Genomic DNA, 53,891 nt, shown 5'->3' on the forward strand with positions numbered 1-53,891 from the left:
CGTTACTGCGCACTTTTCCCTTTCACAATCATTTGCCACTCTACTTCTCGCTCACTCCAGCTCTCTGTCTTCGCCGTGGCCGCACAGCTTCGCGCTCTCGCACCCACGATGATGATGGCGATGATGACGATGACGGGTTCTGATAATGCTTTGAACTCTACTTCTGCGATCCTCGAACCCACGGTGCTCCGAACGTTGCTACACACACTCCTACTCCCTCCAGCTCCCTTTCTCCTTCTTCTCTTTCGCACTTTTTCACTTACCAGCCGCGCGCGCGATCGACGAGAATTACGCGCAACCACACACATCAGCGCACACGCTCGCTCGCTCACTCGTTTGCGCCCTCTCGCACGCACACACTGGCCCTGCCGCACGGCACACGGAACAACACGACACTGGACTGGAGGCAGGCAACCAAATTACTCTTCGCGCACGCCGTAACGCAACTCGTTCAATCAATGCCTACTATTATTGCTATTATCATTATGTTCACAGCCTCCCCTCCCAAGCCACGGAGGATTTACACCAGTTTCCCTGCCCTGCACCGTTCGATCGGACCGTGTAATTCGATTACAAACACCTACACCGCCGCTCGACAGAGATCGACGCTGGACGACGCTGAACTGTGGCTGTGTTTTTCCCAATCAATCACATTCACAAACAACGACACTGCACGCACAACCATCTCCGGCCGAGACACGATTTCAACGAACAAAAACGAAGTGACCCAACTCGCCGCGAACTGCACGCGATCACGCGTCGAGGGATCTCATGAGATGCTCTGCCGTTGACCGCGGCCGCCTGTGAGCAAAAGGGCTGATTGTTTTGATTTTACATTCAGCATCCTAGAGAGAATAGCGAGCCAAGCACCCACAGCGGCCGTCTCACGATTGGTCGACTACACACTGCGCTGCGGTGGTTTCGAATGGGGCCACACTTTTTTAAAACATTCCGCAACGAGCCACTAAACGAGTAACTTGTCCTTTTCACACATTTCATCGCTATCAAAGGGCCCGCGTTTGGAATGATGTGCTGCAGCATTCAGTAACGCAATGGAATTGTGAGCATTTAAACGCATTTCCGAAATTTGGTCGGTGAATACCATCGTTGACGGTGTGCAAGCGACCGAGTGCGCACCTGCTTTGATTGAGCGAGCGAGACCGCTTGCACTGATAAGAGTGAGTTCGCAGACGTGAGTGCCGGTGGATGAAAATGGGAGCGCGAGTAATCGAGTGCGTTGCACCAAAATGCCGGTCTGTTGCATTCGCTCGTGATAGTGGAAGACGCCCGTGGAATGTTTCTCCTCGCGGCACAGTGCCGAACAGCGAACGTCTACGTATTCACAATCACCGGTTGTGTGGTTGTGTTGACTGTTGTGCTTGTCAATATGCTCTACTTTTTCGTATCATTTCCATTTACCTTAATGCTCAATTCCCAGTTAGCGTAACTCGGCACTACCGCTCCGATCACCTAAACAGAAGATACCGTGCAAATTGATCACTCTGTATCCTCTCGAATGTCCATTACATTATGCTTGAACATTGCTCCCTACTGTATGTCTTTTTGTAGCATAATAACCGACAAACATCACTTACAACACTAAGCAAACAATCGGATGCGGAGAAGAACTCGTTGATAGGATCGGAATAGTTGTGAATTGTGATAAATGTAGAGCTCCATCGACGATTTGGATGGGTCTTTGGTGAGATTCTACGCCAATGAATCCCGCGTCATCGCGGACTGTTGCTGGGCGTACTAATTGTGTGCGAATATGCAAGGACGGTTTGTTTCAAGCGAGACTGTAACGTTTATTTTGCAATTACACCGAATCTGACAATTATTCTTTCGTTTGGGTAGGTGCAAAACCTGCCCCCCACATTTCGCTAATAGACACTAATTGCACGCTAACTGGCACCGGAGAGATAAATTTAGCGCGCGGAACAATCGTCCATGCGGATTGCTGATGGATTGCTATATTTGGGTACGTTTATGTAAAACGTTTTATGGATTGTATTTTTTATGTCTAGTTCCATCGTTAAGTAAAAAGTTTTTATTTGTCTAATGCAACCAAAGTTAATAGTTACCAATAATTCTTTAAACTCCTACCAACAATTCTCAATAAACAATTTTGTTTTTCTGATTATATAACACAATTGAATTTCCTTAGATTCTAGTATTGATTATTATAAATCAATACATTTCATTTCTTTACTACTTTCAAACCAAACCAAAACAGGAAACATGCAAATTTTTAAATTTGTAAGCACATAAATGAGTTTCTGGGTAATATCTTTCAAAGAAAGTAAGTAATCAATATCAAATAATGCAACCAACGTCGACCTGGCATTCATTCTATCACGTTTCAAATGAATAAAATTTCTCGACCACATTAAATCGGAACAATAGAAGAAAACTGGTAATGACCGAATTCTCGCACGTACGAATCGAGAATGCTGGTGAGGGGAAAATGAAATAAAGAGAAATTATTCGAACGATAAGGCAAGGCAAGGCAAATAGTTCTCAGAGTGTATGTATAGAATTGTTCCTATGTTTCTATGATATGCGATAAAGTATTGTGCTATTTCACGGCCGTAATACAAATAAAGGAAGATTTTTAAGGAAAGTATGAACAGAAGATAATCTATTTTATTTATTCATATGGATGGAATTATTCAAATACATAATTTCTTCATGTTACAATAATTATTCAACGTTGTTCTTTGAATCCTTTGGCACTATTTTTGACAATTTGTTAACAAATCATGGTAGTAACTACAACTGCTTGATTGCAAAACTGAAAGAGGAACAGTCTGACAGATAACCGTATGAAATTCCGATTTCCGTATGAAACACAATCAAAACTTAAACTAACTCGTCATAAAACACTTGTAGAGAAGACAAAGCATCAGAATAAAACATCGTATGCTATAGCTGAATACGTATGTTTCCGCTAGAGCCTATACTGCTAGACCATTTAAAGAGGAACTGTTCGATGGTTTTATTTTCAACCATCACCGCAATAATTAATCTGTAAATTCTCAGAAAACGCTATCTAAGAAGCACGTCCAGAGAAGAACAAACAAATTTGCAACGCTTTATGTCCGGCTCGAGCGTCCTTCGAATTGATAAGAGCTTTATTTTTGCGAGCTCTGAATTTCTTGGCTCATACAGTAATCATTCATGGTCGTAAGTTTCGGTTTTTGCTTTCCTTCAACTATTGGGCCCATTATAAAAAAAAACGTTCACACACATACATTGTGCAGCCAACAACCATCCACAACAAGTTCATCAGGTTCATTATGCGCTGATGGTAGGCAGGAATGTTTAAAATAATTTTACGACAAGAGATTCCAGGAAATTCTTTCGCATTCGGTCATTATCAGCTGACCGAAAATGTGCAAATCGGTAGAAAAAATTAAACGGAGAAAAACTGTAATGGCACGTTACGACGACCTCGATGAGGTCGACCGGAATTGGAAACATTCGAGCAATTACGAACTGTAGAATGATGACGAAAGTCTTATCAGCAAACGGGACCCATGTGGCAATTGCATTTATTAGGATTCCGGTGGCCAGTTTCATGGCGGATTGTGTTTATACAATAAGTGAACCCGACCCAATTCTCAACTTACGCGGATTCGGTGATACGCGAATTTTACAAGTGGATTTCTATTTTTGGGTAGAATTGAATAAATTTAAAAATAAATAAAATAATATAACATAAATAAATATCCGAACAGTTTAATAAACAAGTTGACATTAATAATAATTGAGCAGATGTCGCAAACTGTTTTGACAATTTCTCTGAAACTTATCAATAATCGCGATTTATATACATTTTACAATCTGTTTCACTAACACTGGATAAGTGTTATTCCAAGAGTAGTTTGATTTCAAAGGAAATTTTGCAATGAGTTTTCATTGAAATTGAATCATTGTGTTTGCAACTTGTTGTCATTTGTTCTAAAGTAGTCTTCCATCAAGTAGTATTGCCGAATCTTTACTGCTTTGGATGGGGTGGAGTCCCAAAAGTAAAAATCTGAGCCAAGTAGTAGATCATCGGATCCCAGAAATTTTCTCTTAATTTCCAGATTTATAATCTAAAGGATAACCTGGGCTTATAAGGGGCAGAGTCGACAGAACCCAAGGAATAATCATCACTGTAAGTCCTCATTGATCTCTGTAAGCAGATTGATTTCAAAATAATCTTGTTGAACATTATCAAATAAAACCATTCGTCTTCCGGAAACTTTGTGTGACAACAGTGCGATACGTCATTTCAATATTGCCGATTGAATGAAACCACCAATGCATCAGCAATCCGCATGGACGATTGTTCCGCGCGCTAAATTTATCTCTCCGGTGCCAGTTAGCGTGCAATTAGTGTCTATTAGCGAAATGTGGGGGGCAGGTTTTGCACCTACCCAAACGAAAGAATAATTGTCAGATTCGGTGTAATTGCAAAATAAACGTTACAGTCTCGCTTGAAACAAACCGTCCTTGCATATTCGCACACAATTAGTACGCCCAGCAACAGTCCGCGATGACGCGGGATTCATTGGCGTAGAATCTCACCAAAGACCCATCCAAATCGTCGATGGAGCTCTACATTTATCACAATTCACAACTATTCCGATCCTATCAACGAGTTCTTCTCCGCATCCGATTGTTTGCTTAGTGTTGTAAGTGATGTTTGTCGGTTATTATGCTACAAAAAGACATACAGTAGGGAGCAATGTTCAAGCATAATGTAATGGACATTCGAGAGGATACAGAGTGATCAATTTGCACGGTATCTTCTGTTCGGGTGATCGGAGCGGTGGTGCCGAGTTACGCTAACTGGGAATTGAGCATTAAGGAAAATGGAAATGATACGAAAAAGTAGAGCATATTGACAAGCACAACAGTCAACACAACCACACAACCGGTGATTGTGAATACGTAGACATTCGCTGTTCGGCACTGTGCCGCGAGGAGAAACATTCCACGGGCGTCTTCCACTATCACGAGCGAATGCAACAGACCGGCATTTTGGTGCAACGCACTCGATTACTCGCGCTCCCATTTTCATCCACCGGCACTCACGTCTGCGAACTCACTCTTATCAGTGCAAGCGGTCTCGCTCGCTCAATCAAAGCAGGTGCGCACTCGGTCGCTTGCACACCGTCAACGATGGTATTCACCGACCAAATTTCGGAAATGCGTTTAAATGCTCACAATTCCATTGCGTTACTGAATGCTGCAGCACATCATTCCAAACGCGGGCCCTTTGATAGCGATGAAATGTGTGAAAAGGACAAGTTACTCGTTTAGTGGCTCGTTGCGGAATGTTTTAAAAAAGTGTGGCCCCATTCGAAACCACCGCAGCGCAGTGTGTAGTCGACCAATCGTGAGACGGCCGCTGTGGGTGCTTGGCTCGCTTTTCTCTCTAGGATGCTGAATGTAAAATCAAAACAATCAGCCCTTTTGCTCACAGGCGGCCGCGGTCAACGGCAGAGCATCTCATGAGATCCCTCGACGCGTGATCGCGTGCAGTTCGCGGCGAGTTGGGTCACTTCGTTTTTGTTCGTTGAAATCGTGTCTCGGCCGGAGATGGTTGTGCGTGCAGTGTCGTTGTTTGTGAATGTGATTGATTGGGAAAAACACAGCCACAGTTCAGCGTCGTCCAGCGTCGATCTCTGTCGAGCGGCGGTGTAGGTGTTTGTAATCGAATTACACGGTCCGATCGAACGGTGCAGGGCAGGGAAACTGGTGTAAATCCTCCGTGGCTTGGGAGGGGAGGCTGTGAACATAATGATAATAGCAATAATAGTAGGCATTGATTGAACGAGTTGCGTTACGGCGTGCGCGAAGAGTAATTTGGTTGCCTGCCTCCAGTCCAGTGTCGTGTTGTTCCGTGTGCCGTGCGGCAGGGCCAGTGTGTGCGTGCGAGAGGGCGCAAACGAGTGAGCGAGCGAGCGTGTGCGCTGATGTGTGTGGTTGCGCGTAATTCTCGTCGATCGCGCGCGCGGCTGGTAAGTGAAAAAGTGCGAAAGAGAAGAAGGAGAAAGGGAGCTGGAGGGAGTAGGAGTGTGTGTAGCAACGTTCGGAGCACCGTGGGTTCGAGGATCGCAGAAGTAGAGTTCAAAGCATTATCAGAACCCGTCATCGTCATCATCGCCATCATCATCGTGGGTGCGAGAGCGCGAAGCTGTGCGGCCACGGCGAAGACAGAGAGCTGGAGTGAGCGAGAAGTAGAGTGGCAAATGATTGTGAAAGGGAAAAGTGCGCAGTAACGCAGGGACACGGAAGGGAAGTCGAAAACAGAGCACAACACCAGCAGCAGCGACAACAAAGCACATGCAAACGAGAAACACACGAAACAGCACGGACGTTGTGTGTGCCAGCGAGCGAAGGAAAAGACTAGGATGGTAGTGTTGATAGCACGTTTTAGTAGTTGCGTAGAAGCAACGGTGTGTTAGGAAAAGAAGCGGTGCAAAGGGTTAGTTAGTAAGAAGCAGTCATCGAAGGGAAGGGAGGGGCAGGCGAAAGAAGCCAAGAAGAACGAGTCGAAACGTCAGAAAGCGCTGCTGGCTGAGTGTGTGCGTGCGAGAGCGATCGCGAGCGAGCGAGAGGGAAGGTGGTGGTGTCGTACAGAGAGCGCACCGATCATCGTTGTGTGAGCGAAAGGAGAGCGAGCGTGTGAGCGAGGTGAGTAGGACGGCAAGTGTTTGGAAGCGATCAGATGGGTTTGGAAGAGCAGCGGCGGAAGCGATTTGCCAAAATATATGTGTGTATGATCACGCGGTATGAATGTGGAATGCATCAGTGGGGTAGAAGGGCGCACGATGGACGCGGACGAACACAAACAAATCCATCATCGATTATTCAATCAACGCGAGCAGCTCGCGGCCACCAGGGTCCGAGGCACTTCTTCTGGTGCAAGTTTCCGTCGTTATGCTTATCATGTTGGCATGCTCATGGTCTGGCGTTCGATCGTAATGCGTTTATATCACATGAACTTCATAGTAACAGGTAGTAGCAACCATTCTCCCATTGAGCCCCGTATCGTCTGTTCAGACCTGAAATCTTAAATTGACGAATACATCACATTCCAAACGCAACAAATGTAGGCAACAAAGGTCACTTTTATATTTTAGCTCCGGTTCGCAGGTTAGGGTTAGGGTTCTGTTAAGAAGGAAAGGATGTGTCTCGTAGAAATATTTCATTCAACATTCGGAACCAGTTGAAGTCAATCCGAGAGTATCCTAAAATGGAGAGCTAGCGTATTATCTTCAGTTAGTCATCTTGAGACGTCGCGTTATCGAAAAAGTGAAAGTTCAATTTTTCAAATAGATTGCAATAATAGTTAGGAAACGTTTCATGAAATTTTTCATCGAAGATCTGGACTGTGCCCTTCGGATGTCTGACGATCGTAGATAACAAAACAACCATACCATTCGTTTCCTGCATTAGGCACGCTTCGTAAGACAAAGCGAAGCCTACAAATATAATTATTATATAGTTATATGAACATGTGTGTAGTTAGATATAAAATCACTTTCGTCACAATATCACTTTGTTCATTGCGGGAAGCAAAACAAAGAGTGCAATGAAATGTTCTGTTAACAGAGTGAATAGTTCATATGAAAATAGAAATGCTGGAAAGGAAAGATGCAAACGCTAATTACTATCTCAACATTGATAAAAACATAATAAAACATAATGAAAAATGATAAAAAGATAAGCAATAACAAAATAACAATGGTTTCTTTTTCTTTATCAGCACAACAACCTCAAGCGGACTAAGCCTGCCGTAGCTGGAGTATTGGTCCGGATGGGATTATGAATCGGTCCGGTCGTGTGCAGACCGGTGCCGCTAGCAATATATAACCGAACAATCCCATAAGAATGGTTTCTCTATATGTAACAAAAAATAAATCGAAAGCAGTTATGTAAAGCATCATAACGGATCAACTTCCCGTAACTGTAGCAGCTTAAACGAAGAACATAGGATTGTTCTCTGCGACGGTGGCAATAATTTCAATGTCCCGGGAAGCCTTTTCCAGATCATTCATATTGATCCTTCGACTGTAAAGAGAAGAGGTTAAACAATACCCGAAACAGTCCGACCCGACATGCATACTCACTCCTTGATGTACACTCGGCCACGGGCGGCCGCCAGATGGGCGTAATAGGTCGGTGCCGGATAGGAAACGGTCCGGTTGCAACGCGCAAACAGATGACACAGATGGTACGTCAATGTTTGCAGCTCATCCGGCGCACAGTTCGATTCGTCGTGCAGCACCACGTACTTGGTCGGTTTGGCAACGCCCAGAACGGCCGCGTGGCTCACGAGATAGAATTCATACCGTGTCGGTAAGGTAATCTCACTGTCCACGACCGTACCGGGCAGTACATTACGGTTTTTGCCAACCGACGTGACCGTCGTTTGACCGTTTTGACCGTCGCCGTGCGGGAAGAACCGTGTGTGATGGCGCTTCTGCACAACAATGAATGTCACCGCTGGTTTGTAGCCCGGTTTGACACGCGCTATTGCCGCATGCAGTGCCCGCAGCTCGACGGTAAGAATTTCCGAAAACTGCCCATCCGACACACCGTCGCGGTAGTACATGATGCGTTCCGGCAGGTCACCGTTGTGCTGCCGGTACAGCCGCAGTTGCTGGTATGCAATGTTCTCCAGATCGCGGATCATTTCATCCCGCGCACCCTGCAGCCGGACGCCGCAATTGTACCGGAACCCGATCAAATCGTGCACGGCTGTTACACCAACCACACTCGGTGCATCGTCGCTGAGTGGATGCGTGACGTCCGCACCCATGTACATAACTTTTCCGCACCCCAACGGCGGTACGGCGGTCTGCGAAACGCAGTGATTTGCACCATTCGTTTTGGCGTTAATCTGGAAAGCAAACCGGACATACATAGCTTACATCCGAGATACATGAGGGACCATTAGGTCGCGAACCAGGAGCTTACCTTTAGCATTATGTTTTTAAGGGTGCTCATGTCGTTACCCTTGTCTGCTACCGTCCCACTCTTTATGCACTGCGTCAGCAACCCGATACGCTCGCTGGCTAGCTCTGCCTTCTGTTTAACCTTTGCGTACGCATCGCCACGGCTCGGTAGTATTACAATCGTGATCGTAGGATTATCCTTCTTGATGCCTTCGAGCAGTTTACCGATGTCACGTAGAACATTGAAAAGGTCACGTACCGACACGTACGTTCTGCCCATATCGAACTCTTCCAGCTGTACGTTACACTTCCTTGCCTGTTGTTGCAAGTTTTTGCCAAAGTTCTCCACCGTGGCTTCCCTAATATTTCTCTCGAGGTTTAGTATACGCCAGCGGATCGGCTCCCGGCTCCCGGCCCGTTCCGTACCGGGTTGCAGAAACTTCTCCGACTTCCAGACTCCCGACATTGGAGTGATCGTTTTGTTCGTCGCATACTCGATCGGCGGGGCATCGATAATGCGGGCCGGTACCTTCTCGAACTCGTTGCCGACCGCGATACCAAAGTCCAACAGCGTCGGACATGCGTTGTACCGCATCATGGAAGTCAGCTCTTTAATCTTGTCCTTCCGTTTCTGCGTGTTGGTTGCAGCGTAACGGATTATCTCGCGCGTACATGCCTCCGGATTTTTCGTCAATGTTTGTCCACCTGGTATCGCGCACAGTTCCGCCGGTACGTAAACCGAACGCACGGTACTACCGACATGGAGGACGGGAAGATCGGGATGGGTTAGTGGGTAATTTAGACGGTTGGCGAAATAGTCCGCCACCGTGAGACGCGTTCCGTCATCCAAATTGAAGAACTGCTCGTTGGCAGGCTTGAGCAAGCCATTGCACCGCATGCGGCTTGCAATGCCTGTTGGGCGCCTGTAAATTACGTCCATGCCCTTCAGGAAGGATTGGAGCTTTAGGTTGTCTCCGTTAAAGTAACGGATCACATCCAGCAGCTCGGCCGCGCACGGGAACGCTTTGTGCGATACGTCCAAGTTGAGGTAGGGCCGTGACCCGAGCACGGCCGACTGGAACAAACCGTACCACAGCTCATACACCTTGCCGATGCGGATGCTTTCCGTTGGGACCATGTACACACATCTTTTGAACTGCATAAGCAAAAGCACGGAAAACAATGTTCATGAGCGTCATCTGCTAGAAGTACGAATAATCCCGAAACCCCAATCATCACACTTACGCGGACAAGGTTGGGATTGGTCTCACAGGCGCAACGCAACACCACATCCAGACACTGGATGGCACTCATCGGTTTGACGAACGTGGCATCGTTCGAATGCATGTATCTGTGGTACGAGGCAACAAACAAAAATATAAATCAACTTCATTTCCAGTCGTATCGAAAATCGAAACCCAACGCATCCGCCTTACGTTTTAAGCACGGTCAGATCAAGCTGGGCGACCTCCTTCATCTGCACGATGTACTCTTTCGCTATGCCACCATCGTCCGGTTGGTACATTAGCTGTGCCTGCTTGTCGGTTAGCTTGCGGGTCGTGTACGCACTCTTTCGGCCATCGTACGCCACCACTGCGCCGGGATGGTTTTCCCGACAGAACTGGTCGAACACTGCGCGGAGGAACTTTTTCGGCCGATCCGGTTCGATCGCCACATCGTAATGGTACGCCACATCCTTCAGCTTGCCGAGCAGCAGCCGGAAGAAGTTCGCCTCTACCGTAACCTTCATGCCGCTGGTACCTTGCGCTCCGCTACGCACCAGTACCGGTCGCTGGTTTGTTCGGCCACGCTTATCTTGCGTGTTGCGCATCTGCTCGATGTTTTCCTCGGTGTGCCCTCGGGTGCCATCACCGGGACTGCCGGATTCCGAAGACGAGACAGAACCGTCATGGTGTGGCGCACCGCCACCGGAAGGTCGTTGTTCGTCTGGTTTTCGGAACGGTGTCTGTATTGGTGCGGTTGGCGTCGTATGTTCTGGATGTTTTTTCTCGTGCGGGCCATCTTTTTCTTGGGCCCGTAGACTTTGAGGATGATTTTCTTTTTGTTGCTTGTACTGCTTTGACTGTTTCGGTGGTCCTTGTTGTTGCTGCCAAGCTTGCGGATGTTGCTGTGACCCTTTCTGTTGCTGCCAAGCTTGCGGATGTTGTTGAGGTCCTTGTTGTTGCTGCCAAGCTTGCGGATGTTGTTGAGGTCCTTGTTGCTGCTGCCAAGCTTGCGAATGTTGTTGAGGCCCTTTCTGTTGTTGCCAAGCTTGCGAATGTTGTTGCTGCCAAGCTTGCGGATGTTGCTGTGACCCTTTCTGTTGCTGCCAAGCTTGCGGATGTTGCTGCTGGGGTTCTTTTTGGAGCTGAGAACCTTGCGAACGTTGCTGAGGTCCTCTTGGCTGCTGAGAACCTTGCGAACGTTGCTGAGGTCCACTTGGCTGCTGTGAACCTTGCGAACGTTGCTGAGGTCCACTTGGCTGCTGTGAACCTTGCGAACGTTGCTGAGGTCCACTTGGCTGCTGTGAACCTCGCGCCTGTTGGTGCTGAGCATCTTGTACCAGAGGGCTTTGCTGCTGCTGCTGTTGATTTAGAGCCGCCGAGACTTGGCTCGAAGTGCCATGACCAATGGTGTCAAGTGCTATGTGGGATATTTTTTTGTTGAGTTATACATCTTGATAGTTCAGTAAACAGCGCTTGTTCAGAATATATTTGTTTACAGCAGATCGTGACAGTATTTCGATAAGCTTGTGAAAAAAGTCAGCTAAGATACTCAATTAACCAGAGCGAAGGAAACCCACTGGATTTTCAAGCTAGGAGTTTGGGGAATTGATTAGGCTCTTTATGCTTTTTACCGGCATGACAACCTTAGCGTCGTGTACGGCGATGAGTCCGGATGGAATTTTGGAAAGACACCTTGTTTTTTCGTGTTTTTTTTGTATTGCTACGCTTTTTCTAAGCTTTGTATTTTAATTTTCGAAATGAATCCGAATTGCTTTTTTTCCTTTACAAAAATGAATGTCAAATTATTGACAAAGACCTCCGATGCCTTACCATGCTCTCATAGAGAGAGAAAAAAATGCTAGGTAAATATATCATTCAAGCTATCATATCGCTCCAGGGGTGATTACAGCGCTCTAAGCCTCCTTCACAATAATCCAAGTACGTACGTTCGTCCGGAAGTGTGCGAAAAAAGAAAACAAAGTAGGCAAAAGCGTAACTGGATGACTCATGCGAGTGCACTATTATCGGTGTTGTGATAACAAATTCATTTCGGTGGCAAAATCAAAATTTCATTCATCAAAAATCAAAAATCACCCCCTTTTCACATTACTGGTATGTGCAGATTTTAAATTAATTTACCGAAAAAAAGTATTATTTTGTGTGTGTTTTTTGCGGGATGATGCAATCTTTCAACCAACTGAAGGCAACCACCGCGTGTAACCATAGGGCTGTAACACTCTAGAAACAGCGACTTGCAGCACACACTTACCTATCTTCTGCTGTTTCTTTTTACCCATGGCGATTGCTTCACTTCACTTTTTCCGTCAAATAGAAATGTAATATTTTTTCAATACTTGTTACTATTAGCGCAGTGCGTAATAACACGTCTGTTCACCTACGATGAATAGATTGGAATGCTGGAATCAATTCTAGATATGTACAACTCAGCGACGAAATAATATCACTACGGGATGAAATTCGCAACGCGCCGACACAAAATCACCAAAGAAAAGCTTACAGCGGAAGCTCACAACGCAACTCAGCTTTCACTACTCGCCGCTAGATGTCGCTAGCGCCGAAAGAAGGAAAACAATTCCATCACATTACAAACGGAGGGCGGAAATCGTACGGCAGTTCAAGTTATGGTATTTACACAGCGGAAAACATTAAAAAGAAATCGTGGATTGGTTTTGTGAACTATTTAATTTTATTTCACAACTATTTGATGACGACACATTACAAAACGAACAACAGTGATTGATAAGGGATGGGATGGGGGAGTGTGCGTTGCACTTACACTAACGCGGCACAATACTGTTTCCTTTTCATTCATGTCCTGGCGGATGCACCGTGTTGCCAGGTCGGCAGTTTCCCAAACAGCCAAACCGGAAAAGCTCAATCGGATGTAAATCGTTGCACTGGCACACTAGCCTTTTGCTGTTTCTTTATGTATTACATGCCTACACGGGTCTCATATGGTCTAGCACTGTTATCACCTTTGCTTATCGCAGTTTAAGCACACAGACAGACATTGAGCGTATGACTAGATATCGGTAAGAAGGAAGGACAAAGACCGCAACGCGTTCGCCGAGTGTTGCCACCCGTCGCGCGGCTAGGTTGCGATGCTGTTGTTGAGCAGTGGTGTCGTTACCGTTGGGCAGTTTGTTAGCAGGTAGGCCGGTTCCTGCGACTGACCCATCCCGAGATGCTCAATGCACGGGCAAGAGGCGGTGAGGTCTTCGGCACCGTCCGAAATGCTGTAATCCGACCGACGGATGCTACTGTCGGAGATGACTTCCATGAGCGCATCATCGCTGTACCTGCGGTGAGCAGACATGTGGTTAATGTTATTGTTAAAAAACTTTTTTGTCGTGCTAATTGCATACATTTGGGGGAACAACCCCCGTCAATCTTTTATCCACTTACCGATGGTACCGATGTTGCTCCAGCATGGCTCCACTGGCAAATCTCAGTCTTTTCGGTGACTCCAGACTAGAGGAGCGAGGCAGCGAACCGCGGGGCAAACCCAACGAGCGGCTTTTCAGCGAGCTGCGTACACCGGGCAGATTGGTGACACTCTTCAGCATGCCGAGATATTTGTTGAGCGCTCGTGAGCCCCGCCGCTCGGTACGTTCCTTCGTGCGACGGGCCCGCGCGTCCGGATCCTCGCCCACCAGCCAGAACGTCCGCTGGTCGCCCTTACCCTTCATCGGCACCAAACCGCGCTCCTGGAAGTGGTACCCACCGAGCGAGTCAAGGATCTCTTTGGTCTGTAAGCTGCAGTGGATCTTGAGCGGCTGTCCGGTTGATTCCATGCGTGAGGCCGTGTTGACCGTGTCACCGAACAGACAGTACCGGGGCATCTTCAGCCCAACGACGCCGGCACACACCGGCCCGGAATGGATCCCGATCCGCAGGTACAGCCGATCGTTCGGCCGATGGCGGATCTTAAACTCGGCGACCGCTTCCAGCAACTGCAGCGACATGGACGCAACCTCAGCCGCGTGTATCAGCCCGTTCCGGATCGGCAGCCCGGACACGACCATGTACGCGTCACCGATCGTTTCCACCTTGTACACATCGTAATGCCCTATGATCGAGTCGAAGCAAGTGTACAGATCGTTCAGGAAGTCGACCACCTGCAGCGGTGTGCTTTCGGCCGACATCGACGTAAAGCCAACGATGTCGCTGAAGTAGATCGTCACCAGGTCGTAACTTTCGGCTTCCACCTTATGGCCCCGCTTCAGCTGCTCCGCCACCGGTCGCGGCAACATCTCCAGCAGCAATGCTTCCGTCTTTTTCTTTTCTTCCTGCAGCTGATCCGTGCGCTCGTCGACCAGCTGTTCGAGATTGTTCGCGTACTTCTCCATCATGGCCATCATGTTGTCGAAGATGTTCGGCCGCATGCCCTTGCGCAGTACGCGCAGCTTGTTGCGTATCGCTTTAAAGTCGGGCCGATCTTCGGGCCGCTCCGACCAGCACTCCTTCAAGCATTCGCGCACACAGTCGAACGATGTTTCGAGGGGTTGGATCGCGGGCCGGAAGGGTGTGTGGGGATCGAGTGGGTTTAGGACGCGCTTCAGACACTCCATCGGGGTGCATTCGATTTCCCCGAACGGGCCACGGCGGGTAAAGATCTCGTACAGCACGATGCCGAAGGAGTAAACGTCACCTTTCGGTGTGCCTGGTACGCTTGCTGTAGGGCCGGCACGCAGCAGTTCCGGCGCTCGATACAGTAGTTCTGAAAGGTAAGCATAAAATAGAAACAACTATACGATATATCCGTTGTAGGTTTTCGTTGTGCTGAGTAAAATATGGCCTCGCGGGTTAGTAATTTTACTTCACAACATGTACACAATTGCCTAATATTGAATATATCACGACAGTATAAAAGTATATGCTTAATCCTTCCCTAAACGCTCATGTTACTAACTAATTAGTATTCAGTTCATCATTCAATGTATTTAGTGTGATGCGCCTAAAATTATGCAATCACCATTCAAATTGTACTTTAAATAGAACATCGGTAGAAGATTTTATTATTCAACATTGCATACCTTTAGGCGTTTTACTGAAAACGCTTCAGTAAGCTGTCACAAGGACTGACGTGGCTTAAATCAATAAATGAAGATTAATCATTTGAAATATTTGTTAAAAATTCAACCAAACATCGATCACCAATACAGATTCTTCCAACCTGTAATAAAATTGTTCTACCAACCAGAAATGTCTTCCAGTGCTGTTTACAATCTGGTGAAATATTTGCTGGTATCTAACGATACTAATTTGCACCATGAGCTCTACGGGTAACACAATAGTCGTGCGAATAAACCGTGCTCACAAATCAGGTGATTGAGCTACGACGTGTGCTGAAAATAGCAGCTTTGTTTATCTTACACCCTTTCTATAAACAACTTCCACCAGGAAAGGTTAAAAGCGAACGTGTAAAATGTTGCTTTCGAGTGAGTTATACTGTTAGCAATAGAGGGAATCCCCCATTGTAAGCCTGCACAGTAAATCGCTTTTAACTTCACAATACAATACACTACAGTACGCCACACAATTGTACCCGGTTGCACGCCACTCACTTTGACACTTTTCCTCGAGCTTCTCCTTCTCGTCGGCCACATCCTCCGAACCCTGCTTGAAAGCGAACAGCCCAAAGTCGCTCAGCTTCACCACCCACCGGGAATCGATCAAACAGTTGGACGTACGCAGTGAGCCGTGAAATCGGAGCGGGGACTCGTGCAGATATATCATACCGCGCAGTATGTCCGCCACCATCGATGCCGTGAACATGTTGTCCAGCTTCACATCTTCGTTTTCCAGCACATCCTGCGGGTGGTAGGAGAAGAAGCAGTTTAGTGGAGCGGGAGCTGTTGCGGTAAAATTGAATGCTGTAAATACGCTCTTACCTTCAAGCTGCCACGGTTGCAGTAATCCGTAATAATGCAAATATTCGGCGGATCGGTACACGCGCCGATGAATGCGTTCAGATTATCATGGCGCATATCACGCAGCAGCTTCAGCTCCTTCTTCATCTCCCGCGTAATGTCGATGCTTTTCTTCTTCACCTTCTTGATCGCGTACAGCTGCCCCTTGTACAAACCGATCGGTGTGAAGATGGTCGAGTAGCGGAAGTCCAGGTCCGGATTCGAGCTCAAGCTGACCTGGCTCGTGCGTATCAATGGATGCGTTGTCTGGAACAGAGTTTTTGGGAGAAAATTTAACGAATGTTCTTACACTGTTCTGTTACTCTTTTACACTCCTATTGCCTTGCTTTTCCTATTTGCCTTATAACTTTATACCATTTATGAACTGTCTACAGCTAGTAAAGTCAGCCATTACCAAAGTACATCGTCTCAGCCATGAATGTGCATTATTTAAAGGAAGTGCAAAAAGATGTTTATTTGTTTTGTTATTGTATTAAGTTTAAAAAAAGAAGTGCAAAAAGGTTTAATTGTAGGTTAGCTGACAGATTGCAATGAAAAACAGCCACACATTTGTACAAAGTACCATGCGTCTCCATTGCATCCGATCTTTCTTTTATTAATAACAAAAAGGAATAATCTTTTATTAATAACATTCTAACGCCGTTCTAACGAAAAAAAGGAATAATGTTTGGGCAACTACTTTATAATATTTGATTGTTAATAAAAATAAATGATTTAAGTTTTGAGCAGTATAAACACAAATGATGAACAGATTTTTTTTTCGTACCAATAAATATCCTCAGTAAATGGTATGTAACATTGCGCCGCAAAAAGATCAATGCATAAAAGCGGACCATGATTGAACACGACCCTTATCAAACACATTACCTTACTCAACGGAAACCCCGTCCGAAAATCATAATGCTCGTTCACACATTGACAGCATTGTCGCAAACGTCGGTCCACACGTCGGTGAACGTCACTTCCCAATACCTGTGCTGCCCCACGTTACAGAACGCCTCAAACACGCACAGGGAAGAAACTCGTTATTATTTATTTATTTTCAACCGACATGAACCAGCATGGTTTCATGTTGTGCGTTTCATTTCCATTTTTTTTTAGGTATGCTTTAGGTCATCGACCCAATTCGTTGTATAGGACACTAGGTGTATTGCGTGCTGCGTGTCACTGCTGTACCACCCCATTACCAGCGGGGCGGTATGGTCCTGCTCGTGTTAGTATGTTTTGCAACGGAATCTCCTAGCAAATGGTTCCGTCCGAGCAACAATTAAATACAAAAAAAAACCCAAAGAAAAACATTCACATAAATCTGGGTCACTGGCTTTTGGGGCGGGTCGAGAGTTAATCGAACCATCAATTGGCCATTCCGTCTGTCTAAGTGTTATTTCCCGTGCGACGCTTCCAAGCTGTTTCATAAATCAATGCTTAATCGAGCATGATGGTGGAGCATTGTTTTTTTTTTTGTTTTATCGTTACCACCTGCCCAAACGGTCAAGTGCCTTCACTGCCGCTGCCTGCCTTCACTGACAGTTGCGTAAAAGACGGGAAATGGGTACCTACCCGCGTCATTTTCTGACCGGCCGTTTCCTTCTCATTTTCATGCATCTGTATTTCGCGAAAGTCCACCTTCCACAGCAGGCTGTCGAGCTCCTGTTCGTAGCGCCAGTTCCGGTACAGCACGAGTGAAACGACACCCAGCAGCAGCAGCGCACCGCCAGCAATGCCACCCGTTATCTCGCCCGTATAGCCTATCCGAAGGGAAAAAGCGTGTGAATTAGGCGAGCTTTTGAGCCGCGCTGTCCATAAAACGATACTTACTGATACACTTTTCACCACGAAATCCACACCGAGGCTCAGCCACCGGCGGACCGGATCCAACCCAATCGATCGTATCAAACAGCCGAATCTCCTGTGCGGAAATGAAAAAATGCCCATAAGTTGACGGGAGAGACGCGAGGAAGGAAATATAACGAAAGGGGACAAATGCAAAAAAGAGAGTGAAATTGAACGTAATGCTTTAGTTAAAAACCTCCTGTTGGGAGTAAATACTTTCATCATGCAAAAGATCATTCAACAAATATTCAAGAAAAAAACCGTGAAGGATAAGTATAATAACAATAAGGACTGACGATAGTGTAAAAAAACTGAACAGCTTTTCAATGATACGGGCTTATCGGTAGGGACTTTTCCCAAACCGTATCGTCAATTAATCAAATCAGACCATTGCACAGTGGGCATTTACCGGGTAAAAACTATTAAAAATTAATATCGTATTTTTGCAAAAACCAACGACAGTTTTAAAGCTATAAAATAAAACTAGGCAATTCCCAAATTTAGAAACATTTTTGGGTCTTCTACTTTGCTAGGTATGAGCGTCCAAAGTTGAATATTTCGAAAAAAAAACTTATCGAATTCGAACTGTTGTATCTAAATAAAAGTTATCGGAATAATTTTAAGTTTGACACTTCTATGAAAAGGTTTTCTTTTTTTTTCTTTAGGTTTAAGTGATGTTTCGAGGTATCCAACCATTATTGCTCTTAATAACATTGATAAGATAAAAAAAAAACTAGTTATATAATAACATTTTCGAATTTGGACATGATGCCATTTTAAAACTTCGCAAAACTGCGATCTTTCAATGATTGTAGGTTATAGTCGTATAGCTCATCTAACTTTCGTTGAAAAAATCATCTGCTCGAATTTGCCCCTTTTTCATATAATAATTTGTTTTGTAAAATAGTTTATCTCCATACACTACCAGGCGACTCCATTCGTTTTTAAACATTGAATAATGATTAAAAAAAATATGAAAAATACAAAAAGACGTAAAATTTCAATTCACAAAAAAATATTCGAATCTAGCTTTTATCTTTTCCTTCAAATTTTAAAGTAATTTACAAAAAACGATACTTAATGTACCGTAAAATTTACAGTATAGAGTATTTGAGCTTCACATTGTAGGACTTGGGCATTCATCCTCTATGTAAATAGAGGTCAATCACCCATTAACATATATTTCGAGACTGCCCTACTGCAGAAGATGTCAAAATGGCGTTATAACATATATGTACCAAATATTTCATCCTAGCGATAGTTTTTGACCGAAATTTGTTCGAAACTGCCCACTGTGCATCGGTGTGAGACTCATGAAAAACCCACAATTAAATGTAATGATTCGGGCTGAAAGGTACGGAACGTTTCGGCCCAGTTTGGTGGGACAAATCAACAGCCAGGCAAAGGGTTAAACGGTTGGGACAGTTTCATAACAATATAGAACCGAAGGTTGATGCTAAGGAATGTAGAAAAGGTTTCCTAATTAATTTTTGCGTTGAAGGTCTATGGAATATGATACATTTCCTTTTTGTGCGGTATCAATTTCTAGTGCTTCTTGCTTGTCGCTAATAATTGATTGTCCAGTGTGGTATTGATTTATATATTTTTCCATTAATAATTATTTTGTACAAATTATTTAATTGGCTATTAAATGTTTACATGAACAAAAAAACTATTTAAGAATACAAAACGGTCAATGATGACCGTGAAGGATACCAAACAATAATCTTATTTTTTATTACTCAAGAGGCAACTAAGGATATTTAATCACATTGAACAGTCATTCAAATCATTTTCTAATATTTTAAAGCTATATTTACATTTTACTTCAACAAAAAAATAAGTAAGGTTTACAGGACAATACAGGGTTTTAAGTAAGGATAATTAATAAGTAAGGATTACAGGACAATGCAAGCACATTATATCACCATCGCAGCGCAGCTTACCACAACACCAATAAACTACACCAATAATTGGTTTCATCTATTGCAAAGGTGCAAAATGTATCGTATTTACAACGGATTTTAATTTGCCATTAATGACGTTGATGTATATCAACAAAACGACGGAAAATGCTCTGCTTTAAAGTGATAATTAAAAGTATGCTTTGAACGTAAACATGGTTCTATTTTTGATACTTAATTTAACTTGTTGTGTTTGTTTTTCCTTCATAACGTCCAAAAACCAAGTGTTGATGCATGCTTATTTTCAGCATCTTTTCCCCCAACTTCGCGAAATCATGCTGGCTATTAATCATTGCCATCATATCATAACAACAAGTTCTAAAGCAAGACACCTCAAAACCGGACGAACCAGCTTGCACAGTGTCCGATTGCCGTAAAGTGATCATTTTACGCTTGTGCCGAAGGGGATACCACCGATGATAAAAGTAAACAAACAAACAAACCGCGTAACGTGGAGCGGGCAACGAAAAACAACATCGATCATCTTTCGTCCGGCGCGCATCGTAATGGCGGTTGGTGATCAAGTGTGATACACAGCACTAGAACTAGCGCAGCAAAAGGGCACGCAGGTGATTGATCGCACAGAACGAATTACGGGCCAGATTTTAAGAGGGGTCAGGCATGGAAGATTCAAGAAAACTCGCACACATTGAACACGAAAAACTAAAGAACGAAAGTGAACGGGAAAGGGCACATCGAGACACAGCCACAACTCACTCACCTGAATTTTAAACTACAGCGCGTGACAAGATGAGCGGAAATACAAAGCGTACGGAGAAGAAGGACGTTAAGGTTTTTTTTTATACGCAAAATAATAGAAAAGCACATATATCTATGGTACAACAATTTTTATCAATTTGTTTTCCTCATCAAACATTTTGTTTGTTTATGATTCTTATATTAACACAAATTGAACGAAGCAACACAGTTTAATCATGTTTTAACTATTTTTTAAACTGTTTAAAATGATCAATTGTTATTTTTCTTGCTATAATGCTGTAATATTTTGAAGGGTAAGGCCGGTGTCACTGCTCGAGCGATTTTCGTCGTGATTTCCAAGCGGATTTCACATTGAAACATAAACAAACCGTTATAAAGGGTTTGAACTTAACTCTAGTTCTGCAGAGATATTACACATACAGGCAGTTCCCGAGATACGCTATTATAGCGGACCGCGTGAATTCCGCGTAAGTCGAATCCAGGAGTAAAATCGTTTATATTATCGTTGACTTCCTTCTCTGCACTTATTTGATTCAACGAAACAGGCGATGTTATGAAAGAACACATTAAAATAAATTAAAAAAAAAACAAATGTTTTATATGACAAAGGAAGCTATTTTCGACCAATTTTCCGCTTTTTTGCTTAGATTTTGTGCTATATACTTACTCAGCTGATAACTATCCAAAAACCGCGTATCTCGGGGACTGCTTGTATTATACGTTCGTAAATATTCATGTGTTTTCGTTTATTGAATCGAATTTACTTACACGCACATAAGAGTTTCAATTACGATTTGCCAACATTTAGACACCTAAAAGCAACATAATTTTAATTTTATTCTGCCTATTTTTATAGCATCGCTGCGACGCTATAAAATTTCAAACGAGTTTGATTTGTGTCGACGACAACAACTGGGACGCGATTTTATCTAGAAGCAGTGACACCAGCCTAATGGTTTCCAAGATGTTGAAAAGCTGAACATATTGGATGGACCCCAACCTGGGGGGCAAGAATCGTTGGGATTTGAACCCAAAACCGGAGTGAATAGTTGACTAGTACACTATCGCCTACACTATTCGACCGGGCCAAACATGCAACTCTAGTGAGCCTAGTGCTTTAGACCACACTAAAATACGAACTAAATCACCTAATTTTCACATACTTTACTTATTTAAAATCAAAACTACTGGCGACTAATTTTTAAACAAATCTTTCTATAAAAATTATGGTGTCTTGAAAACAAGAGTGTAGAAAATGCTTTATTTCATATACATTAAAATAGCTTTTCTATTTATGATTATTCATTTTCCGATTTTTAAAGGTAAAGATAAAAAGAACTCTTTAAATTTGTTTGCTGAAAAAAAAACTCATCTGACACATGTAATAAAACATTCTTTTATCACAGCTCGAAATGGAATGAAAAGTTCAGCTTAAAGAACCGTATGTTACGTATCCGCTCTCGGCGTTATGACATCAGCATATCATTTCCATAATATTATTTTATTGCAAATGTGTTTCCCCGTGCCCACTGAGCACCCGCCCGGGGCAACGCATTAAAAGTGCATCTAGTTGGAAAAATGTGCACACACAGTGTGTGTGTATGTGTGTAACCGATTGCCCACTTACCGGTATGCGATCCACGGTCGGTGAGCTGAACCGCCCGATCGGAAACAATCCGTGCTGGTTGCCGGCGGTCGTGCTGGGGACGGGTTTCCGGGCGAGAATGGTGTAGTTACCGGTCGCATCACCGTTCTCGTCGATGTGCACCAGATAGCTGTGGGCAGAAAGGGAGGGTGAAAAATTGCGCTCGCAAGGATGTAAAACCCCACGCCCCGGTCGTTCACCTTACCCCATCGCACTCATGTAAGCGCGTCCCTTAATCGCTTCGATTATGGCGGTACCATTTTTCGGACTCCCGCCCGACAGCAGCACCTGCACCAGTGCATTTGCGTACAGATGGACCGCATCGTACAGATAGGCAGCTTCCGCCCTTATCTATGTGCAACGCGTTACGCCGCGAGGAAAAGGGAAAAGGATAGAGAGGATTAGTAAAGAGTTTTGCTTATTATTCAGCGATGTAATTTACGCGAATTTCATGTCTTTTTTGCCTGAAGCGATTCGATTTTCCTTTCTGTCAATCCTTTTTTCGTTCTACTTCCAAACCCATACTCGGGAAAGTCTAGACAAACAGTTCACCGTAGGGTATCATTTAAATAAAGCGAAAACCAAATTCGTAATGGACTGCTAATGGAACTCTCGGAACACTCTTCCGTCCACTTAGCAGCTGCAAATTGAGATTCCTTTCTCCACGTTGGAACGGTCCTAAAATCATCGCAGTGCCTTTGTAAGCTGCTTTCCAATCGGTCTGTCCCGTTCGCAACAAAACCCGGATATAACGAAACCGAAATCTTCCACCATCACAATGCAACTGATCACATGGATCGCAACTTTATTTACGAAACTTATCCCGCGGTTTGCAAAGATCTAATCGATTATCGATGCGGCTGCTCCATTCAAGACACAAGCAATCAGGGTTCTTGTGAAAGAAGCTCCACTTGAGCACAAAGTGCAGCAGGATTGCAGGTCACAGTGCAGTGGAAGTGCAATACTAAGCCATTAGTACCAAGCAATTGTGTGGTCAGAAGCTGCACAACAATAGAATGCACCATCATCTTTGCACAGCGAATCTTCAATGCGTTTGATTGAAGGCTTCGGTCTTTGTCCATTGCTGTACTTAAAGTTGTGGAAATAAGCTGTACGTACTCTGTTAGGTCAAATCAATATTGACCAAATGCTAACAAAAGCCAGAGCAAATTGGGTGTTTATGTGGCGTAAAGAGTCCGTCCAATAACTGTTGGAGATATTAATTCTTTGTTACTATCAAAGCAATATCGTAAAGTAGTAAATTGATTTAATAATCTGGAATTTCTAGTTAAAATGGCACCATTGAAGATGACGAAACATAATAAAAAGGATACAAATAAATACTATTAAATATTTAACGAAAAGTATGAAAATAAACTTGAAAACAAACTTGAAACATAAACAAAATAAAATAAATGCAAGTAACTGTAGAAAACTCTTTTAAAAAAAAACTGAAAATTATATAAAAACAGACTAACATACTGAATCTAATAATATTGTGCATATAAAACATAAAACATTGCGATAAAACATGAAACAATTACAGTAAAATCAGATTTACATAAAACATTAATATGAAAAGGACCTAATTTTGTCAATATAATATTCAATATTCTTTATTCAATATTTTTATATTTTTTATTCGGATTAATTAATATTATGACGAAGATGGCCTCAAAGTATTTTATACAAAATTCCATTAGCCATTGTGATTACAGGAACGTTCCATCTACAGCAAGTAAAGTGTTCCTGTATCTGTCTCCAATTGCTATACCAGTAAAGTTAGTCGACATTCCTTGATCTTGCTCAAACCTACTTGCTCTTGCAATCGTAATCGGATGAGCAAATCAATGTGCTCCTTAGAGGGAAACGATTACCAAGTCCTTAGCGGCAAGTACGGCAGCGCCCCGTCGTGCTGCAGCGATGCAACGACCAAGAAGGATCGGTAATCAACTTATTCCTGCCGGCTGCATGCACCGTTCGCTTAGCCGAACCGTAAGGAAGTGGCATATTAATTCAATTTCCGTATGAATAACCATGGGTTCCGATCGCATAAAAGGCATCCGATAACGAGCCTTGCACCGCATGCGGTCGGAAAATGATTCCCCACAGTCAGTGGGTTTATTGGACGACAGGTGCTGTGGGTGGGGAGCTCTATTACTTGAGTGGTGTCCGGAGCTCAGAAAGGAAGCATGTGCAAAAAAAATCCGTGCTATCATATAAATGCAACTCTGTGCAGAATTTGAAATTTTACGCAATAAGGCTGGTAGAGGAATTTTCAAGAATTCTTCAAGGAAAATTGCAATGTTCAATCAATGTTCAAAAATAGAATAAAAAACCCAAAAATTACCGTTCATTAAGACACACTTTTCAACGCAGAGGTATTAAACCATCTAGACAAAGACGTGACGTGTATTTTTTAAATTACGATCCAACTTAATCTGCCTCATGTCATTCTCATCAACGTGTTTGTAGTCCAATAATGCACAACTCGTATTTCAAACAACCCTCCCTTATTGCAGTATTAATCTGCCGCTTAACGTTGGTTGTAAATATTTACCTGCTTTACGCCTCCGAAGAAGATCAACGCATTCCGGTAGTTGAACGGTGGTAGCTCCAAATATTTGTTAACCTGTTGTAACGACAAGCGTCAAAGAGAAAGGACAACGTGTTAAACTTTCGAATGCTAATAAAAGAAAACACCCCACATTGTAAACCGTAGGAAAACCGTCATGTTACCATTTCGTTTGCTCGCTTCGTTATCATAATAAATTAACGTTCGTTTTCGATCCTTCCGATGCAACGGTGCTGTAAACAGTGGCGTGCAAAACAGCGACGGGACAGACGCACACAGTCTGGAGCACCATGTGCCGAGTGCAACGTATCGGTTGTTGCACATCGTGCACCAGTGCATCAGCGAGCGGGCATTTGTGTATTTATTTGGACGCTCGTGAGAAAGATTTATTATCGCAATACCAAACCCCAAACGCCTTTTCAACGCCAAATGGTCGTTTCGCGTTTTTTTTTTTTGGTCGGAATTTATTTCGGTTCGTAAATAATTTCGCTTCCTTTTCGGAGTTTCGTTCCCGCAAGCAGAAAGTGCACGGTTGATTATATTAACTTGCGCTTCTTAACTTTCATTCCAAAAAATATAAAAATCTCATCCCGCAGTCTGTACACACAGTAATTATTGGCGAACAGCGGCTTTGTTTGTGCCCGTTTTAACGGTCGTAAAATCAATTTTATTACTGCCCATGTGGAGCTTATGTCTCCTTTTTGTTTTTGGACCGTGCTTAATTGCATCCAGTTATTATTTTACGATTTCTTTTATGCCGGTTGGTTCAGGTGAGAATTACTTTTTTATCATATTTTCATTACGTTAGTTATTTATTTGCAAATATTGAGTTCTAAAAGCGAAACACAAAAAAAACGAGCATACATTTATTTCACCCACTGTAGTCCAGCTTTCGAAGAGTATTCTATTTCATCGTTTTATTTTAGACTGCTCCTACACAGTCAGCGATTGTCGCAATTGCGACTTCTCGAGCTGTCAAAGTTGTTTACATTTTCACACACAGCCTCACACCCAGTTCGTTTACGTATTTGTTCAAACCGGTAGCAGGAAAACATTAAACGAATTTAATTAAATTATGTTATAAAATAATGTACAATGAGTAATGTAATTATTAATGGCTCACAACTGAATTAATTTTAATTTAAACATTTGAATCGGCAGCATATTGAGCAACTCCTCCCGTGATGACAGATCAACTGTCATGGCGTCGAAGTCACACAAAGTCGCAGAAAATATACACATCGCGAGATTTCGCATTTTTTTTTTTGTATTAAGTTTGGCAAAGTCGCAGTCGCAATTGCTACAATCGCTAACTGCACTGGAGCAGTCTTAAATCTCTTCTTGCCTTAAAATGCAATAAACACAATTTGACAGATAGACAGCGTGTTGTATTTACTAAAGATTTGATTGATTATACCCATCAATCATGCGTACACAACACACGGAAAGAATCTGAAACCGTTCCGCAATTTCTTATCTCGACTTTTTCTAAGCTGTCGCAAATTTTGATTGAAAAAGGAAAATCATTTACAAAACTTCACGGAGAAAAATGCTCCACCGACAATCGAAACCACTTGTTGGTCGAAACAGATTTATCACAACCAAGCGCTCTATCGACGGCATTCTTTTTTCCATCATCCGGGCAGTGAAATGGAACGGTTCAAAACTGACACTCACCTTTACCGCGAACTCTTCGAATCGTACCGGCGCCGACGGCACGATGGCCAGATAATGCCGGAAGGCTTCGACCGCGTCCGGATCCGGCGTCGTCTGCAACAGCCCGTGCATGTACTTGGTCGGCAGGGCCGCATCGTACTGTTCGATGTCGACACCGACGACAAAGTAGTCGCCCCGTTCGAGCAAACCGCGCCGTCGTAGGCTCACCAGCAGCCCGATGTGCTCGTAGTGGTATCCCAGCACAAGATAAACTGTTGGGGTAGGAAGGGCGCGAAAAAGCAAAGAAACCCGAACGAGAAACGTCAATACATTGATTAATGTTCTGGCCAAAGTGTTGTCCATCGTGGACTTGGAAGGAAAATGAACCGGTGAAGGAAACGAGAAAGATGAATAAATAAAAAGCGTCAAACGGTGAGCATCTCTAGCACATTTCCACGGTTTTGAGGAAAAGAAGAAAGGGAGATGGAAGGAGTGCGAAGGAAAGAGAGAGAGAGAGAGAGAGAGTGAGAGAGAAGGTCATTGGAGCAAATTGGAAATAATTTATCAAAATAAAAAAAACCGCGACAGCTCGGTAAACGGGTGCTATTAATTGAAATTTAAGCGATCTGCTATCGACACTTGTACCCAGCTACGGTAGCGCTGATAAACCGTAATCTGATTAATGGTAATCGAACGAGCTTTGTACAAATTGATGCATACCGCTTTATAAATTAAAAAAAGTAGAAATATTGGATAACATCATCAAACAAGTCTTCATTCTTCTTTCAATTCTAACGCACACGTGAGGGTGGCGATCCCGTGGTCGTCGAGCTAAGCGTTAGGTCTACTGCACCACAGTCATGGGATCGAATCTGATCGACTCTCGATAGTGTAAGCTCAATTATGAGGTAAAATCATATTATCACAAGGTAAGCGGTAAGTAGGTCGTCAAATAAGAGAAGAATCCTATTCTCTTTAGCCGTGTATATTTCATAATAAATCGTTGAATATGGTAAGCTAATGGTTTAGCGAGTTCTTCATGCTTAAAAAATGATAAAGCTCCTTCTCCCAATCGATCGACTTACTTCTTGTGTCCTCGTACGTGTCCTCCACTAGCCGCTCGAACGGATTGCTCGAATACCCGTGGTGGTAAATGTCGGTCCAGGTTGCAACAGAGCGGATCCGGATGCTGGCCGTCCGGAGCGTCGTCTTGAGCGTTTCGGCAACCGCATCGAACTCACCGTTGTCTGAAGCACGATACAAAAAACTAACCTTAAAGAAGCCGAGGAAAACTATTTTTCCATTTTTTCGATCGAATTTCTGTATTCGGCAAGACACATATCGAGTAGAGCGGGAAGTTTGGCATTGGTTGTATTCTTTTTTTGTTTTGTGTTTTGTTTTGCTTTCAACGATTGGAGTGTTGTTTCGCCAAGCAGCCAGACAAGCGTACTAACTTAAGGTCTAACTAAAGCATACGGACAGATAGACACACGTACGCACGCACACAAACACAAACGAATCCGTGCACACCTACCTGGGTCCAGTTGTAGGCGAGGAGCAGCGAGACGACCGATTTGGAAATTTGTAGATCCGGCGGTCGCGTTCTAGCGAACGTTGGAAAGTGCTTCTTGTTGGACGTTTCGTTGTGCGTACAGAACTATCCACCGGACCGGTGAAGGAAGAAACACGGAATCGACACAAGACACAACATGAAAATAGTTCCGAAAAGCAACAAAAGAAAAAAAAACAACAAAATGGTGCGCTTCACTCACGTAAGAAATCATTGGCAGATTAAAGGCGGCCGCCATACGGCCCTCGTGGACGCAGGTTTCCTGTGGTCCAACGTATCCGATCACGTCCTTCGTCCAGAGGTCGGCCGTCTTGCGAATGCTGGTTACCTCCTCGCCGTACGTTTCCGCCACCTCGAACCGTAACTCGTGCCCGTGCTTGCTGAAGTACCGGTCGTTCACCTCGGTCATGGCTAGGGTTATGGCACCGGAAATTTGTAATCCTATCCGACGCCCGGAATAAAAATAAAGGGTACGGAAATGCTATTACATTCGGTTTGCGTGTACGGTCGCATCTGCGAGCCCGCAGAGCAGCATGCCGGGCAGGCATTAGTGCACATTTAATTGTCCATCTTGGAGGAAAGTTTGCCGTCAGTGGCAAACAATCCCATCCGGGAAGTAGTTCTAAGTAGTGTTGCGCAGAAGTGGACTACAGTAAACACAGCGCTTGCGGCCAAGCGAAATACAGTTACAATAAGAGACTTTAGGTGAGAAAAGATATTCAAGAAAAGAAGTTTGGCAGTTCATTAGCTCCACGATGTAAGAGTTCTTTTAGTATCTTGGAGTAAATAAATTTGGAAGTAACGCCAGCCCCACGCGAACGGTCCGAGACAAAAACCTCGTAGCAAAGAAAGACTATCCGGCTACTCGGTAAAATCAGCCTAGTAGTAGGCCGGAAATGGGAAACATATGACGTACCAGGTCGTTATGCCAAGAAGAGGAAATATTTAGATGTTTATGGCACAAACATCTGCCGCATTTTATCAATCAAGAATAGGAGTTGAAGTCTTCAAGGGGTCACCATTTTTGCACCAAAATAGGACCAAAATAGGACGATTGAAGAATACTACTTTGTGCAATTTAAGACCCTCAAAGAGTCCCTTACTTTAGGTACTGTATTTGCCTTAACTATCAAATCCTTGCACTGAAACAAAGATACAGACTAGCTTTATTGAAGGATGAAGGTGTTGTAGTGCGTTACATTGCGATGTCTGTACTATTTAACACGACTTTAGTTAAGGCCAAGTTTTGAAAACCAATTGTGCATTCAATTAGTTACTGTTACAGAGCTAAGTGTGTGGTCTGTTAGACCTCAAGAAATCCTCAATACTTCAAGATGGATGTATGTCTTCTATATTTCCTATTTATCCATGATGTTGTAAGATTTGTCCGACTGTTGTTATGTGTTATGCTGATGTTCTAAAAGTGGTCGTCTTATCCTTCACTAGTTCATCCTTTATCCATCCTAGTGTGTAATCCCTATTCTATTGTACAGGGGCTTCGAAACCGGTTCTGTGCCATTAAGATCCCGGACATATAGCTTGATGACAGCCACACCATTTCAAACCATATCACCACCCATGTCAGCAGGGCTCAGAGGACTCTTGTATAACTTATGGTCAATACCTTTTGTAATATCCTATGTTTGAGGACATTGTCGGGTCGTTCTCGTCTAAGACCCGAGTACCCAGTCTTCTGTCCGCTTGCGATCTTTTATGTTTCGCTCGTTCGACATCGTTGAAATGATTTGAGACCAATAGTTTAACAGTTCATTTAACTGTAAACATCACTAACGTATATTATTAATAACATTTAAATGAATAAGAAAAGTCTAAACACCTTAACATGAATCAATGTGTACAATATATTTACATACTATAAACATGCTATAAAATGCGAAACACTAAAGAAATGATGCTGACGGTTACAGTTTCATTAAGTAGAGAGGATCGAGAAGTTGTATAAAATACAAGTAACCTTCTGTACTTCGAATCTCTATTGTTTGGTTTGATAAAAAAATACAACCAACCGCCATTGTTTGGCGCCAAACTTTCGCCCGGAGATGTATAATCAATCTCGGGAAAGAACTCAATTACATCGTAATCCGCTCCATTGTCAGTGGCTCAGATCAATGGTGAAGCACAAAGGCAGCATCAAGGAGAACCGGATGTGGCTGTGTATCCTTAATCCGACCCGCTTCATGTCAGTGCCCGAAAGAAAATAATACGCTAGAAACTTAAGTGCAAGCTTTTGCCATTTACATCAATCCGTCGCAGCGACAGTAAAAAATCGACTCGTAGCATAGTTTTTCAATTCTGTTTTTAAATGACGTGTACCCTTCCCGTGATAACACGCAAATACACTCGTAGGCTGCGAGGCACTTTTCCACGCATTTTCCACTTGACCCATTTTGCTTAAACAATAGCTTTATTTTTACATTAAATTATGGCGACGAAACAGGTTCGTTTACATAAAATTGTAATAAATTACGCTAGGGAACTTTTTATTTCTGCTTTGAACGTTGCAGTTTCATGCAGGCATCGAATGCACGAAATAAATTAATGCTAGTTCCCAAATTAATGTAAACGATTTTCTTCATTTCTGTGTTTTTTTTTCGCAAGTGCCATACGAAAACATAAATCACACTGCAAGGCGACAAGTCAAATGCAGTTTGACTCCAATTGCCATGTTCTTATCACTTTGCCAAACACTTTTTTCATCACCTCGAACCAATTAAATCGCTTGTTGGTGCTTTCGCTTCACTGCTATCACCACCAGACGATCTGGATGCTCTAAAGGGATGGGACATATTCCCACACAATTACACTTGCAATTTCAGCTCCACACTTGAACATGTGAAACCGAAACATTGCATATTCAAACCGCACAATCTGATCGCATTAATATTTATGTACGCACCAGATACGGGCGGTCGAAATTCAAGGACGACAAATATCCTCCCATCCGCTTGGGTGGAGATCCCATTCGCAGCCCCATGTTATCACGGTATCAAGAATTCGGGAACGGGAATTCACAAGGTCACAGGACGGATGCTATCGTTAAACAACCAGGTGCACGCATAGACGGCGTCATTTTCTTCGGTCGGTAGTAATGTACCGTTCGCTGGCGGAAACCGGCCCATGAGCGATGGCGTTGGCTTTCCATTTCGGCAACCAAGATAAATGACAGCTCTTTACGCGGGATGACAAATTTTGTCCTCTTGGATTGTGCTTTTCTTGCGCGTGAAGATGTCAGTTTAGTTTTATCTTTTGCTATACTTGACGAAAGTGAAGTATCCTTTTCGGCACGGTCTCTTAGGAATCCGTGTACCATTATGATGCGACATGAGAGATGTTCAGGAAAATTAGAATTTTATCACAATAAATATTGTATTTACAATCAAGTTGTTTAGCGTGATTAGTTGTTCCTATCTGTATAAAGTTTTATAAATGAACTGGACTTTACTACAAACCTATTTTTTTAACGGAAAAGACAACATACTCTCAACAAGTAATAGCTTTTCACAACGATTCTTTCCTTGTAAAGTATCCTACTACATTCAAGTGCCTTTAATGTAACGAAAAGGAACGCTGTCTAAAGAAAGAGCAACACACCACTATGCAACCACTGAGCTATTAAGCTCAAAATTACACCAACGAACATCGCATACGACATTCCCAGTAAAGCAGCTGCCAACCGAAAAAAAGCGTCCAAACGTTACACAATTTTCCCACCAGTCATTCGAAACGATTTGCGCTACCATTTAAAACAGAAACACCAGCGCCCTGAGCAACGGAAGTACCGCGCAAAGCAAGCAACGAGCATGTGCTTTAGGACGGATTAGTACGATGGGTGACGTCCCGTCAAGCAGCTTTCGCAAAGTGGGTTTTACGGTTGGCTTTGCGGAAAATGGTACCTAATTATTATTCTCTCTCTCCGCTTCGACTTGTAGCGTAATGTAGTTGAAGCAGTGCGCGGTTTCTTCGTTTCGGGCGACAACAGTTGATAAATTTAGTTTCATATAGCTGCCGTCCGTTATTTACTATCCAAGGCATAAAAAATGCTGAAATAAAGGACAAATTTAACTTCCCACAGCGATAGTGCCACATAGAAAGATGATATTTCATCTAACTTCCAGTTTCGATAAAGTCGACATACAATTTGGTTCATAACGCCTGAAGTTATGCAATTTTTTTTTATTTTGTAGTATCTGCTTATAATTGTTGTGAATAGTTTGAAGTCAGTTTGGTCAAGACTAGTTGTTCGTCCGGGATGTTAGTGATAATCATAAATGATTTATAAACAAGTGATTATTAGAGAAACAAAATGCATACCTTCAGGCGCTTATCTACTGGTCACTACTGAACCGTCAGGATGGTTTAAGAGAGATGTTTAATATTTTTAAATTAATGTTAAAAACACTACAACTAAAACCATATACTCTATGATTGTCCAACGTTACTCACCCGGTCGTGCGTAAACGCGATCACCCGGCCGCCGTTGGGATCCGGTCAGATAGCCAACGGTAAAAACATCCCCCACGGTCGATACCACCAAACCACCGAGCACGGCTACAACGATGAAGATTCTGCTCCACTCTAGCCCGAACAGTCGATCACAAAATCGTCCCACACTGCCACCGGAACTTGCACTGTTTAACAACCCTTTGGTACGTTCGGCCGGTTCGCGTCCACAGGACTTCATAACGTCACGTTTGCAGTACACCGGACCAGACTCGGTTTCACTCGGTTCGCCCGGGGCGGGAGAAGCTTTGCCGAACAGACGAGCCAGCAGCGATCAGCGAGCATCTTACTGCCGGCAACGCATACCATCTTCCTGTCGCATTACTTTCAGTGTTTGCAGGCGGAAAACAGCCACTAGGCGGACGTTCAAAGGCTTTTCTCCGGGATTTCCCGGCATGGATTGAACGTTCTTTGAACAGACCGATGGGGTATGAAGTTGCAGCGCTGCCCACTAGGTAAACTTCTGCTTTTAATAAATGGTTCGCAACGCTTCACTATTTCCTGCAATGAGAAAGAACATCAACAAATATAAATTTCATACACAGCATGACAAACCAACGATATGGCTAATAGGAAACGGCGAACCGAAATTAGTTTGCCCTGCGGTGAATAGTTTAATTAATTTGTGTAGTATTTTATTCTGCCGCAAATTAGCTTCCAGCGTGGTTTAGGATATGGAATTTAGTGTTGGTTTTGGTCAGTTGATTGCCTCACACAGGTTTAATTATCTTCCACCCGACCAAGCGTGTTCAGTAAACGTGATTACGGTGCAACTACAGTAAACAAATTAGCTCGATCGTTCGAAAATTCTCGCTGGGTATGACAATTGCCTATTTAATTAGAAGTTGATTACTGGTTGATGTAATTTGATAAATTTTGAGGGTTAATTAGATTTTTCCAACAGTTTTTGATGAGAAATTCAAAACAAAATTTCATTGATTTGTTCCAATTTGTTATTCCTTGTCAGGAGTTTCAAAATATACTATTTTTTTTTTTTTGCAAAGTAAACAATAACGGGATTTTATGAGAAGTTTGTAAGCATTAATTTCAACTGCCATTATCAAACGGTACTGTGATATGAAAGATTAGTCTCATACCTCTATCTTTGAGGTATTTGAATGTAAAAGCGAATAGTTTAAAAATTATTGGCTTCGGGCGTTGGAGAACCACGGTCGAGATGAGATTTGAACTCCGGCGCTTGGTGTGTTGGAGTGCGCGTCAAAGCATTGTACCATAATACCACATCCCTTGCTGATAGTTAATTGTGGTATAGTTTTGAGTCACACTTTTAACTTCTAGTTACATTTTTATACGCAATAAAGTAACTATTGCGTTACGTTATAAATTACAATTTAATGATAAACAGGAAAAACGATGAGATTATAAGCCATTTTGTACTCGTTCCAACCTTGTAGGAAGTGATGATATGTAGCAAATACATCCTCCATTAAGTAGGTGTGATTTAATTTCATTTAATATTTAGCATTACATTAAAAAAAAAGCATAATTGAGGAAAATTGCAGATTTTAGCAGTATCATAAATTCCCCTACCTCTATTACGTAAACTCTACTGTACGTTGCAAACCTTCCGTTTAGCCGAACCTTTTACTTTGCAGATTGTCGCCGAGAAAACTTTGCCGTCCCACATCAATTTCGGTTATCTGGTATCTTTCGTTTATTTTCCATTATGGAAACTGCAGCTCCATGCAACAGCCAACTACCACGTGCAAGAAGCAGAAACAACATGAACACAGCAATTTTGTGTCTTACAGCGGTAGCTTCCCTGTAAATAGCACGGCACTCGACTACTCAATCCATTGGGGAAAACCCCGTGCGATAGGGATTTCATTCAATTTTCACATTGAAAACTGCAAAAGGTTCCCCTCCCCCCAACCCCGATGTTCCACGCTTCATTCCGTGGAGATCAAATCCGATTCCAAAATAGCGTAAATTGAACGTAGACAGTATCGAAAAGTTTGTTTTTCTCTTGTTTGGTGCCAAAACAAAACCAACACCACCATATTCTTGCCCTGTATCAACCGGTGCAAGTTGCGACATAGAACTTTTCGACACATATGAACAAAATTTTCGATGCGACAATTGGTCAATTCCCGGGTTCCCGGCAAGGGCCACAGGGTTGGCCTTAATACGGCAATATCCCGTGTGCGTGTCATATATTCCCGATCGTTTCGTTTAACCTTCGCCACATTATTCCACGCAATTGCACGCGGTTGGATCAGTCGTGTGGAGATAATTTGCATTTGCCGAATTTGCCCCGGAGGGAAGCAAATTTACATTTAATCTCGTCTGGACGCGCAATGACACCGATGGCCGATGGCGGTGTCTAACTTTCGAACCGTTTCCGAACCAATACCGTGGGTGAAAAGGGATCAAGTATGTCGGGGCAGCTTTATGGTGTCGATCAAGACGGGATATTACGTTGGACTTTCGTCAATATGTTAGCATCCGTAAACATGCACACTCATGGGCGCATTCGCCTTTGTAATGTTGCCTTCAAACTTCTGCATGTGCGTAAAATTTGGTCCTTTTCCGCAAAAAAAAAACTAAACCTCGGCGAGTTGTTACACAGAAGGTTGCAACATGACTAAACTAGAAAAGCGAGCAAAAATCCCAACGACACCAGCACAATGTACGACGATTGTTAGAAAAATGTTTAAACCCCACACCATCGAGAACCTTCCTTCAATGTTCCAAATCAACATGTGTCCTGTCAGTTTCGCTCAACCCTCGTCATGGAGCTTACCGCATGCGAAATAAACTAACTTTGTCGGTATCGTTAAAGTAATAACCCATACCCGAAATGTAAGCCAAACCTTTCGTGCGTCTCATTACCATCTATTTGACATAGAACCACGAACGGGTTTGTGTTGGTAATTAGTTGCGAAAAAATGGTTCTTTTGCACTGTCGGAGTTTGGGTTTGCTTTTTTAAATGAACCTTATTTCATTTCACCGATCAAACGGGGGGAGAAACTTTGTGTGGAACAACTGAACTATTTGTACGCGGTAAATGAGTCAACGAGGGATTGGTGAACATTGGTTCACAAAAGTTTAATTATGGAGCCAGAGCCAAACTGTATCGTGACTCACATGGGTAACTATGACTGATGTGATAAGCTGTTTTCAAATTGTTTGCGTTGTTTAATAGGCCAATTTGTGAGGAAAGTGTTAAGAACGTTACATTGCATTATGTCTTATTAATTAGTAAATAATTGTTGTTCCTCCCTACAGAATGTATTGAATTTTTCATCATTGGTTGCTTCTACACAGCCGGTGATCGAAGCTGAGACAGAGGTGTACGATGAATGAAAACCGACATCTAACGCTGGCACACCATATTCATGTGTAGAAACTCCAGAGAGGGTGTAACTGAATCTATATCAAAATAAAGCTGGTAACACAATTCGTTAGACCTCAAATTTAAGATATTGTTCAGTTGCCAATAATGGCCGCAATCATACTTTAAGCCAGTTTTATTTGTATGCGTTTTTTAATTAATTATTCTAGTAGTAAATCAATTAGGAATACTTTATTATCATATTTCTCTTTTTTCATATGTTTTTATTTTCCTTATTCAATAACTCTAAACATACCATCAAATTATTAACTTAAAATTTATGCTTACAGGTATTGGCTATGTATTTTGTACACTCTGGCCATGACCATCCCAATGTCGTCTATTTTGACTGACTGACTGAGTGACATCTGTAGAGTGCGGGAGTTTTGTTTGTTCTTTAAACATCGCTAACCCTAGCCCTTCCATCTGTTTACAGCTTTGCCAAGGTTACCTTCGCGCTGGGATGAACAGTTTTCGATCTCCATCGGCAAACGGCACGCAGTCCTCAGGCAACCAAGCACTAACGTCTGCACATTCGCTAGTTGCCGGACAACTCCAACCTGTGGTGGTGGTCACTGTGGTGGAAAATGGCCCCATTCAGCACTTTCGTTTTTCACCCAAGTCAACCGGTCAGTAAAATGCAGCCCTTCACGTTCGTTTGTTGCAAAAACCGAGTAACGACACCCCACACGGCCGTCGGCAGTCGTTGGCAACGAACCAAGCACGCGGGCAGCGGACGACGGCAATAAACGTCAGACGTCCGGCTTTTGACAGTTGGAGCGAATTGGTACCATTTCTACACGCGACTCCGCAATTAAGTGGCATATAAAGCGAACAATCTATAGCAAAAAAAACAAGGCACACGTGAATCTACCACCTACCAGACAAACGCATCGGTCACACGCTAGTTACAAATGTACAAAAAAAAGGTAAACAAAAAAAACGCACCGATGCAACGGGATGCATGCTATGTGGCCGTGTGTGTGCGGGTTTTTATTGCCACTCGTTTAAAATTTTATTACGCGAAGTGTTAAACATGTGTGTAGTACCCGTATGCAACTATGTACTGCGTGCCCTCTCGCTAGCTGGTAGCAAAAGGCCGCCGACACGGTCGGTTTATTATGCGCCAACAGCGCCGTTTCGCCCGGTGGCAGTCTAGTGTCGGCTGTTAGTTTTCACTGCTACTGCGTTACGCTGTAACGGAATGACAACTCGCACCGGCAGCTGGTGCGTATTGGTTGATGCGTGAAAAATTACATCCCACAGTACAAGCACGGAAGGGGAAGAGAGCGAATATTCGCTACAATGCAAATGACATTAAGCGAGCTATCTGTGCATCTGCTGATTAGATCTGACAGATTATTACGTTCTGGTGACAGCACAAACAAATAGGGTGGATGTACCATTAACGCCATCAACTCGTTACGTTCAACGGATGATGATTGGTAACTACAATTTATGATGATTTATTGATCCATGCTTAAGCGGTGTGTATTTTGGAGTTTGATAGAATTGAGTGCTTTCGGGAGAACAAGGAATAAATTATCAAACCATCATTTACCAGTCTGGTTTTTATGTATGCAAGCATCTTTTGCTATGTAGAAGTTCATTTCATGACTGTGACTTACGTCACAACGTCACGTAAACGACACACTATGTTGTGCCTCATTACTTACATACGAATAAAACACCGCATTAATCCAACGAAATTGGGACGGCCCAGTGACGTATTGGTAGTGTCGCTGGTCTTCACACGAGCGGACCTAACCAAAACCCCATCAGGACCAATCCTCCGAGCGCTGGACTGACTATCCAGCTACGGGTAAATAATGTAAGCCAGAAATGGCAGGCCTTTCCGGCCAACAGGCCAACCGCTTGAGGTTGCTGTGTGCCGATAAACAAGAAGAATCCAACGAAATATTATTCGTAATACGAAACAGAACATGGACAATGTGCGGTACTAACGAAATCCTATTAGCCTCGCCTAGGGAGAAAGATGCTCAGAAGGACCTTTTTGGCCCCATTATTGTGGAAAACCAACCGCCGATGGTGTTGGTTGGAATAAACGTGTTAAAAGGACTTGTGGTGTCGAAAGGGAGTATTAAAACAGAAACATTCGAAAAGTCTGTTGCGGTAACGCAATATTTTAAAAAATTCACTTGTACTTGTTTGCCAGTCAAAAAAGAGGCTCGAATGAGCGCCGGCACGTGCTTATATGCGATCCTCGGTCGTCAACCCAGCCTCTCCGGTCATCGCTCCAACGCTGCTTCGGGCTCCTTCGGGTTTTGCAAGTCGACTGTGGCGCCCTCCATCGGCAAATATCGCTACCTCGATCGGCTGGGTATAACAATCTCGGTCGGACTGTTTACATCAGATAGTCGCTACAATGACAAACTCTATGACCTGCACATGTCATAAGAATGACACCGCACTATCCAGCCCTTAAACTCCTTTTAAGTCGTTCACATGGACATGGAGGCTAACATTGCGATGTTATATACTGGATTGGCAGACGACGGCGCTCGACCATGATCGGTAGGTCAAGACCGCAAAACAGTTGTAGCGCCAATTGCAGTAGTTAGAACTATTGCTCTTCTACTACGACATGCAAGGAACAAATAAAGGCAGTTAAAAATAATGTTTGTATACTTGTTTGGGTTATATTAGAAAATGTATCATTATGTATTTTTAAGAGATTATAATTTAAATCCAAGAACTATCTAAAAGATAAACCACTCAGACCCATTCTTTAGTCAACATATGTTCTTAAGAACAAATCAAACAGATTCTTGTAAAAAGTGTTTAAAATGGGAATACGTAGAACGTAGAGTTAAATAAAATGTTATCATCTTCTAAAAGAAGTACTCCAATCATTCATCTGTCACTTCTGTACTGATTGATATTCCATAACAACTCCCAGGGGAGTCTGGCTGGGAACACAAATATCTACATCGCCAATATCTATTGCCACTTCCGTTGCCGGCAAGCGGTGCGTTACCGTCGAAATAGCACTCTGTGATCTGTGAGGAGTGCGTCCACGGAATGTTTCATTCATTCGTTTCGAAGAAATTGCGCTGGCGTTTTCCCTCGGTACGGCGGGATTGACTTTATGAAAATTACTCACCGTTGGGTGAACTGTTGAATGGCAGTTGAAAACTTTACGACCGAGCGACTGTGGATGACGCACCTCCGAGTATGTTGTAGCGATAGAATAAAAACGTAAACACACATCACAAACATGCCCTATCACTATTGCCCCAATTCGATCGTTTGTAAGCTCTTCTTCAGCGCAGCCAATTTCGCCCAGCTGGTTAGCGAACTCGAGCAAACGTGGCGACATGCTCCCACAAAAGTGCGGGTTTTCTTTTTGCGCTTCTTCCACTACGGATGGTGTCTAGTGCCTAGCCAAACCGTACGATACGATAAGACCGATAACAAGCACAAGCCAAGTCACGAAGAGACTTATCATCGAAATAAAAATAATAACATTTGCCACCCAATCGTGTCCCCTGCTAGAGCGATTGACGTCCTCTGTTGAGCGTGATGTGACGAAAGAACATGGAAGAGATTACGGCAGTGGTTTATTCCGCTCGCGATGGATACACTGCCTTGGAATTCACCTTGGCCGGCAAGTAACTTCCGTGCTATTGGAAAGAAACGCATCGCGCCACTTCGCCACCATATGAAGTTGTTCTCGCTGGACTGGACAAAATTCAATCATAATCACACTTTATTGATGTTCCAAATATTCGAGTTAATTAACCTAGATCTGTTCCGTGTAGATTTGGTTTACTTTTGACGTATATTTTTAGAACCAACGCCAACCCCAACCCGCACATTGATGAAAGAAATCTTTTAATCCTCCGTCCCGAATACACACCACATCGGGCCCTATCAGGCACAAATGACCTCCTTCTGGGGGCCCCGGGGCCACTATGTCGACAGCATAAAAACGCTGTAGAACGGTAGTGTGCGTGGACAAAAAAAAAAAAGGCAGTCACTTATAATAGCAGCACCTAAACTTAACCTACAAATCGCACCGAAAGGAACACACAGTCGCCCCACATGCATTCCGTGTCATTAGAATTAATTTTCTATTAACCGGCGTACAACGCGGCGGCACCTTTATCACTCAAGCAAAGCGCAACGTGAAGCACCACCTTCGTCTATATTTGCTTTGTTTTGGCCGTGCGTGATTGTAACTGGCGGCATGATTGACGCCGCGAAGGTGTGCACCGATGGAGCACTTCATCGCGCTGTCTTGTAAGAAATGGTGCCTGCTTGTACCGTACCCCCCTAAGGAAAAGGAACAGGATGGGAATATGCCGGGTGTGAAGTGAAACTATCAACCGTTCCTGCTGCTTGTGGCTGACCCATAAATGATAAGGCTTTAAAAAATTGCGCGAGGATCAGTCGCCATGCATTTGCGGGCTGCGTGGTCAGGGTGCGTTGATTGTAAGTGCCCATGGTTTGTTGACACAGTTTTGTAGGACACACTCTTCATATTTCTTTGATTACTGGGGTGAGTGTACTGATCGGGTAATAAAACATAATTAGCATTTCAGCTAGTGAGAGCTGGGTGGGTTTTTTTTAATATGATGTTTAAGCCCTGTTTTTATAGCATGTGCTGTGCTGCCCAGTTTTGCATATTTTATTTTAAAACATGTTTTTATTCAATTTTCTTTATTTCTTGAGTATAATGCACCTGCTAACATCTCTTTACCAAATAACCCTTCAATCACGCCTGAAAGTATGAAACTCATATTGAGAAGAACACAGTTCAAGTATTTGAATCATCAATTGGTTACTAAAGAGGGGTCTAACGTAAACGAAATAACGAAATAATAACGAAAGTATAACGATTGCATACTTTCAGGCGTTTACATCATATTTTTATTAGCTATCTTCACATTCTGTATATGATAAACGTTTATTAACATTATTTATAAAAAAAAAAAAAAACAAACAAATTAAGAGCAGTGCTGCTAAGAACATCATGCTTTGACAATAAATCTGTCATCTTTTTAAATTTTATTACAGCATACTCCATACGATCATGCAGAGCTACAGTTGACGCGATTCACACGAATGTTTCTTTTCTGTCCCCCATTAAACTCGGTATCAACCTCCCCGACAAAACATTCGCAGCTCGTTATAAATATCGAACCTGGGACGTGTATACCGACCGGCAACGAGCCCTGCCAGCATGATAAAGATAAAGAGGAAACCTATTTTACGACCACCGGGTTTATCAGCTTACACGAGCGGGGATTTCGATTGTCCCATTGCCGAGCAACAAAACGCGAGCAAACGAACGGCAATCCTGTATCGGAACGTTCGTCCCGCACAATTTGCTGCCAAAGTATTCGAATTCAATTTTGTAGTTTATGATTCCCGGCAAGGCGATGGCCGTTAACGATGGTACGATATCCCGACGAACGGTTAAGGCAGGCCACGACACTGTCTGCTTAGCGTGGTTGAGCGTAGGCTGGCCAAAAGAGCGGACCTCACCAGCACGGAACTCACCCCAGAATCAATATTGGCTTTAAGCAATCTACAAATCTTGCCTCAAAACCGGCAGGATCTGCAAAAGGACAAACTTTTCTTGCGTTGCTTATAATTTTCGTTAAGCAGGTTGTAAATAGACGCTTTTTATTACGTCTCACCATACGTTAATTTTGTTTTGGGATTGGGTTTGAAGTCCTTCTGAAGTGATATATAACAAAATGGCAAATGATCGGTTTAGTGCCTATTGGCAAGATACTGAAATTATGTTTACCGCAGGAAGCGAAACGGGAAATAAATAAGCAAAAGTTCACATTCCTCCAACCGAGTGCCATCAATCCGGTGCATATTTGTGCATCCCGGAAGCATACGGCGACGGAGCGAAAATGCACGAAACATGCACAATTTGCCAAACAACTCACATACGCCCGTTGGGACCAAGGCGGGGAAGAACTTTTAGCTAAGAATAAACTCTTACACCTGCCCTCCCTGCTCCAACCTACTGCAAGAGTGTTTTTGCTCCTGGTAAACGGTTCCCCGTTAAGCGGTATCCAATATTCCAAGCTCGTCGATCGCTTCCCATCCGACATGATTCTCGACGCCTCGAAGCATGCGGTATGTGTTTTGTAATAAAACTTTTGCCTCTTTTCCTGCTTGCCGGTACGACACCGTCCGGCACTGACCGGGCTCAATGTGGAATACTTTTCTCGAATGGATGGTTGGACGCGGTATTTATCGATCCCACAAAGCCGAACGATTTGTGTGACCCGTTTTTGGAACGGTCGTAAGCACGTCTTCAACCCTCTGCTCAACACGAGCAGTTTAGAATAGTTTATGTTGTTTATTTTTCAATCGTAAGTTTTTGCCAGCTGGCAGAACAATAAATCATGCTGTAATGATGGTATTGAAGAGAAATAATCGGTTGTTGTATGTTTGGTCAATACATAATTAACGATCACTGTAAGATTTTGATGGCCAAGGAAGGATAAACATGAATCACTCAAAACAATAAAAGGCTAACAGGCTACAAGCTGACATAAATTAATGCTGAAGAATGCCAACAACATAACTGTCTAACGCTCAATATCCGACAGAGATGCGTGGCATATTCCGTTTACTTAAGCGCTGCCACGCAGATGCACCAAGTTCAACTCCTGGGTTTTTATACTCATAGAAATATTAGTTCCTCTTTTACTTCCTCCAAAAAGGAGTATTGCAGTCCGTATGGAATATTTTAGTTACTTTAGCACTAATCTACGAAGTTGAATGCTGAGACGATATTAAACATGCTGAACTTCTTTAAAAAAAACCTTCTTAGTTTTTGTTCTACTTACAAGAAACGTTTTAACTTTAGATGTTTATTGTTCTTCCTTCAATTTGTTTGGGTTGATAGTTACCAAACGATTACCAATACGATTTTTGATAATCCTCGGATCGTACTGCACTTGTACCTTCGTACTGGTGTTGTGGTAAGGTACGCTGCTATCGAAATATCATGTGCTTGCATTGAAGTATGCCTGCTGCGATTATGGTGCCTAGTAAGATCGTTGAAATGTCATGTGCTGCGCTTGTTGTGATAGGCGCTTGCGGTTTTCTGTCATCTCAAAAACCCTGTATTCATTTCTGAGTTTATTTATAAATTTATTTATTTATCCTGTCCTTAAAATTGCGAACGAACCTTTAGATCGTGTGTGCATCTTGGCCCTATTAGTGTCACCAATACTGATAATAATTTTACAATAATAGACATCAATCAGTTTTTGCACATAATGCATGACGGATGTTTTATCATGCGCAACCTACCAGTCCGGACGCATTACATCAACGTCTTTAATCTTAATTGCCCCCGAACATCTTACAAAGCAGCCAAATCGATCTGTCATTCCACTGTCCATCAATCCTCATTCTCATCGACCATGCAACGTGTCATACCCTACCGACGGTGTGGTATGTGGCACGCGATGATAATAAATGTGCCATTCCTTTCCCCGACGGACATGATCCGCTAATTGAGGCAGCGCGCTGACATGATTGCGATTAAAACCATCCCAAACAACAGTGATGCGAACCATTCGGGCAAAACCGAACAGCTTTTCCCACACTCTCCCCCCTCACCCAAAAAAAAGCGGCGCATAATGGCGCAAAAAAAGGAAGATTTGCACGTTTGGCTTTCTTTTCGGTACACGCATTCACTGGGTACACTGGGACACCGAGCACATATGACATGGTTTGATTCGGTCATCGTAAAAACTGATTCTGCGAACATAAATCAATCTAAATAAAGATTCAAACAAGCAACCACACCATACGTACAGCTCTCCTGACCTACTTCTTTTATCAGATTAGGAACCGGGAACAGCCGTGATGGGAAAGCGCCAAAGGCCCGGTCAGGTCATCCTTTGGGGAGATAGACAACAATTTTCCGTACGCGCAATCTGGAGAATGTAAATGTTTTTATTTTACATTTTTTTCGCGTTTTTTTTTTCATATTTCATTCAACAATGTTTAGCTTAACGTCAATCAAACGTACTATTTGTCTAGCTTGATGCATGATTTATGGTTCTGTTCCGTAAACTCTTTCCCACGTGCTTGTTCTGTCCCCTGTTGTCTATTCTATGGGCTTTGTTCCTATTATCAAACGTACATTTTTTTTTCGATACCTTCGAATCTTTTCAACGGCAGTGTTTCGAATTGCAGAAAAGTCTACACATTGCTTAATTGACCCGTTTTGCACAGGGTTCTTCGAGGAAAAATAATTGTTCATTTTTTTCCCAAAACAAATGGGTTGCACACATTCGTATTGCTAAAATCGAGTTCATAAAATTAAATTATTTATAATAAAAAGGATTTTATATAAATAAAAATCAAAAAAATTCCCTCACACATTATTTTTTTCAAGAATTAATTTGTTTTACAGTATTTTAGTAATAATTAAAGAAAAAATTTATAAAAATTGCATAAATACTTAAAAAATGTTCCATGAAACTTCAAGAAAAAAAATTAATTCAGAGCAGTATTCCTCAAAAAACTAATATTTTTGTTTAGATAATGTTTGATGTTTTAATTACCAAAGGCCCTGTGCTTGGCTAAAGAAGCTATAAAGAGTTTGGACTTAATTTCACTTACTACTCGTCCATACGCCTCATTTATTCCATTGCATTATAAACACGTTGTTTAGTATAATTACAACATTTTTTTTCCTGTAGCTCCTGATCCACCGTTAGTCCTTTGAAATTAGTATTTAACCAACTCAAAAGCAGAAAAACAACTGAGCATTTACATTAAATCTTACCTATTTTATGTGCCCAGAAATGAATTAGAACTGAAGCAGAGTACCCCTGGAACGCTCTACGCGACAAGAAATCTTATGAATGACTAACCTATCAAATAACACACTTTACTGAGTCAACAAAGTGGAATATTTCACAGCGCAAGGAGGCAGGACTTATTCGCCCAAATTTCTTCCGAATCGTTACCACGATGGAGATTTCGTCCTTCACAATCGTCTACATCACGCCAAAAGTCGCACACTCCCGTGTAGAGCAACGAGCTGTGAGGGTTTTTTTTTAGGTCACCATCTGAACCGCCCCGTTTCGATGCCGAGCAAAAGTGCTCCCATACACGAAGCCCATTCGGTGGAATATCCATTATCGCGGATGCGGACAGCAATACGGTAAGGCCCATTCCGATGTGTTTCGCTTTGTACGTGTACGAGCCGTTCTGCTCTGCAGCCCATTGCTCATTGTTCCAGGCGGATCCTGTGGCGAATTTTCCTCAGCTTGGCCGCCTTTTTTCCCGTACAGCGAAAATCAATTACTAGCAGCTGTGAGCTGCACTACAATTGCGACTCGTCGCATTATACTCGTTGCTGGCGAACGGTTTCTACGCATCTGACCTATGGCTTCGCCTCATCTTTCATCTCCATTGTTTTATGTACTGCGCATTGTACTGAACATTTTTATTTCAACAGATTTATGCGAAATGAAAATGTGTTTCAAGTTCCGCTCGCATTTAAGTACTGCGCTAGGAAAAATGTCATTTAATCACTGAAATGGCTTCGAAACTTCAAACTGGCTGATTTAAATTCTTCTGCATGCAACTGTCATAACTATTCTGAAGCCTTTAACATCCTTTCCACTTCAAAAGCATTTCCCCCCACTAGTTCCCCCTTCATCCCGAAATTACATTTCATTCATTGCAGGGAGTTGTAACTATGGTATTTAAATACCACACGCTTGTTAGATTCATCCCTAGAATCGGTTGCACTTGGTAGCATTCCTGTGCCGGTGCAGTACGCTGTTCCCCTTCCCGGTAACGCATAGCAACCGTAACGCTCTAAGCACGGTTTGCGTTTTACTACGTTCCGAACAATGCCCCATTCATCCGACATGTGTAGTATGCGGAGCGCGAATGAATAAAGGGCGGAATGCAAAACAATCTGACAGAAATTTCTCGCTGTACGTAATGATTTTACATAATTGACTCCTTTTAAGTACATTCACAGCCCTTTAAGACGGTGCTTTTGGTTACTTCTTTCACTTATCAGCGTTATATGAATTGTTTAAATCTACTAGATTGAGGATAAAAACTGTTATGAGTAACCCTGTTTGGAGTTTAACAATTAATAATGTCTAAAATATGCACGCCTAAAGGTATGCAATGTAGATGTTTTTTTTTTAGTTTTCTGCCGGTGAAGTTGGAACTACAAGAATTCCAGAATTCCACAACTTCTACAATGCATAAAAAGTACGTTTGCATCTTTTACACGAGTTGTACATAATAGTATTTGCATACTTTGCTACCATTTGAAGCAAGAGACACATTCTAATGGAAATTAGGTCGAGGAAAGAGACATTTAAACACTTATGTCGTTTGGTGGCATTTCTAAAACCACTTCACCCCACAGATTACGGTTGACTTTATAAGCCCATTGACCTATTTGAGACAATGTGATATAGGAAAAAAAAACACTCAAAGGCAGTAACTATTCTACAGCAAACAAACTTCTCTTTGAAGTATGAACAATAAATTAAACTTTATCCGCGAATGGTTCCCCACTGGAGCATAATTTTATTTACCCTCAAGCTTCATAAAGAAAACATATTTTTCGAATGTACAACGACACTGCAAAACTCTGCTACATTGCAATGCATACACAGACCGAAGGCGGTGCACGCGAAACTCAACGTTAATTATTTCGTTTCTGTTATTGTGTTCCATCATTACCCATCCCTTCCTGGACGTGGTTTTATGTACGTATGTACGAATGCAATGCAGAGATTACGTGCACTTTCCTTTTCAATGAAATGCATACTTTATAAGCCAAGTGGACACCAAATAAAGACTGTTTTTAGTGGCCTTTAATAACCCTTACTAAATACATCCAATAAAATAAAATAGATTTGGATTATAAACTATGGCTTTTCATTATTATTATAACAAGAACAAGCCTTTTATAAATTAGTTCATAGTGATTATAGTAACAAAAAGATCCATCCGTAAAACAAACTTTTAAATCCCATTAAGCAAAAAAAACACTCGAAGGGTTAATAGGAAGGTGTAGCGGACCGCTGCCAGCATGGTGACAGCGAAATGTGTGTCCATCGCGTGTCCACCACCTTTGTGCACGCGAAATTATATGCAACAAGTTCTGTGCAGGCTTTGCAGCAACGCACCTACCGGCTGGTCGCTTTATCGATGGAGTAATGCTATACGACAGTGTTGGTTGTGCCAAGTGCACATCGCAAGGGGTAAAAAACACAGCACAGAGAAAGTACAATGCGTCGACATTCATACACACACACATACACACACACATACAAAACTGCACCGATGCATTGCCGCATGGTGGAGTCCCAAAATGGCGTGATACAATAGTGCTTCGCCAGTAAAGCCCGACTTCAAGAATACGATCATCGCGCGGGTTGATCTGGCATTGTGAAAGAAAAGGTTCAATATGGGGGAAATCCGTAGGTTGTTCATCGTTTAGTTGGGTTTTCGGTCGGAAATGATTGGTGCAATGCCATTTCAGACCGCAAAAGGAAACGGGAGACCTTTAAAGCACACCATAAAACGCCATTTTTGGGGGAATGGCAAAGCCCGAAACGTTATCCCGTCGTTAATACGCTTTAGCTCGAGATTGGTGTCTGGTTTGTCATGTGCATCACTCTCACCCCGTACGTGGCAGATAATTGGTTCGGATAAATGCATTACCATGCGATCCAACCGTACGAGGACAATCGCTTGCGCTACAGGTGGTCGATAGTTGTGCTCCGGTTTAAATTGCCTTCGAAAATGGAAACGAACGCCCCGACACCATTCGGGTGCAGGCATATTGTTGCATGACACCGCAACAGGGACAGTTGTTATCGGTTTACGTCATGGTTTTGTATGTTCAAGTTTTGTAAATAATATTCTTTCTCTAATTCTTTGAAAAAATAATTTAAAAAATCAATAACATTTGAGTTCATTAATAATTATTCACTCGCGTTACTTAGGACCATAACACCCGAAAGTATGCAAACAATATTTTTTTATAAGTTTATAACCCTCGGGTGTTTCACGGATCTCAACTTCAACATTTATGTCCAAATCAAGCAAATATGTAACTGAATAAATAACTTTATTCGAGCTCCAAATCTTAACAAATACAACCCTTCATTCAATGCATATGCGTTCTCGATCGTAACACTCGAACTAACACCAAGTAAACCGCACGAAAGAACCGATTTTACCCATTTTCCGTTTAACGGTTACGCCACAAAGCCCCGAAATTAATTATGGTCCGCTAGATAACGTAGCATAAATCATTCGCCTTCCGTCACACCGCGTCAAGCGCTCACACACGCATCCGTGCGCATCCTGACGAACTTGTCGGCGTGATAAACAAATGGCAAGTTATTAGCTGACGAGAGATCGCTTACGTCACGGCATCACAAAGGGAGATCCCTGACCCATTTCCGGTCGCCTAGAGGGAGATGTAATAATGCTCGCCCGTTCCCATCCGTGCGCCACTGCGCCCTGTTGTCGCGTTCCATTAGTGAACCGAGGCCTGTTCCAATCAGTGGTCACATCTTCTGTTTGCCATAAAAAGCCGGCTGCGGGTTCGAATCAAATGAGCCAACGGTTGCTCGGCTTCGGCTCATAGCAATAATGAGCGTTTGAGTGCCGCTTGAGTGATTCGAGGGAGAAGCAACAGTGGCGTTCGGCAAGTGGTCACAATTGTAATCCGATGAAGCTTATGCTGTACGGTATTAGTTTGTTTCTTGGTAAGTTCCAACCGAACTTACCAAGCCGTTCGCAGGGATCGTTTTACTTTATTTGTTACACTAAATGTACTGTTGCATGTTGATGGTGGTTAGGTCACATGAATAGTAAACAACGAGTGTAAATAGCAAATAGCAAAAGGAACGTAGGACAATAGAATGTTACTATTACTAAAACAAAACTTGCTTGCTTGCTTGAAAATATAACGAGTGAGAACATTTTCTTGCACGGTATAGTACAGCGCCTTAGTTGCTTAAATGCTGTTTAAACGATTTTTTACTTTGAAATGTCAACACAGTCGATTGTTTAAAAAAGTTTACTAGCTAGCGTTACTAGCGAATATTAGTGGAATACTAAACTTCCCAGTCGTATACTTAACACCATTATTTGGTCATTTAGAAGGAGCAGGGGTATTTCAACAGGTCAATGAATGCTCTGCGGGAAGACTAGTGCACTACTATTTAGCATTTCTAGCACTTACGATCCATTTATTCAAATCTATAACGATATACGGCGTTGCCTTTGGTGTTTACTACCGGGCATTGACCATACGTACACCCAAAACTCGCAGGGAAATAGAACGCTTTTCGCAACTGGTATTTGCCGTAAAGCTGAAGAACATAAATTTGCCACAACATATGACGGTGCACGGTGCGGAAATTGAGTAACCCTTCCAAACGATAAACAAGAGCCCCCCGAAATGGCATATCCGCCTTCGTCGAACGATGTTGACGATGATGGGTACCAGCCAGACAGCCGGTCCCACCCTCACGGTACGCCACAGGAATGCTAAACCTACGCTCATCACGTGCATTGCAAGCCCCGCGGTTGCTCCGTATTTCTTACCATTGCAACGACTGCCGGGTACCGATGCTGTTGCATGCGACTGGAAGCGCTCCGACTCCGGGCGTAGGATCTACGATAACCTCAATGGCTCATAAATCATTCGGTTGATAATTAACGGCTCATACCATGTGCACAGTGGGTCGCAGTACAGTTCGCAAATACACTACACCACACGACACATACAGCGCTGCAGCTGGAAGCTGGAAAATGAATACTCGCCCCACCAACACACAAAAAAAGGGGTGACGGTTGGGCACGGTGTAATTATGGCATAATTTATGGTTAATTTGAATCATTTTAATTTGCACCGAATTCCAGGCTTGTCGAAGGCTTAAGACACGATACGCGCACAAAGGTGTTTACAAAGAAGAAGTGAAAACGGTAACGACACCTCGCACAACACCGCGCGCCTTGAGGAACCTTTGCCAATCCCCCACTCGAAGGGATGAATGGCGTTCGTGTGGAGATAGAGAGAGAGAGAGAAGCAAGATAATTAAGTTGTGTGCCCGTGTCGCGGGGATATCTCGTGGTGCAATTCCCGAGCAAAACTCTTTACAAATCCGATTGTGGCAATTATTGGCATTTCGGACGAGAAGCAAATTATTGGCAACAGTCGTAAACGGGCAGGTGTGGGATGTGATTCAGTACTGTCAACGTGCACTGTGTAGCTGGAATGAGACACACGTTGTGCAGACAACAGGCAGATACTGGTGGATTAATGCATTGATTTACGCCAGGAAAGAGGGTCTTAATAATGAAGGCACACAGGACGGACAAATTAGTTTCAATATTTAATTAATTCAGTTACTTTAGGTGATACATATTTAAATAATAGCAGTTAGTTAATTACTTAAAGGGCAAGAAATTCCTATGGAGTAATTTAATACTTTCGACTAATTTGGTAACAAAACACGTTCTCTTTTACTGCTTTTGATTTGACTTATTAATGATGAAATGAAAGGTTTGTTCATATCAGAGAGATGTTATTCTATGAACAAAGTAAAGATTCGAACTCACAACCTATCGTACATAACACTGCACGGTTCGCATAGCGCCACGGTTATGTCTTTCTAAACCTACGCTAATACTGAACCAGTATTGGAATTAAATCCAGAGCAGATCAACATTATTGTAGAGAAGTAATTCTGTAACAAAGCTTAATTTGTTGCCACCAAACGATAAAATATAATGTAGTTTTACACTACCACTGTTATTAGTTATTAGTGATAATAGCTAATAGAAGTGATTAGTGATAATAGAAGCTCTGCGGTGAAAATATCATGCCCATCAGGTTTACCCTCTTATCAACAGATTACATGCAAATTATAGTTTGGTTTAATTTCTCTCGGCATAAAAATAACTTAATCTTGAATCGGAATTGAAGAAATCAGACCGACGTAAATCACACACAATCGGGTAATTATTCTTCGACACACGATCCATCAAAAATTGCATTCCACTGTTTGGAGCCAATCGACGCGTAACGTTCCACGCACCAGATGCATCATTTCCGCTACATCGAGATCAGCTCAAATTCTCTGTTTTAAATCTCTCTCCGGATACTCGTATGAAAATAAACTACACTTGTATTGAAGAGGTTTGTTTGGAGGTTTATTTTATGCTTTTGCTCGATTCTTCAGCTGATAGTAAACTGAGTTTCGGCAGCGCTACGATGCATTCAAGGTCTCCCGTAAAATCCACCACCACCACCAAAACCTTGCACATCAATTTACGATCGCATGTGAGAAATTTCGGCGTACCGTTAGCGGAGCGCTGGCATGATCTCCATATTTAAAATACCCGGATTGGATGTGTGCGGGCCGGAGCAATGAATACTAAGGGCCGCTCGTTGTTTCATGAGCTGATGCACTACGGGAAGCTTAGAAATATGGGAATAGTAAGAGATGTTGAACAGACAGAGGAAGAAATTTAACCCTCCCCACAACCCTTCAACCTCCACTCAGACACTCACTCGAAAATAGGTTAATGTTTGCCTACCCTACCGACATCCAGCGACTCGGGTCGGGTAGTTTCCACTGGTTCCTGAAATCACTCGCCACACCGCTTTGCCTGACAAGGTTAGGTCGTAATGCTGCTGGCAAACATGTCCATAAATATACGCCTCGGAAACCAGTTGGAACTGTATCGCACCCTAAGCGGCACAGGACCGGTGTGAGGGCATGAGGGTGCAAACAGATAACCGTGTCGTTCCCGCTGTGGGAGGGTGAATTTACCCACCGACATCGCCTATGTCAAGTCTAAGCCCTTCATCCGCCGATGGTTGGTTAATTTGTCAACGCGTAGTATTTATTTCCTCGCCCTCATCCGAATGCATCGATTAGCGAGCGTGGTACATTTTTTCCACGCGACTAACGACATCGCGACTGATACCGAAACTCAATCGAAACGCCCAATCGATGCGAATCTACAAATGCATCGCACAGCGACAACTGCCGATGACAACTATTACGCTTAACACGACTTATTAATTTGACTACCGGATCGGTGGAGTTGCAGCACCGGCAGCATCCACATCCACTCCGGCACGTCCACAGGCTCGTCCGGGCGGTCCGGTGTCAATGTTGTTCGCATCGGAAAGGTGCTCGAGTGTGGTTTCTTTTTGAACTTTATTTTGCTTCTGTTCAATCCTACCTCGTCAACATGCATTACTTCGAATAATGTCATTATGAAATCGTGCTACTTGCAGAGCGCACCACCGGGGTACCGGTTGTTGCCTAATGACTGCTTCTATACGTGAGCTAAGCGGGCCGATCTTTCAACGGGCGATGACTGAGCGATGCATCTCATGTTGAGCGCCAGATACCGTTTGCAAGGAAAGGAAGGCACATTTCTTGCAAAAGCATTGAGACACTTGGCTTTAAAGATAATTCTAAGACAGTAGGAGGAAGACTATGGGAAATGCTTAGCCCTCTCTGGAGCAGATCCCTGCATTGCTGCATCAAATCACAATTAGTCCAGAAACAAAAAGAAATAGAGTTAAGTTGAAAGTTGTATCTCAAAAATTCGGGGGTCTTCTCAGGATTTTGTCCCAGTACGAGCTTTCAAAACAATCGAGCGAGTCTCGAAGGTGCCTGTCTGATCAACTGTCAGTTTATACTGCAATATGGCCATACATTATAAACATAGCTAACCATAATGAACAAAACCATGAACGCGTGCTACAAAATTAATAAATAAATTAAACAAAATGACGGCGACGTCATCGATGCCATTTGGCAAAACAAGGTCCTATTGCATAACAAAATACACAACTCGCTAAGGATTTCATTTCAAATTACATCGCCAGATTCATCTTTTCTTTGGCTGGGCGATTTTCGGGGAAGGTTACACTTCCTTTGCTGGCTTTACTGCTTGTTTACGGTGTCAAAAAAAACCCTTACAAGGAACCACGAACCATTGATTGTGTGCCAAATTTGCCAGTTCGGAGAAATGACCTCCACTCCTCTCACTGCTACACTATTAGCAATGAATGAAACCTTCGATGCGCCCCAATCACGGCAGGATATTATTTTCCAACCGAACCGACCACTTTTTGATTGACTCCGCAAGGCCAAACCATTTACGGATTGGCGACCCTTGCAGGTGACCCACGCGCTGCTGTACCCAAAACCGGTGCTGGATATGTTGGGTGTGTGAGTGTGTGATTTTTTTTTTATTTTATTTCGATACTTTCCATCACCTACGGTGCACCCTTTAACCCGCTCGGGTGGACTGGTGGAGACCGAGGTTTGAGGTTGCTTGTTTTTGCAACATCCCGTGACTCAATAATGTACCAAACATACGAGCACACAGACACTTCTCGTTGGGCGCAGGAGACCCTCGGGCAAAACCATTTAGCCATGATCGCTCGTTTACTTTCACCGGTACCGGTCACAAGTTTGGCAGTAGGTCAAACCTGTGGGCCGTACCCAAAAGGAATCTCCCCTGTTGCGGTTGGGCACTGCTGTGGTTTTAGTCATATTCACTCATTGTCTTTGAAGAGGTGTTGCAGTAATTCATCTTTTCCGTGCGATGAAGTTGAGGTAGGAAGAAATAGTCAACAGTATTTGAAGATGACGTGTATGGTTTGTCTCATTGGTCACAAGTCGAACATAACATTAAGATATCAGGGTAAAAATCGTGGATGGATCGAAAAGTTCCTCTACAACAAGATATCAATTGTTAGAAAATCCGATAGAACGGACTAAGTGGCTACGTGATAAAAATAAGTCTTAAAAGCCAGACGGTACACCAAGAAGAAGGACTGGCCTTTGGTATATAAACACGATTACAAATA

General features: G+C 43.0%; 2 protein-coding genes across 2 annotated transcripts; both read right to left on the reverse strand.

Moving 5' to 3' along the window:
- Positions 1–7,976: 7,976 nt before the first annotated feature.
- Positions 7,977–12,480, reverse strand: LOC128718439 (protein argonaute-2-like). The gene is made up of 6 exons (XM_053812063.1): positions 12,453–12,480; positions 10,394–11,600; positions 10,203–10,308; positions 8,980–10,113; positions 8,130–8,902; positions 7,977–8,070 (listed from the first exon to the last, which is right to left on the reverse strand). Exons 1-6 carry the CDS (start codon positions 12,478–12,480, stop codon positions 7,977–7,979), a joined length of 3,342 nt encoding a protein of 1,113 aa, XP_053668038.1.
- Positions 12,481–13,295: 815 nt separating this feature from the next.
- Positions 13,296–32,802, reverse strand: LOC128709396 (guanylate cyclase 32E). Its single transcript, XM_053804394.1, has 15 exons — positions 32,565–32,802; positions 28,303–28,541; positions 28,065–28,187; positions 27,616–27,802; positions 26,552–26,802; positions 24,860–24,931; positions 22,505–22,650; positions 22,282–22,429; positions 20,656–20,667; positions 17,956–18,046; positions 17,698–17,885; positions 16,099–16,383; positions 15,772–16,018; positions 13,610–14,924; positions 13,296–13,503 (listed from the first exon to the last, which is right to left on the reverse strand). The coding sequence occupies exons 1-15, from the start codon at positions 32,800–32,802 to the stop codon at positions 13,296–13,298; spliced, it is 3,750 nt and encodes a 1,249-aa protein (XP_053660369.1).
- Between the last annotated feature and the right edge of the window lie 21,089 nt (positions 32,803–53,891).

The sequence above is a fragment of the Anopheles marshallii genome, chromosome 2, assembly GCF_943734725.1.
Source record: "Anopheles marshallii chromosome 2, idAnoMarsDA_429_01, whole genome shotgun sequence".
Taxonomy (NCBI): Eukaryota; Metazoa; Arthropoda; class Insecta; order Diptera; family Culicidae; genus Anopheles; species Anopheles marshallii.

Excerpts from the sequence above, each read along its gene's own strand:
- LOC128718439 (XM_053812063.1), bottom strand. The coding sequence starts at position 12,480 with ATGGGTAAAAAGAAACAGCAGAAGATAG. Across the intron at positions 10,114-10,202 it reads CCAATCCCAACCTTGTCCGC|TTCAAAAGATGTGTGTACAT; the intron begins GTAAGTGTGATG and ends TTGCTTATGCAG. Across the intron at positions 8,071-8,129 it reads GGCCGAGTGTACATCAAGGA|TCGAAGGATCAATATGAATG; the intron begins GTGAGTATGCAT and ends TTCTCTTTACAG.
- LOC128709396 (XM_053804394.1), bottom strand. The coding sequence starts at position 32,802 with ATGAAGTCCTGTGGACGCGAACCGGCCGAACGTACCAAAGGGTTGTTA. Across the intron at positions 24,932-26,551 it reads TCGAAGAGTTCGCGGTAAAG|GTTAACAAATATTTGGAGCT; the intron begins GTGAGTGTCAGT and ends TCGTTACAACAG. Across the intron at positions 13,504-13,609 it reads GAGCAACATCGGTACCATCG|GTACAGCGATGATGCGCTCA; the intron begins GTAAGTGGATAA and ends TGCTCACCGCAG.